The sequence below is a fragment of the Mercenaria mercenaria genome, chromosome 5 (assembly GCF_021730395.1).
Source record: "Mercenaria mercenaria strain notata chromosome 5, MADL_Memer_1, whole genome shotgun sequence".
NCBI lineage: Eukaryota > Metazoa > Mollusca > Bivalvia > Venerida > Veneridae > Mercenaria > Mercenaria mercenaria.
In genome coordinates this window covers 13,201,851-13,264,382 of record NC_069365.1, presented here as the reverse complement: position 1 = coordinate 13,264,382, position 62,532 = coordinate 13,201,851, and the positions used below count along the sequence as shown (strand labels likewise).

The following is a 62,532-nucleotide window of genomic DNA, read 5'->3' as shown; positions in this document are numbered from 1 at the left end:
TCACACTGAGAGGTCAAAGACACTATGTCCTTTTTTACTTTTCATGGATGAATATTCAAGTAAAGGGTAAAAGTTAAACAAGGCTGGAGTAAAGGTCCATTAGCAACTTCTGAATAAATATATACCTGTTTATCTGTTATCTCTGCAAAGAACTTGTAGTTAATTTAAGAGAACTTAGTAGAGTAGGATCATTTGCGAATACAATGTATATCAAATAAATATTATCTCGCTTTGAGATAAAACGTAATATACTTGAACGTTCATATCGCGAGTGATTCATGATCATATGATCGAAAGTACATGATTTATCTTGTACCATTATTATCATGCATGTTGCACTATATTTAGTTGTTTTTAATACAAATTGATGATATTTGTTTTCCTGTTTTGATATCCAAAAATCAAACTTTCTGTTGACCTGGATTGCAGGGTGTTTGTAACTTAATGCACTTTGACAGTATAGTCATTCCAGGCGTTTGTGTTTATCTGACCAGTGCATTAATTATGTGGACGCATTGGTCGAGAGGGCTAAGACGCTTTCCTATGGAGGTGAAGGTCCCGGGTTCGATTCCTGGCTACTCCCATTGCGGTGTGTCCTTGGGCAAGGCACTTTTTTACGATTATCAGTCGACCCAGCTGTAAATGGGTACTTGCAAATTGCTGGGGGTAAGGTATAATTGGGTTTAACTGTTCTTAAAATAGGGTCGCTCAAAAGCTCTATAGAGCTTATGCTCATTGTTTCACAAAGCGACGGTAAATAAAATTAACTTACCTTACCTTACCTTAATTAACTATGCTCTTTCGACGAAGCGCAGGTCAGCCGAATGCTAAAATGAAATCCGATCGTTTACAGAATTTATGTCATCAGTTCATTGCATTTTTCAATGATCCTGTTTTAGGAGCAGTATAGATGAAACACAATAATTTGATTATCCCGTTATGATATATTCCAATAACATGAATAAATTTGTAGACATTACCAACAAGGCCCCTTATACATTTACGAATAAAACGAAACCTATGTCACTGAAAATAAAGAAAAAACTACGTGAAAACGTAAAATAGTTGACTTGCATAATGTAAAAGTTCGACTTTAACAGATTTAGCGATGGTAATATCAGCGATCCGCAACAAGACCCCTGCAGCCGAATATAGCTAATTATGTCTCCCCACATGTTGTTTTTGCCCCGTCCGTCCGTCACACTTTGCCCCGTCCGTCACACTTTGCCCCGTCCGATCAATAACTTGAGAACCATAAGACACAGAACCTTAAAATTCAATTGGGTGATAGGGCTTATGAAGTAAATGGTCACTCCACCAAAGGTCAAGGTCACAGGGAACGAAACATTGAAAACATTTTCCTTTCAATAACTTGAGACCCAAAATGTTGAAATTTTATATGATGATTGGACATGCAAAGTAGATGACCGCTATTGACTTTGGGGTTATTTCATTAAATGTCAAGGTCACAGGGGTCAGAATCCGACACACCTCATTTCCGATCAATAACTGGAGAACCATTTGAGATAGAACCTTCAAACTTCATAGGATGATAGGGCTTACAGAGTAGATCGCCCCTATTGTTTTTGGGGTCTTTCCATTAAATGTCAAGGTCACAGGGTCCTGAACATGGAAAACTCTTTCCGATCAGTAACTTGACAACACTTTACCCAGAATGTTGAAACTTCATAGGATGATTATACATACAGAGTGGATGATCCCTATTTTTGGGGGGTCATTCAATCATAGGTCAAGGTAACAGAGCCTTAACATGGAAAACCCCTGCCCTAGGATGTTGAAACTGTATAGGATGATCGGACATACAGAGTAGATGACCCCCATTGATTTTGGAGTCATTCCATTGTCTCTCCAGTCTCCTATTGACTTCTTGCCTGTTATTAGGTTTGCCAAACCATAAGCTCTTGATTTTGAAGCAACATTGTGCTATTTTAAACTTGTAGTGTTTTTGTGCCCCCCCCCCCCCCCCCCCCCCCCCTTGCCTTTGTCTGTCCGTCTGTCAGAGAAAACATTCGGCGTTTAGGAGCTATCTAACGGTATAGAGAACAAAAGAAAACAATAGGTTCATTCCGTGAACAAATGGTTAAGGCGCTAGTAAACCTTAAATATTAGTACGTCGTCCGTGTGTCAGTCCGAGCAAACATTCAGGGTTTAGGAGCTATCTAACGGTACAAAGAACAAAAGAAAACAATAGGTTCATTCCATGAACAGAAGGTTTAGGGGCATGTAGCTCATAAGCTTACAAAAGAAAATAACAAAAGATATACCCCATAAACCTGAAATGATGGAATGTCCGTCCGCCCGTCCGTCTGTCCGATTTTGTGTCGTGCATATCTCAAAAGATATTAGAGCCTTAGTCATCAAACCTCACAGGATTGTTATTCATGACGTGAAGTTGTGCTCTTCGTGTTTCAATTTGAATCTCACTCAGCCAGGCCAGACTTATGACCCTTGACTTAGGCAAAAATATGCATAAAAATGCCTAAGTTTGTGTTGCATGTATCCCAAAAAAAAAAAATTGACCGTGGATATGAAACTTTACAGGTATATTATTAAGCATGTGAAGTTGAAAACCAAGGGTTTTGTTAGAGATATCACTCTGCTAGACTAGAGTTATGGCCCTTGACTTAATAATTAATATGCATAAAAAGGGCTTAAGTTTGTGTCGCATGTATCTATATTAAATATTTGACCCAGGCTTATGAAACCTTTCAGAACTAGTATTCAGCATGTGAAGTTGTGCACCTGGGGTTCTATTAGAGATATCATTCAGTTAGACCAGAGTTATGACCATTGACAAGGTCAAAAATATGCAAAGTTGCATAAAAGTTTGCGTCGCACATGTCTCAGAAAGTATTTGACCTAGGGTCATGAAACATCATAGGAATATTATTATGTCTCCAACCACACAGTGGTGTGGGAGACATATTGATTTACTCCTGTCTATGTGTCTGTCTGTGTGTGTGTGTGTGTGTGTGTGTCTGTGTGTGTCTGTCTGTCTGTCACAAAGCTTGTCCGCACTCTAAGTCGAACATTTATCATCCGATCACAAAACGTGAACAAAATGTGTGTGCCAATAAGTCCTCGGCCAAGTTCGATAACTGGCCAAATCGGCCCAGGCACTTCGGAATTATGGCCCTTGAATTACCGAAAAACGCTCAGATTTTAGGCGCATTCCTGGAGCCAAAAGGACCCCTAGGGGTCCTTTTGGCTCCAGGAATGTGCATGCAATCTGAGTAGTATAGGAGTCCTTTTGGCTTGATGAATGTGCATGCGCTCTAGTAGGGCAAGTTCGATTATGAGCCAAATCAGTCAAGGCACTTCGGAGTTATGGCCCTTGAATTACAGAAAATCGGCCTTTTTACTCTTGTCCGTGATTTAAGTCGAACATTTCTCATCCAATAATCACCAAACTTGAACAAAATGTGTTTGAGCATAAGTCTTCGGCCAAGTTCGGTAACTAGCCAAATCGGCCCAGGCACTTTGGAATTATGGCCAATGAATAACCGAAAATCGGCATTTTTACTCTCGTTTGCGCTCTAAGTCCAACATTTCTCATCCGATCTTCACCAAACTTGAACCAAATGTTGTTGACCATAACTCCTCGGCCAGGTTCATCAATTAGCCAAATCGCCTGAGGCACTCCAGAATTATGGCCCTTGAATTACCCAAAATCGGCCTTTTTACTCTTCTAAGGTATATTTGTAATGAGTAAACAGTATATAAAATCTGACTTGCTATTAAGATGATTAGGCAGTTGTGGGAGACATGCGCTTTTCTCAAAAGCAACTCTAGTTCAGCATGTGAAGTTGTGCACCTGGGATTTTGTTCCGGAGTTTTATCAGTCAGACCAGAGTTATGGACTTAAATTGTCAAAAATATGTATAAAGGGCATGCAAGTTTGTGTCGCACATATCTTAAAAAATATTTGACCCAGAGTCATAAAACATTAGGGATTTTGAAATGCATGTGAAGTTGCACATCTGGTGTTCTGTTTGGTCCTTGACTTAGTAAAAAATACACATACAAATGCTGAAAAGTTTGTGTTGCATATATCTTAAAAAAATATTTCATGTATGATGAAACCATGGAGGAATATTATCCAGCATATGAACTTGTTCACCTGAGTTTTTTTTTTATTTTACTTTGCAGGATCAGAGTTATGGCCCTAGACTTAGTAAAAAAATAATAGTTTGTGTCCAATATGTCTCAAAATGTTCTTAACCAAAAGTCATAAAACATTAAAGAATTGTTATGTAGCATGTGAAGTTGTGCACCTAGTGTTCTCTTTGGGACTTCACTTAGCTAGGCCAGAGTTATGGTCCTTATGGACACACATCTAGTTATAAGTTAATTTTAGGTAATAATACCACTAACTGCGAGACCATGTACAGACACAAATTAATATTATTTACATAGTTATACTACACAAATAAAATATTACAGCGCAATATAGAATGATACTCAATTTCAATAACATTTTTGTGACATAGCTTTCATAATCTGTTTTCTCTACTGATTCTGTTAAATCTTCCAGTGTCTGCTTTAAAATGATACGAGCTAAATCTAAAACATGTGTATTTTATTTCGTAGACTATCATTTGTCAAAAGTATTTAGGTATTCTTCGAATTCGAACGCCTTTTTAAATTTACAGTAATAGTATAATTTAGGCATAGCATTAATAATTTCATTCTTGAATGTATTGGTCTCATAGTCTCCTGTTAAATATATGCATGTAATTTATGTTTCTGTCATAAATAAGACATACATTTGTAAAACCAAGATCATCAATAATTGAATGAATTCGATATGCCAAATAGATGGTCTTTACATTATTGCAGAGATCTCTATACATCACGTACAGTAGAATTCCTCCTAGTATTTTTACTAAAATTTTATCAATGCTATATAGCGGAGCCGTCCAGGTGCGTTGGTTAATGTGGCATGTTATATACACATCTCCACAGTCAGAGTTCAAGCGCTTGAAAAAGAAAAATTCGATGAAGTAGAATTAATGTTTCTATACGTATTGGAATGCCTTTTTTTTTTACTGATTACGTTATGTTTGACACAGTGTACGATGTATCTAGTTGTATTTCAGCTTGAAAGATAGTTTCAATTATATAAAATAAAAATTTTCAAAAAAAAACATTAGTTATTGGCATTTTATGTTATGAAACTTCAAGTTTTGTTCATATGATTCCATATCTTTAAAGTGGTTGATGATCGGTAGGAACGTTTGTGTATACGTATGGCTGCATGCCGGCAGATGTCGTTTAAATCTTGTTTAATCACGATAAGAAAAGTCTCCTAGAAAATCAAGTTTGGAATCAATGCAGTAAAAAATTGAGATATTTTTCAAACATTTAAGCTAGTTTCAGATATTTATCAGACTTGTGTTATCAGACATTTACACATTATAGCATTAAAAATGATCATTTATTTTATGCTAACTAATGAAATACTGTATTCTATCAGTTAAATATTTTCATATCTCATCACTCACACTGTGAAAATATGAAATCTATATTTTCACACTGTGAGAGATATAGCTCCGCCCCCTCATACATTGTGTATGAATTTTTAATTATTTGCTTAAAACTGGATGAAAATTGTAGTCGCACTTTGTTCTTTATAGTATATTTCTCGATTCAAATTATTTTACTTAATGAGAATTTCATAACGTTATGCAGCAAGAAAATAAAATAAAATGGAACTTTATGTTATGTGCGTCTTTATAACGTCACAACACGTCTGACGTCATGTCTGTTTACGCGCGTTTGTTTCCCGCGCTGAGATTAAAATTTGTTGCAAAATGCACATCTCAACGTAATTGAGCATAAAATAAAAAGAAAATTTGTTTGTTTTTCGTGAATATGGAATATATCTCACCTCGAAGTGAGAAAATTTTCACATTTTCACTCGCGCTACGCGCTCGTGAAAATATTTGAAATTTTCTCACTTCTCAGTGAGATATATTCCATATTCACTCAAAACAAACAAATATCCTCTATTTATTGCAAGTCATAGGTAGTAAGTATCCAGACATTGGTTGGAGGATGCTTTGCAGTGGATCTAAGAAGACTCTACACATTTCATTGAATAAATAAATAAATAACTGCAAATTTTGTGACTATGTCATCTTAGCTGAAAAAGAATATGATCTAGAACTGGTTTAAATGTTATGATCGGTTATTACAAATTATGATTTTAATAGGTAAATGCGTCAAAGACCAAAGCTGTGTTTTAGTGAAGCAGAATTAAGGGGCCGAAAAAAACATCCCAAAGTTTCAACAAAACCAGGTCAATGATACTACCTTTAGTTCTACAGCTTAACTTGTTTGATTCCGTTAATCATATATGCAGTATCAATATGACTATAGGTAGTACACTGAGCGTACAATACACTGACTAGAGGTTAGGGTTAGGTTTAACTTAGGTATATGATACTGTACTACCACCAATAACATCAGTACTGCATCTAGAGCTAACCGTTTGATTCAATGGTAGCCTCTACTTTATTGTATATTGTTCGGAAGTCCAGGGTATTAAAAATTGCACTATTATCCATCTGTTTCTGTCAAAATTTTGTAACTTTGTTTTTAAACTTATGAAAGTACATCAAATTGTATGATGTGTAGGGAACTTGGGATTATCATGGTAGATTAAGTGTAATTTTTTTTAGTACAAGTGCAGAATTGCGGAAGACTAAGAATGTGAGAAAGAGTGTAAGGTATTATATAATCAAAGTGAAAACAATAGACTAAGTAATAAGCTAAATTGCATGTAAAACATCTATTGCATACTATCGGTCTGTTTAATCATCGTTGAATCAGTCTGTTTGTTGTCCCAATAGTTTACAATCATTTAATTGTTTCTTTATGTTGAAGAGTTCACTGCAGATCCTTTATCTATTAAAAGGACTTGATGATTTTCTGACGAACATACATGAAATACATGTCTGTTAAAGATTGTAAACTGCCATATGAATGATCCGATACCTAGTCAACGAAACTAAGTGAATGGAAGCAATGGTTGGTTTTCTAGTTACATCGACACAATTTAGATCATATATCCTTGAAGTTATTATCTTTCCTTATATTTTCAGGGAGAAAAATGTTATCATACTCGCGATACGTCTCTATTAAATGACAAGATATAGATAAAATACATTGACATAACCGAAGTTAAACATACATAAAGAAGTGAAGTATGCCTCCCACAAAAGCACCAAAATATGGACATTTGTTTATAGCCGTCCAACGCTGTGGGTTAAGGATAACAAAGGAATTATTTCTGAAAAGAGTACGCGACATTACGCCAGAGGGTCACGACCCATTTCCATGGACAGTTGATGATTTCCTTTATACAAACAGAGAGAAGATTATCAAGCATAAGCTTGGGGAAAAGTTGAAACAGTATTTATTCCCTGGACATTCTAAGTCGACAAATTTAGAGCGTTTGGATCTGAACACATTTTGCTTTCTTCTGATACATTTCTGTGGGCTTGAAATACGTGTCCGACAGGACATAAATCGTTTGAGAAAGTTGAGAAACAAGCTAGTCCATTTAGGAGACGGTGACATCGATGAATATACGTATGAAACAGATCTTGACAGAATCAGAGGTATAATAAGCAGGTGTTCAAACGAGCTAAATAATCCTGAGTTGGCGGTTGAACTGGAAAATGTTATAAAGGAAATAGAGAATGTACAATTGGCTGATTTTGAAAAAGCGAGAGAGAAGTTAAAAGAATGGATGGTTGATGAAACAAAATATCGTGTTTGGATAAAATTCACACAGGAAGGTAACAAAAGTTTAATCATGTGCCATATATAATATTATTGCACTCATTTAATCAATAAATGTCTGTTGTAAAGCATGTAAGCGGAAAGCTTTTTCTTGACTGGGGTTTTGAAAATGAATGTGAATAAAACGAAATCGTTTAGTTTTGAAAATAAAAGGCCAGTTCAGTGAACTGATATTCTATGGCGCCGTTAACACACTGTTGAAGCAAAATTAGTAAATACAATTTGAATCTAAACGTATTTTTTTAAAAAAAATATATTTACCGTTTTGTTTTGTTTGAATGAAATACTCTTGTCGCAGATTTGTTTTGTACTGCTATATAAGAAGCTTTTTCGTCTAGCCTTTCTTTAGATAAGCGGGTACATTGAATAATAAATTACGCTATCTGACCTTTTGTTAAATACAACTTAACAGTTAAAATACTATTGCTTCTTATTTGGATTTACATATCTCTATATCTAATTATATCTATACTATACACATATAAGAGAGATGTTTTAAGAATTGCAACTGTCCGTCATCTATACGGGAATGTTACCCGCGCAGCATCTTAGGGGATCTGTATTTCCAAATTGATAAGAGTTCCTAGAGCATTTAGTAATGTTGACGACTTCAGTGAACGTAATCAAAAAAATACCCCAAAACTCATTTCAACGTAAGAATTCTTAATTATTTTCATTTTTATTTTCAACATTATGTTTCAGGATTTGATGGACTGAAGACAGCTTTGCAAGACGTTCAAGAGAGATTAGAAGAAAATGGAAAGCTGGGACATATTGATATCTGTAATGTTCTTTTTATTATTTTATTACTGAACAAAATAATTATATAATATTCATAATGTACTGTAAGAATTGACATTAAGTTTAAAAGAATAGGTTTGAAACGACGCGAGCTATCAGTTGTTCGTCATGGTAAAGCATTTTGTAAATGACTAAAGAAATAAATTCTCGTTAGGTACTTACCGTTTGGATATAAAATATATTGGATTGTTGAAAGTGTGTGGACGCTGAATTGCTTCTAGCATAATTCAAACAGCCTAATGTATACTATATCCAGATGGTAACTATATATTAATCACAATGTATTACTGATATTAATAGTTTTGTTTTCTCTTTCATTGGTTTATTTTATCCAATGCTGCATACTTTTAAATTAATAATTATCTGAAACGACAAAATTGTCAACAAGCGGCGACTGTTGAAATTGCAATCGTTGTAATGTCGCATCAATTCAGAGTAAATTCACTTTTTGTTTGTTCTGTGTATCATAGTATACTGGATACTGGAAAAATGGCTGTCGTTTAACTTAAACAGTTTTGTATATTGACAAGGATGGTTGTCTTCACTGTACCACGTTCATGCAAATTAAAATGCAAAATCGAGGGGTTGCAACTACCACGATAACATTTTATAACGAAACGGCTCGAGGAAGCGCAAGTTGGCTCATTAGCAACGTTTTATAAAGGAATGCTGTTAAATTCTGGTCGTCGAGGAAACGGTTATCTATTTTCTGAATCAAGAGACGTTATGTCCTGTATTTCATTTAACCCTAGCCTAACGTTTGCTTGGTGAGGTTGGGCATCGGACATGCAAATAAACCAAGGATAAAACTTCACTTGGAAGCAAATTTAATTATGTTTAGCAGTATATATAAGTAAAGTACAGAACATAAGGCTAGTCTTAGTTGTTCTTCGTTTCGTTCACAATGCTATGAATTTTGAAGGGTTATTTCAATTCAAAATAAAAAAAACACGATGTAAGGCTATGTATTGACAGCATGCATTAACGGCTTTTTAATTTGCAAACTATTGTTTAAGACAGACACACACTGTTGATGGGTAAATTAATTAAAAGTGATTTTAAATCAGAAGGTTAGGACTGATAGATTAGGTAACTGTCTCAATATATTTAAATTTGTTAGGTATGTTTGTAACAAATAAAAGGCTCGGCTAGAGTCTCGACTTTTGTATTTTCTACGACGCTTCTAATAAATTTAAAGTTTTTAAACAGTAGCCTCTAATATGCTCTATTTATTAATCATTAACATTAATTATGTTTTAAGAGGTCTGTTTAGGTGACAGTCTGCCAATCTGTACTGAAAACAACCTTATTCACACATAGAATTTTCAGCAACCAAAATACAAATACAATACAAATACATGGCATTTATATAGCGCAAAAATTATAAAATATTCTATTGCGCTTTACAATTACATAAAACACATTTAAAATATATACATTTGTACATACAAAATATGAACAGGATTCTAGAACTTAGATTTAGAGATTTGGACATGTATAAATACTTTTTACACCACTTCTGATACTGTATTTTAACAAGACTACACTCATTGTTCATGACACTGCCTAAATAAATGTGTTTTCAGTTTTGATCTAAAGCTGGCTTCAGACTGAATGTTTTTCAGATAGCTAGGCAGATCGTTCCACCATCTGGGACCAACGACTGCCATAGATCTGTCTGCTAATTTTGTTCGCCGTCTAGGGATGTTAAAGTTAGTGTCACTTTGTGAGCGAAGTCTGTATCGTTGTCGAGTAAGTACAAACATTTCCCTGAGATATACTGGAGCTGTACCATTGATGACACGGAAGACTATTACTAAGACTTTGAACATGACTCTAGCCTTAACTGGAAGCCAGTGTAGTTCTTTCAGAAGTTCGGCTCTTGGTTGTTCATAGGAAGCATTCTTGACTACTCTAGCGATATGATTTTGGATTCGCTGTAGTTTGATTTGGTAGGCTGGAATTTCTGTAAATAAACTGTTGCAGAAGTCAATGTGAGAATGAACCAATCCATGCACTAATGATTCAGTTGACTTTTGTGTGAGATGTTTCCTTCCGTAAAGCCCTAAGGTTTCGTAACTGCACATGAGCTATCTGACACTTTTTCTGAATGTGATAGTCAAAGTTTAGTGTATTGGTCATAGTTACACCCAGGTCTCTGATATGATCGACGCATTTTACGTCACACCCACCAACGTTTACACTTGTGATGTTCAATTTCGCTAACTGTTGTCTGGTTCCATACATAATTATTTCAGTTTTAGACTGATTCATTTTCAGTTTGAAGGTTGTCATCCATTTTATGATTTCATTGAGACAACTGTCTAATTGTTGAAGAACATTTGTCTCATTTTGAGAATTTCCCGTTTGAATTTTTAACGCAATCTTGTGGTCGTTCGCGTATCCATAGAGATCAGCTGGATATTTCTGCACCACTCGGTTGAGAGTCGATATATATAGGGTAAAGATCACCGGTCCGGCACAAGAACCCTGCGGGACACCAAACCTCAGTGGCTCCGTGTCAGATGCTGACTGTTCGACTAAAACTTTCATTCTTCTGTCCGTGAGTTAAGATTCTATCCTTTTCAAGGGAGTGCTATGTATACCACATTCATCTTGAAGGATTTGAATCAGTATCGGGATATCGATGGTATCGAACGCTGCACTCAAGTCGATCATGACCACGATTGTTATTTGATTTTCACCTATGGTTTCCAAAAGATCATTATACATTTTGACCATTGCTGTTTCAACCCCATGATATTTTCTATAGGCACTTTGGTAAGCTGGGAGGAGATTGTTAGCTTCAATATGCTTATTGATTTGGTTTAGTGCAGCTTTTTCAAGAATTTTGGAGAGGAATGTTAAATTTGACACTGGGCGATAGTTTTGCAGTTCAAGTGGGAGACCTTTCTTCTTCAACAAAGGTTTTATCACAGTACTTTTCCATTTCTCAAGGAACACACCAGATAGCAGTGATCTATTTGTAATTTCTGTCACAACGGGAGCAAGTTGTGAAAAATGCTCATTTAATTTCTTAGTTGGTATCACATCAAGTTCACAAGTTGTAGATTTTGAACCGAACCGTTCAATCTATATTGCAGCATTTTCGAGTGCAATATTGTTCATTGAACTGGGAAAAGAATTAGAGGAAGCATTTTCAGGCGCATACCAAGGAAGTGTACCAGGGAAACTCCATACACACATCCAATCATGTGTTGATGCAATTAAGGAAGACATTCGTCAGATGGGCCCGGAAGTGGAGAGTGTCAGTATTGGTTCAATTATCTTCAAGTTTACATGCTTTTCCGTAACGTCCTTGATATATCTGGTAGACTACTTTAGCGGTCCAATCCTACAAAGACGTCTACACGGCATAGCAAAGGCACTCCAAGATATGGTTGATGATTTAGTTACAATACAAATATGTGTGCCACCGGAGAACTCTCAGGAAATAATACAGAAATTAGGTAAGTTTGATAAATATTTTTTAAATCTTTGTAATTAAAAGGGTATAGGAGGATTTGAAAACCTCTGTGACTAAGCCCATGTCCTGGCAGTGTGTAGCCATTTACCTACATAATATGTATGTGAATTAAGATTGCCCATAGGCGGTAAATATCATTGTAATTGTTCAATATGATATGATACTACATTGAAAAGTCCAATCTTGTATAGTACTAAACCAAATATAATGTGAAGTACTTATAGATTATGCATTCATAATTATGGGGTTGAATATAGAGTGGACACAGTGGTTCAGCAGTAAATTATTAGGCCGGACAACGAAAACTTAAAACATTGGTTGCGAGTTCGATCCTCTAACTAAAATGACCGACAAAGAGAAAGAGTGGTAGAAAGCTAACCTACTCCTAGCACGCTCAAGAACCAGGTATGCTTCTGGGAGTCTTCTTACTTTCTGGACTAAGGATGGCTATCAATAAGGCAAAAACAAATAGTTGTGTTTTGGTGGCATGGCCAAAAAAGTAGGTCGTTTTTCTGGAAGCATTGGTATCAAGTAAATATAATATTTGCTGATTAGAATGTATTAACATGTTTTCCACATACTAACACCACATAATGTGCAGTAATTGTTTATAGTGGGTTCCTGCATTGTCTTCCATTACTGTTGTCTCAGTAACGGTCAGTTTCTTTCCCCGGTCAGATTTTCCCCTTGAAAAAAGTCATCTGGTTTGTTCCCCCGAGTAAGTTTTTACATCCTAGATTTTGTGCACAAACAAAGGGGGGGGGGGGGGGGAGGGGGGGGGGGGGAAAGACCAGTCCCCCATCCCGCCCCCATCACAAAAATGGGAGACATACAAACCAGTTAGGGTTCATCTCTCCCTTGGTTAGTTTTTCTATCTTAGCTTTTTGTACACAAGCAAGGGAGAAAAAGCGGAACTGTTGTTTTTTCTCCTCTCGGTTAGTCTTTCCCCTGTTTGTTTTCCTTTCAGACAATTAAAAATAGAAGCAAACGCACCTTTCACAAAATTTAAATGATTACCGAGACTAGTAAATTGTAGCGCCGCGGGTGATATATTAGCATCGCGGTTTTGTTTGATTTTAAAGTCAAAACGCCGCGCTATTGCGGTCATGCATTCATCATTCTTACGGTCGCCAGTAGAATTTATGGTCGGACCACAATAACACAAATATTTTTAGGCTTAAAGATAGAGTTATGAGTTTCAGTTCTTTGAAATGCCTGTTTTATCTGGTTATTTCAGAAAAAGTATGCGTGTCTGAGGACGATGTTATACCACAAGCCAAAAGAAAAAAGGTAAAAATAGCTCAACGCTGAACGCTAATTATTTAATAAATCTAAATTTCTTAAAGTTATAAATTTCAAACAAGTTTAGATATTTTATTACTTATATGTGTCCCATCTATGTCCATGATCTCAACAATATACATGTAGTCAGTATTTAGGCATTTTCATAGTTACACTAACATTTGTACTGTACTATATAAGAGTTTTGACAGACCATAAATAACAAATAATAATTACAGTACTTAAAGTTATAATCCTGTTTAAAATCACCGTTAAAATAAAGCAGATAACTTTGTAGATTTGTAGAAAACAGTCTAATGAACAAATTCGCCCGTTAGTTAGACTTGGATGGCCAAATATTGTTGTGATACGAATGGATATAAAACCATAAAATATTTAATGACCAGCTGGTCACTAGTTAACAGGCTTCGCCGAATTCTGTTAACCAACGAAGACAGTGTCACGTGACAAAAATTTAAATACGTCGAAAACAACAATGGCTGATTGGCCGTGATAGGATTTTGTGTAAAGACGGCGGATAAATTCAGAAATTTACAAATATTTTGCTTTTCTATGCCATTTCTACAAACAATACATTAATGTTATCAAATTAATAAGCCAGTTGTTCAATAAAAGGAAAGGCAGTTTACCAGAAAATGCGATACGAATGTGCTAGACATGTTGTTATGTTTCTTAAAATAGATTTAGCGTGGCTCTTTGAACGGTCCCGTACGAACAATCATTTAGTGTGGCTCGTTTTTCGGTCCCGTACGAACAATTAATTTGTCTACATCTGCCCAGTAGTCCCTTGCTAAAAACATTCAGCTCAGAGATGTTTATATGCTGTTACGGATCTCTCAGCTCAAACGAATCCCGTACGTACTGAAACCTAACCAGGAATCGTGCCAGAAGTCTGTCACGCTAAAATTTCATCAAATGCAATGGACTCACCTTTTACTTTACAAAATTTCTAGTCCATTTTCCTTTTGATCTGGCATAAATAATCCATGCAACATAATTTGAAGACATAATTTGTACCCCTGTCTGCAATATCTTGTCCGTCATGGCAGTTGTCACCTGATCAGGGTACTCTTCATTTTGAAAACCAATAGGCGGTATAGAATCGTTATTTATTGACATTTTCTGAGAACTTGTATGTTGTTTTATGGATTTTATCGAAAATGGTTATGTTTATTATTAAATTAAATTCATGAATAGGTAAAATTTTGACATTGATTTTCAAAAATAACCACGTGCTCTGAACTGTTGCATGACATCATGAGTTTCTCACGAGAGACTGTGCGAGATGTTGCGGTTTGATACTGGTTAGTTATACAAATGGGGTTTCGTCATAACTTAATGCATATGGATGCGACCATCAGAAAATAAAAACAGCGTCAGTTACGTTATGGTAGCCAGAACTAGATAGTCCCCGCAGTCAATGACTGGCTGGGACTGGGAGGCGACTGTCTGGTCGACACTTTGAAGATTAAGCCATTATTGAAAACACAAATTAGTGTGCAATATTAAAGTCAGTACTATTATATTACAAGTTACAGGTTAAAAGATGATAAAACATATATTTTAGGTTTGAACATCAGTAATCTAGGCCACTCCTGAACTCATTAAGAGTATCGCTAGATTTAACATGATGTGGTAGGTTGTTCCAGAGTCTAATGGTTCTTGGAAAAAATGAGTTCTTGTGATAATGGTTGCGAGAGGAGGGAATATAAAAGTGAAGTCCTTAGAGTCTAGCCGGTAGTGGTGATCTATAAAAAAACAATGAAATGATGGATTTTATATAAAATGTTAAGAGTGTGAAATTTCTCCTTGCTTCTAACGTTTGCCATTTAAGTACAATTAACATTTCTGTGATGCTTCATATTCAGTCATAGTTGATTTGAACATATCTGGCGGCAGCCTTTCGTACTCTTTCAATTTCATATGTTAAAGATTGTTGTGATGATTGCCAAACAGTTGAGCAATATACCAATTATGGGTGAACATATTTTTATACGGAGTTTCTTAATGTGTACATTTAATATTTGTTTGATCATCTCTTTTCATGTATTTTAGGGTCCTGTTTGCCTTGTTTGTGATCTCACACTGCTGGTTCGCCTAAATATTAAGCATTTTTATAGCTTAAATTCATGGATATGTAGCTTATAGCGAAAAGCAATGTTTTATTATTTCTTTTTTATATACCCTAATCACTTCGCATTATCAGAATTAAACTCCATTGACCGGGTCTTTTTCCAAAGCTCTAATTTAAAGTCGCCATATGACCTATCATGTGTCGGTGCGACGTTAAATCCAACAAACAAACTAATTTAAGGAGGTACTGCTAGAGTGTCTCACAATCATGCATGATATTTATAGTGAGATAAACTACTTTATCATCAACAATGAGTCTTACGCTGCTTTTAAGTATGTCTGGCAAGTGACTGATATGTTAAGTAAAGACAAGGCCTAAGGACATAACCTTTGGGTACCCCTGATACCACAGGTGGTATATCTGACTGAAGACCTTTTGTGTTCGTATTCAAAGGCAAGATTAATCTACATGGATGTTTTTCTACCTAACTGAAATAGCTTGTAGACCAAACGATTGTGATCGACTTTGTCAAACGCTTTGCTAACTATTATGTCTGTCTATTTACTAGCTTCAGGGTAATGAAAAAAAAAATCCTGACTAAAATTTAATAACTGAGATTCACATCTGTGCTTTGAGCGGAAGCCATGTTGGAAGGAATTAAGGAAATTTTATTATCGAGATGATTAATAATATTTGATACTAAAACATGCTCCAGCAGTTGGAAGCAATGCAAGTAAGAGAATAGGTTCGTGATTGCTGGCTTTGCTTCGTGGGCCCTTTTTGTATACAGGGATAACGATAGCCGTCCTCCAATCTTGTGGAACACTGCCGGTACCAAGTGAAGACATGTAAATTGTAGTCCCATTTTTATAGAGGAGCAGTATTTAAGCTGTGGGCTGACATTGTGTTGTAAGCTGTTTCTTTTACTTTCCTGTTTTTTGATGTTTTTTTTTTTTGTTTTTACATTCCTTCTGATGAACCTAAGCGAATTATTTGCTTTTGATGTGATTTTATCAATATGTTCTACCAAAATGAGATATTTACTTAGTGTGACGCTCAGGTATTTAGCAGCGTCTCTAGTTTTTAGAGAGAGAGAGAGAGAGAGAGAGAGAGTCTTAATATTGTCAATAATTAGTTTCAGTCTTATCAACCGAAATATGAAAGAAAAAAGCATATTACATTATATTCAAACCATGATGTAAACTTCTATATATGACATTTTTATTAGTCACACTTATTCCATATATGTCATACGATGACAACAATATTGCACGCAGACATAAAATTAGCCTTTTTCTATATTCAGAATCACTTCCTGATTATGTGCGACTGAAAATTAAAGAAAAGTACAGAAATCGGTTGAAAATATATCAGTTGAATGACTTCTGTACAATGTAATACAAACCTGCCGTACGAATAGCCACTTCCTTTGGCGTAGTTACGGACGTATCCGAATGATGGCAGTTGTGTCACTGAAACCGAAAGTAACATTTTTTATATCCGTCTCCATCGGTGGAATCTATCAATTTACAAGTAAATTTATCAAGCCAATGTCTTCGTGAACGGACGTTTTATGCGTTGCTGTAGAAAAATGACCTTCCTATTACATTCGCTACGTAATCTTATCTGGCCAGTATTATAACTTTAAACTAACAATTACTTTAAATGGAATTTGGCTCATTCCGCCGATTTTGAAGGCTCAGAAAGCAAGATTTCGGAACTTCTACCAATTACCAATCTGGTTTATCTTTGTTTCTGCACCATGTGTCACATGAAGATCCGGCATTAAATCTAACGCATTGAGCAGTGTGCCCATACCACGTGACTTTAACGTCATTTTATGGCTAAGATGGCAAGCCAAATTCCGTCGATTCGATTCTTCAAAGAGGCGTAAGTTCTTTATTTTTTGATCAAATATGACCAAATAAAGCGCAGGCTAAGGAAAAAAGTGAGTACTTCACTCACAAGTAAACGGTTTTATCAACAGATGAACAGTTTTGGCCTGAAAATGGGAAAACTGTTTTGTTTAGAGAAAATGAGCATGGTAAGACGGCAAGCAAGAGCCCTTTTGACAGAAAAACGGATGATTGTACACATCAGAGATGTCGCACGTATTACCGATTCACAGGTATTTAATGTCGGCTCTGTGGGAGGCCTTAATTGACAAAAATGTAGCATAATTATTTAAAAACTTTTAAAAAATCCCAAATATGCTAAGACGGCAAGTCCACTAAGCCGGCTAGTCATTTTTATTAGATATATCTGGTTGCACCAACTGCCTGTAATTCAACACGTCCGTAGTTACAGGCTATCCATCCTTCTATCGATCCGTCCGTCAGTAACATTTTTACTATGTTTCATCAATGCTTGTGAAATAAAATAGAGAAAAGTGGAAACTTTACAGATCGCCCAACACGACAAAAACAAAAATGTTGCAGGCTCGGTTTGATTGAGCCTATTCATGGACGGTAGTGGAAATGCATGCTACCGCCCACGCCCTCTAGCCCCGGGTTGAGCAGAACTCAACATTTACACATGCTAAAAGTACAATAGGCAATTTAGAGACATCCACAGGTGTATTCAAACGGCAATGAACATGGAACCTTCAATAAACACTTACATAAAAGTTCAGTGACATTCATTGACCATCTTTCATTTTCTCCTTGAATCACTAGTGCTGGGCAAAAGAGATATGAACGGTTTATCCTCACTGTTTTCTCATTAAGTCAAAACAATTATTTTAACTTTGGACCATACACCGTTTTTTGGTGGAATTACACATTATCATTGAAGCTACCATATGCATCGCCGAACGAATACATCATCAAATGTTGCTAAATTGATTTTTAGGTTGAAACCACGAAGTGGTTGAGACTAACAATTATCGTATTCCAGAGCATGCAAAAATATCAGACTAACCATTTTCACTGAAAAACAGATTAATCCGCTGTAAGGTTTTTGCCCGTTTTTTTTTCTCGGACTAATCGACAGATATTCTTATTGATGTTTTCTGAACATTGTTCTACAGTCGGTTGATATTTTCATACATATGTAAATACAATAAGGTTAGAGAATGCGTCATTTCGTATTAAAATTATGTTTTCAAGTCTGTTGATCCATCGAGCATGACTAAGTTGAAAAGCGAACGTGTATGTCTTTAAAACAATTCAGAAAATCCGCAAACGTGACCGAAGCGCATGAAAATATGCCGTGAAAAAAATAGTTCAAAACGTATAAGAAAGACTTCTCTAGTTTAGCCTTAAATTAATACATAATGCACTCGACAGTAAACAAAAAGCATATGATCTGAATCATTTTTTCTAGTTGTATAGGATATAGATCTGCATGCGATTCTTTCTACCTGTCCTGATTCGAATGACAAGGGAGATCACTCTATAGGAGTAAGCTAAATGATAAACTGCTTTATTTAATTTAAAAATAGATTTTTTTGTACAGCTTTTATAACGACCGATTCATATTATTTATTATTTAACATTTTACTTTATCGTTTTAATATCTCTGTAAGGCTGATACAAAACTGAATCAAAATATTTGTTTAAGATTTCCTTTTTATAAATAATTATATCTGTAGTATATTAATTGCTACAGTGCTCCACTGTAACATAGGAAGCTACACGTTACAGGTTAAAGCCCTGCATCGCGGCTATTCAAATTCTTTTGTGTGTATGCAACTCATGATTACAATAGGTAACAGTTAACGGCCACGTGCCAACCTTTAGCACGCAAAACCACAGGTATTTCATATAGAATTTCATATACAATAGACTCTATTTTGACAGACGTCACTGTTCATAGTCAGGATTTTCATGCTTTTTCAGTGACTATCCAAGCTTTATGGTCGTGCTGCAAGTACACGTCTGGTTAACTTAACTATTTGTTTCGATATTAAATGAAATAACCGATATTAATACTTACAAGATAAATAATTGACATTCCTTACAAATCCTGAATACAGTTAGATGTTAGGGATAATTTACTATGACTTTTAACAACATTACATCAGTTCCGGATTATGATAATTGTTATTGAATTGAAAAATTTACATGAAAGTTGTCATTTTGATAAACGTTAATAAAACAGAGTAAAAGCTACAGAGTTTTTTTTAATAGATTATGAAGCAAAATAGAATCAAAACAGTACATAACGAGAATTTATAGTCGGTTAAAAATCTCACCAGAGCTAATGTTACTTGTAATTTGACTTTCCGACTCAATTAATAAATCTGATCTTAGTATATCAAATGTTGGTGTTTGCCTGATGTGAAGTTTCTATGTATGTGTGCCCGATAAATGAAACTGTTTGAAAAATTGAATCAAAGCATATCAACGGAGCATTTGCGTCTTCTCCCGATGGTTTTCATGTTTAAGGTTCTTTTTCATATCTCAAAACAGCACGGAAGTCGAAACAGCAGGATCTTGTGGTAGATACAGGTCTAGTTTCCAGTTTGGCGGACCCCACTGACTTCTACTGTTGTTGTAGCATTTAATGTTTTGGTGTCACGATTACTTAAGTCGTGACACCAGTGCATTTTATTTCTAGGCTCGGCTAAACAAGAAGTTGATTTTGCAGAAATGTGTAGAATTATACAACCCTTTCTCCAAGAATTGTGAAAGTTGGTGTATTTGTGGGTGGTTCCAATACTCCCGCTTTCATAGCCTTGGGTATTGTTTAATTACCCCTTGGATATGGTGCCTGCTTTTTAATTGTGTCTTTTGACTGTTCTTGTGATACACAGGCTCCATAACCTCAGATCCCCTTCCTAAATTCCAGTTTGTTTAGTTCTGCCCATTGTTTTCTCGTTTGGGGCAAACCCTTTATTTTATCTGGGGACCAAACGCCGCTCTTCATGCAATTACACGCCTCAACACGTGTATCATAGAAGGTTCCATGTTCATCATCGTTTGAATACATCTGCGGATGTCTCTAAATTGCTTTTTGTACTTTTAGCATGTGTAAATGTTGAGTTCTGCTCAATCCGGGGCTAGAGGGCGTGGACGGTAACATGCATTTCCACTACCATCCATGAACAGGCTCAATTAAACCGAGCCTGCAACATTTTCGTTTTTGTTGTGTTGAGTGACCTGTGGAGTTTCCTCTATTTCTAATTAAATATGTGATATCGTGTTAAATTTTGGGGAAAAATAAGATGTTTCTATTCTACTCAATACTTTGAACACAGCTACAAAGAAATACTTTTTAAAGCATGTCTTCTAGCTTATAGACTGAGTTAAGAATAAGACTCTTATTTGTCAAAACATTATTCTATATATCTGAAAATTGTGTTTTTGATTTGTGGAAGTCGACAAAATGGCTCTTCTTAATAAGTAGCGTTATTTTTAATACATAACGATTTGTCAGAAAACATTCACTCAAACATTATATGTACAACAGAGTTGTGAACATATAAAATAGTATTGATTAGGTCAAAAATGTGTATTATTTGTTGTTGCCTGCTGCCAACTGTATATTTGTTCTTTAGTTTTCGAAACGCTATAACATACTTTAATCCAAAGACCGACACGCAGAGGTACATCCAAGATGGTATACATGTGTAGCTTTTGAATTCTTAATCTTTCTAGAACAGTGCTCACTTATATGCCAATCCTGCTAGAGCAAATCATAATTCTCGTTTAATTTATCTATTAAGCCTCACAATTTAGCAACTGTACCAAAAAAAAGCATATAAGGTAGTTCAAAACATCATATGTTTTCACATATATAACGGTTCTTTGATGTTTTCCTATAGTTTTGACAAGAAGTAGAATAATCTACTATTGGTAAACACCCAATGACCGCTTGTAGAGAAGTGCGACTCCATAGACGATATTACTATAAATAATGACTTGCCGTCTTAGCGGACTTGCCGTCTTAGCGTATTTTGGATTTTTAAAAGGTGTTTAAATAATTCTGCTATATTTTTGTTAATTAAGGCCTCACAAAGAGCCGGCATTAAATTCCTGTGAATCGGTAATACGTGCGACACCTCTAATGTGTACAATCATCCGTTTTTCTGTCAAAAAGGGCCCTTGCTTGCCGTCTTACCATGCTCATTTTCTCTAAACAAAACAGTTTTCCCGTTTTCAGGCCAAAACTGTTCATCTGTTGATAAAACCGTTTACTTGTGAGTGAAGTACTCACTTTTTTCCTTAGCCTGCGCTTTATTTGGTCATATTTGATCAAGAAATAAAGAACTTATGCCACTTTGAAGAATCGAATCGACGGAATTTGGCTTGCCGTCTTAGCCATAAAACGACGTCAAAGTCACGTGGTATGGGCACACTGATTGAGTGTACGCACGCATTGAATGTACACACGTAATCCTAACCTTTATTCAGTATATTGTACATTCAATACGTTCGTACATCCAATAGGGGCGATTTAATGTTGGCGTAACAAGAACGAACGCTTATCGTAGTTTATTAGGTCAATATTTTTACAAGAATTTCAAACATCACCTAAACATAGCATGAAAGAGTTGTTTTACATGAAAATTGAACGAAACGATTGCAAGTTAACTGCTATGTGCCTTGAATTTCGACTAATTATTGAGCAAAGCGGTCACACCGGATATTGTGATGCTGTAAAAAACTCACCACTTTCAGTGAGCTTTTACATATGCCCGCTTGTAACAATAATGTCCTAGTGCTCAAAGTTCACGAAACTCGCTTTAAGCAATTTTGAAAAGTGTTTAATTTCATTTCTTTAAAAAGGGTGATTTGTTTTAAAGGGGGGACACTTTTAATGAATAGTTATTAGTATACAGTAGAACAGGACATCAAGAGACAGTATGGTAAAACATGTACAGGAAAAGGTAAATTGTTGGTAAAAATGTTGTTCTTTAACCAACAATTGTAAGACGTTCATTTTAAGCATTATATTCTCTTTTTATGAATGAATCGTGTCAAATTTATAAAACAAAAGTCATTAAAATATATCTGTTTCTTCACAATTATTGTTTTTCCTGTGATTTAATTGCATATTGCAATCTGTCAGAAATTTCATATGGCGCATTTATAGAAAAGAAGATACTTCACTATCTTTATCACTTTCAGTGCTGGATCATTATTGCAAATATATAAAAATACACACTTGTTAGGGTTCGAGAACTATAGTATCGTTTTTGAAACTTTGAATTATCTGGAAGGTTGACTCCTTCCTTTAGTCCTTTCCCTAATTCTAAGGCATATGTCAGTAAAATAACAATTCTTTAATATCAGAATAAACATGTCTTATTTGCTGTTCAGTTGTCATATAAACACCGCTTTTGTTCATTTCATATTTGTAAATCTGAACCTAAGCCTTAATTCATACATTATTTGATGGAACATTCTATAACTTAGCTTTTTCAAATAAAACAGTGACTTACAGAAACCTATGATAATATCTCAACCAACGAAACAGATTCAGCAAAAAAATTCTAAATGGAAAATCCAAATTCAAAGAACGACTCCTGTATACACTGATATACAAATGAAAGATGGATAGACAAAGATAAATATATTGAAAGAAACATACATACAAAACGCAGGTATTTTAACCATTATGGAGTAAGTGAAACTGTTTTATTATGTAATAAAGTTGTAAATGGACATATATAAGTAAATGCATTAACTTTTTACCCTATATTTGAAGCTAATAAGTTAACAGAATTGTCATAATTATGTTTTCATTGCAAAGAAAGTTTTATAAACAAGATCTAATGCATAGTTTCTACTTTGTATGCTACTCTTGAATTTTGCAAATGTTTTACTGTAAACACATTTAATATTGTTTATTTTACTTAAAAGGTCATTTATTTTACCATTTTTTGTAGTAATTGCTACCCATACTGGAGAATTCATATTCATCCTAAAGTATTTTGTACCTCTGCTTTCGTCACTTAGAATAATGTCCTCTTTTTCAACCCCTGTAATATTTCTACACGATCAATATGCGAAGGGTAACTGTTCGAAGCTTTGAATATGGTATTTGGAAACCCGTTTTCAAAAATTTGATCGTACACATAGCGTGTATAGACCTCAGGGTCTATCGACTTGTAACCAGTTCGTTGTTTAATCCTTTAATTCACCAAACACATTTTACCACATAATGAAAATTTAATTATAATGGGTGGTTTCAATTTGCATATTAACAGTGACAACAGTGCTATTAAAAACTTCAAGTACTGTCTAGTACCAATGGGCCTGGAACAACATGTTGATTTCAGTACTTATACAAGAGGACATAGCTTGGATCTAGTCATAATTGAGTCAATTAATGGTGTTCATGTAGAGAAATGTGAGCCTGGAAATGTTTTATCTGAACACTATGTTGTTAAGGTTCTTTTAGATGTTAAAAAGAGACTATTACATGTACTAGTAAGAGCGTTACATTTAGAAACTTAAAAAAAGAACGAATCAGAATTTGCCAGTGACCTAAGAGCACTAAACGTTGATTCACAGATTATCAAAAAGTTTTTAAACGAGTTTGAATCGGAAATAGAGGATGTCCTGAATGAGCACCTCCTCTATTAGAGAAAACTATAATTCTGAGAGCACCCAATCCATAGTTCAATGAAAATTTGCAACATCTAAAACAACAAGTTAGAAAGTTCGAGCGTGCATGGAGGCGTTACGGTAAAATATATCAGTTTGAGTCGTATAAAGCAGTAAGAAACGAATACAATTTTGAAACCAAATGTCAAATCAAAAGAGAAACACACTCAGTGAAAAGATAGAGAACGCTAAAGGTGATTCCAAGACTCTGTATGCATTAGTATTTGAACAAACTGGCACCAAATTTGAAAACCCAATGCCTCAAGGAGAGTCTAATAATTCATTGGCCGAAAAATTTGCTGACATTTTCGTGGCAAAAATCTCACAATTACGTCAGTCCTAAGTGAATACCAAAACTTAGAACCTCAAGTAAATGATGTACGAAGTTTAGACAAATATACTGAATTGGCTCATGATGAAGTGAAAAAACTCATTAGTGAATTGAATACTACGTCTTCAGAGCTACCTAGTCCACTAGCTTCTATACATGTATAAACACAAATAACAACAGTATTCCGCATTTTTCAATGTCTTTTTTTCCTCATGACATAGATAATAAAATTACCTATGTAATTTAGCAGGCACTTTGATTATTTTGTTATATCTTGCGGATTTCTTATTGAGCATTCGTCGAAAGCCTTCTATGTATGTTTAGATATACGTAATGGCATGCAAAAGTTTTCTTCAGGAAATTAACTGATATAGATATCAGAATGATTTCAACAAAGGGACAGGACGTGAAGTGGTTGCACACTTACTTCAAGCAAGCGAAAGGGTTGCAAACTTGCAAAATGGCGGATATTTGCTAAAGTTTACTTTTCATCAGTAAGTGGGTTTCTATGGTATTTAGAACACTACGAATATGTTCAAGTACAAGTTTACAACAAAAAAAAGCTTGAACAAGATTTATTTGGGTATAAAATCATTTGTAAAACATGCAGAACCAAACGTTTATGAAATTCTTCACACTGACTTGTTTTGTCACGTTTAAGGGCCCCCAAACAGGCTAATCATGATCAACAATTAGGTAAGATTTGCTGTCATATCGGTAAAATTATATCCCTTGAAAACACCTGGCTGGGCGATATCGATTTTATATCTGGTTGATATTTTCCAATAGAAACAAAGAAGGATTTTTTTGGAACAAATATTGTTTTCCTTAGAATGAACGCACAATATTTATTATACTATGGAAGTGTTCGTCATTCTTTTCTCTTTACAAAGATATAAAAATTATTTATCTAAAAAGAAGAATTAATGCTTCCCTTGGCATGTGCGTGAAATTGGCCAGAGTAGCCAGAGTTCAGCCAGAGTTTAGCCAGAGTAGCCAGAGTTCAGCCAGAGTTTAGCCAGAGTAGCCAGAGAAGTCAGAACTATGGCTGGCTGGCCAGAGTAGCCACAGTTCAACCAGAGCAGCCAGATTTCAGCCAAAGTTCAGCCATAGTAACAAGAGTTTCTAGGATTTTAACATGTTCTGACTACGCTGGTTAGCCAGAGTATCCGGAGTAGCCCGAGTCACCAGGGTTTTATTTGCTCTGGTTACTTTGGCTGGCCAGAGTAGCCTGAGTTTGTAGGATTTGAACTTTTTTTTGCAACTCTGGTCAGCCAGAGTAACCAGGTCCCATGTTCACAAAAATTGTTCAGTCTTAACTGAATTTGATTATGAAATTTAATAATTGAGCCGTGCCATGAGAAAACAAACATAGTGGCTTTGCATCCGCGCAGTCTGGTCAGGATCCATGTTGTTCGCTTTAAAGGCGTATTGGACTTGGAGAATCTGTTAGCGAACAGCATGGATTCTGACGCGCAGGTTGGTCTGGATCCATTCTGGTCTCAAACCCACTATGTTGGTTTTCTCATGGCGCGACTCATATGTCATTTCTGTCTAAATAGCATGTTTAAAAATGAATTTCAAGTTAATAACTATTTTCAAGCGGCTATTTAGAGTAGCCAGAGTAGCCAGAACTCTGGTCACTATGGCTGGCCAGAGTTCAGCCAGAGTTTAGCCAGAGTAGCCAGAGTTCAGCCAGAGTAGCCAGAAACCTGGTTACTCTAGCTGGCCAGAGTAGCCGAGTAACCAGGATGTCAGTTGCTCTGGCTACCTTGACTAGTCAGAACAGCCAGAATTTCCGAGATGTCCATTGGTTCTAGCTACCTAGGCTAGCCCGAATAGCCAGAGAAAATTAATACTGTAATACCTATTGCGAAATGTCTCTTTTGGTTATCTCAGGTTTGATATTTAGTATTTATATGTATCAAGTCATTCATAAAACGGACTTCAAAAAATTGTCTTATTTTTCAAAAGACAGCAGCCAGAGTAGTCAGACGTTCTAGGATTTTAATATGTTCTAGCTACTCTGGTCATATATAAAATAAAATAAAATAAACGGGTCTATGCAAAGGCTGTTTGTTTATATACATTGTAAATAATGCTTAGGTATGTTTTATTTTTATAGGGTAAATCCGTAGAAAGTCGGACATCGTATATATAAGTTGTAATTTTACAAAGTAGCCTGCCTCCCACGAAGGGTAGATACGCGCGGAAACTTACGAACTCTACCGAAGTTAAGCTGCCGGTGACACAGAAAGAGCTGTTTTTTACCACAGAATATTATTGTTAATTTGTAATTCAATAAAGAAAGAAAGAAAGAAATAAAGAATTGCATTAAAATGTAGTTTGTTTTACACATCAGAAAAGAAGCTAGAGTATGTAAATTTTATAATTGTGGATAATTATAGAAATGACAATGACAGTGCGGGAATGATTTATAATGATATTTGATGTTCTGTGTCGGAGGAACTAAAGGAATAATTTTTTTTCTTTCTTCCGTTCTGTATTGTATAATTATTGTAAAACCGAATTAAGTAGATAGATTAAACTAATAAATTAAATAAATTTGTTACACTGTATGATATCTAGTAGAAATCATTTTAAAGAAAACTGTATTTGTTGTTTTTGTACCGGTACTAAAAATCGGTATAAAACGAATTCTCAATTCTCAGGTTTTGACAGGTCTTTCTGTTCGGCACCTCCCGTAGGTGTTAAGCGGAAATAGCCGAAGCATGTCGTCTACGCTCCTTGCTAAATTATCCAATATTGATCTGTTTATTGAGCTTAGACGATGGAAGAGAGACAACTGTGTATAGCGTGTATAGCACTGACTTAGTTAAAAATGGGTCATTTTAATGTTGTGTCATGCGTAGCTCCAAAAGTATTTGACCTAGAGTCACCAAAGTTTACAGGAATGTTGGTCAGCATGTGCAGTTGTGCACCTGGGGTTTCGCATCCGGATTCATTCAGTATTGTAGGAGTTCTGGCCCCTGACCTGGGAAAAAATTGTCATTTTAATGTCATGTAGTGGGGGCATCTGTGTCCCATGGACACATTTCTAGTTCTATATATTATTATCCGAGTAGGTATTCAACGACCCACTGTATGGTCAAATAGAATTACATCCCCTGTGCGTTAAGATTATTGACACACCACAGTTCCAAAGATTGAGGCACATTAAACAGCTAGAGACCTGTTACTTAGTCTACCCTGGCGCCAGTCATAACAGATTTGAGCATTCGATTGGGTAAGTAACATCGCTTGAACACGGAATCATTTATGACAGTATCTTACTAAAATGTAAACAAAAAAGAAGTGTATTAGGCAACACTGTAAGTTTGCATTTTGCCATGGGTATAAATATTGAATACTTAGTAAAAATCCAGTTGTATCCTTTAAAGATATTCATTGTACAAAATATTGTACAAATAAGAAGAAAAGCCTTATGTTGCTTTCAATTTTCGTTTCAGGGTTTGTCACTTGGCTGGTAAATTTTTGAGAGTACTGAAAGAACTCCAGCCAGAGTTAGATATTACAACGAAAGATATTCTATGTGTGGAAATAGCCGCGCTCTGTCATGACCTTGGTAAAACTATCTATTTTTCATTCACTGCAAAATTCAGAACAAACGCCAACACAAATGATCATGTTGTTTTGTACGAACAAAGTCATTCAGTTGACTAGCATATTCAGCTCGGCTTTTTGAAATTTTAAAATAAAAGAGCTTTTGTAATCACCATTTTCGTCAGTGTTGGTGTCCGCGTCACAAAGGTTAAAGTGTTGTATGTAAGCAGGTTTCTCTGACATTACATACCCAAATGATTTCAAACTTCACACATGTCTTCTTTAGCAGCATAAAATGACCACTCATGACAAGTTTAACAACTCTAGCTTTTATTTTGTCAAAGTTATGCCCCTTTTCAAGTTAGAATTTCAGTTAAAGTTTTGCTTGTAAGCAGGGTATTCAGAAAGCCAACTGTTTTTAAACTTCACACATGTCTTTGAAGATGTTGCCAAAGCTTTTGTGTTTAAGCTAGTATTAGGTGGAAGGGCTTTAAGTAGTTGAGTGACAGCTCTTGTTATCATGTACAATCAAAACATGCTAATTTGTCACATCTGTATTTGGTTTAAACATATTTTATTTCCCAATATGTACATTTCAAATGATTATTTACATACATAAATTCTGGATTGGACTGGAAGTCAGTAGGCTTATTGAAGTCCTCTCCATAATATATTTATCAAAATGGTGAAATACACTATTTTTCTTAAGGTTACAGAGAGTTTGTTTGAGCATTTTGAAAGCTTCATTTTCAAATTACTTTTGATGTATATATATAAGTTTGAAAATGTAGTTAATGTACGGCTAAAATTGCATGTTTAAATGGATGACTCTCTATCAAAACATAATCAATGCTGTTTTACCTTACAAATTAGACAACCGTAAGCTGATATAGCTTTCTGTCCAATTCCTTAATTAATTTTTCTGTAAATGTTTCATGTATTACTGAAATAAAATATGTTTAAACTAAATTAGACAATTATCATCCAATGTTTAATTTTGATCATTTCCAATGGAAAAATAATAATACATTATACCTAAAGTGCCTTTTTGTAATTTGCAGACGATTTCATGCATTACCTTTCCATCAGAAATATCAACAGCTCTAATAATCGAAAGTAAACGTTGAATAAAAACCTTCTAACTAATTGAAAATGGTATAGCTTCATTGGAAATGTCTTCTAAAGTCCTCAGTGCGATTGACAGACACTTATGAATAAAATTAATTTGTTTTGTAGGGTTTTGCTTCTAAATTTTGTGACTCTGTTAATATCTAGTATTTTGCAATGCACGTTTTCTGAGGCTATACTACTACTTTTATTTTAATAAGTATATTGTCATTTCTCTGACGATAATATATATCTGTTAATGTAAGGTGACCGATTAGAAATTTTGATCATTGTATATACATTTGTCTTTTCTTCAGTCCCATTTAACAAGATATAAGCTCCTCGGCTACCGCGTCAGAAACGTATACATTTAATTTACTAATAAAATCTGTAAAAAGATCCTTTGGAAGCAAAGAATGCAGCTTCAAGAAAAAAAATAGTGGAGACATTTTTTAACAAATTGTACTAAATTGACCACGGCATTTGGCATTCTGATCAAGGACACGTAATTACAAAAAATGGAAAGACTAACTCTATGAATAAAATGTTATTTTCCATTTACCGAATGATTCTTTTAGAAAGCCTGGTGGATGATACAATTTAGGTGAAAGATATTAATTGCTCCATTACATTTAAAATAATTTAATTCAAGCTCACCACCCTAAACCATGTATACGCTTTAGCCCTTTGTTCATAGCTGGTTACCAGCTTTTATTACGCAAGTTGTCTCTGGTTTTTGATCACTGTAAATACAAGTATTTTGATTTGGTATATATTTCTCTAAATTAGGAACCGCGAAATTTAGCGTAGGAGTGGCCCAAATAGGTTACCGGCGCGATTATAAAGCACACACACACGCGCGCACGCACGAACACACACAGTTTATGATTACTGACGCGTGACGTCGTTATTTGAAATTTGGTATTTCGGCTTTCAAATGGATTCATGATTATTGTTTACCCCGTACTTAATAAGGTGTTTTTGTTTGACGTCCTTACATGCCTTACGTGACACATAAGTTGACATTAAAATGATAGTGCCATTACTCTGTCGTTTCTTCATTTTACTCCTAATCTTAATACTGCTTAATACTTAATACTGTCTTAATACTGCGCTTTAATTCTCACTGTGTAGGTCAGGGACCATTTTCCCATGTGTTTGAACACAAATTCATACCGACTGTTTTTCCAGACAGTAAATGGAAGGTAATGTAATCACGTTTAAGTTTATTTTTTATCACGTTTAAGTTTGATTGAATCTTTAGGAACATACAGATTATCTTTAAAACAGAAATATGAAAACTTTCCGATGTAATAAATCTACTTTAATCTAATTCAAAAGATATATTAAGAAACTTATGTTACCGATATCAATGAATGCATGTTTTTATTTTGGTTAATTTGATTATTTTTACGCTTTTCAATATTCGGGTTAATTTGTTTGCTTTTCTCACTTAAGGTTTCAAATTCACTGCAGTAAATAGTTTTTTGCACTTTAAGCAGGAAATTCATATAGTGCATATTTGTTACGCGTTGCCAAGATGTTATAGTATGAATACTTCAGCATGAGATGGCTACTGTGAAGATGTTTGAATACATGTTGCGAGATAATGAGGGTAAACTTCGTGAGTACTTCCGACAGATGATACCTGGCTTTGAAGAAAGTGATATAGAATTCATTAAAGAACTAATTGGTGTTCCCGCAGACTTAGATGCACAGGTAGGTATACGTATAAATGACTTTCCGGAATCTGTAAATCCGATTTTACGTTCGTTTGACTACTTGTTTTAAACTAAACAAATCCACAGAAGATGGCACGATTTTTACTACTGTTAAAACTTGAAAATAGTGTTTTTGTTGCATACAACATATCATGTGAAGCATGGATATTTTATTTAAAGCATTGCAAATACATCCAGACGGTTAAACGCCTGTAAGGTTATTTTATATATGACTTGATATATTTCATCATTTGGTCATTTTAATATGAAGTTGATTCCAGCGTGACATGGCTTATTTGCGTCGCATCCAACTTATTTAATTGCACTATGATGTGGTTCAGCAGTAGCTCAACATTATCAATCTGTACAATTTGTACGGTTGTAATTCATTGTTTTCGGCTAATGATATTTGTTTAGTTTATTGTAGGTTTGGCCATATAGAGGGAGAAACAAGAACAAGAGTTTTTTATACGAGGTACGTTTATTTACTGCACTTAAAAAGGTTAATGCCTTGTTGTCATTGCTAGAACACATCACAATATATTTTACAGAACTTCAACTTGCTATGTATGCTTTGAAAATATAATTGTATAAGAAAAATTATCTACAAATTATAATTTCATCCAGCGAAGTAATCTAACCCCACATTAACACATCGAGCGCAACTGATACTTCTTACCAACAGTTCATAAAATATACAAATGTATATCTGTAAAGATTTTTCATGTCCTTATAGGTAGTAGCTAACGGTGTTAATGGAATCGACGTTGACAGATGGGACTACCTTGCCCGGGACAGTTTAATGATGGGGATGAAAACTACTTTCCGTTACAGTAGATTAATACAGCACGCTAAAGTACTCGTGGCAGAAGGACGAAAACAAATATGCTACAGAGAAAAGGTAAATCGGTCTAGAAGAAGTCAAGGTTTTATTTTCAGGTTAGACGTCTCTGTTTTGTTATACTTTACACAATGAAATATTAACCAGAAAAAAAGTGTTTCAAGAATGATACTACAAAACTTCAGAGAATTTTCTGTAGATTCATGTTTACACGAATACCACATTTCATGCAAACATGATCGTGTGCTCATCTATTGTAAAAGATACCGGATTGCTTCCCACTGATTATCGGAACATTGTTCATTGATAGTTTCTAGTTAAAATATACAATCTGATTTCAGGCGGCAGAAACCTTGTATGACATGTTTTACTCCAGGATGACCCTATACAAAACAGCTTATCAACACAAGACACACAATATCATTGGACTGATGTAAATAATATTTTATTGACGGGAATAATTGAAGTCCATTTACGTAAATACTGATCATTTTAGTTTGTAGATATGTTCTGCATTTCCAAGGTACAACTAAGAAATGCAGAATATATAATTATGACAGAACAAGTGAGTAACATTTTCTCTGTCTGCATAGTTGCTCAAGCAGTGGGTTATTTTTGTTTTGCTAGCATTGTATGTGCAATTAGAACAGCTTCCAGTGGAAACATAAAATGGAAGGACAAAATGAGAAAAATATTTCAGACTATTTCAACTCGTCTTGGTCTTAACTGATGAATTTTGTGCCGTGTGGAGGTCATAAAAAGCATACCTGTACATTCAATCTGGATCTTTCCAGATGGTTCATCTATACGACACCAATAATGTGTTAGTGGTACTGTTTAGTCAATTCGGATTGGGTTGTTCCAATACGCTCACTTTCGTAATTTCGGTTATTTTCAATAACCCTTCGGATATGGTGTCTGCTTTTTAATTTTGCCTTTTGACAGTTTATGTGATAACGCAAGCTTCATAACTTCGGTAACCCTCTCTTAATTCTAGTTTATTTAGTTTCTGCCAATCGTTTTCTCTTTTAGGGCTAGTCTATTATTTTAAATGGTGGCCATACGCCGCCTTTAATGGAATTGCACTCTACTGTATCATTGAACGTTCCATGTACACCGCCGTATGAACTCATCTGTGGATGTCTCTCAATTGCATTTTGGTACTTGTTACATGTGCACATGTTGAGTCCTGCTCGACAAAGGTCTAGAGAACGTCGACGGTATCATACTACCGTCCATGAACAGGCTCAATCAAACCGAGCCTGAGCACTGGGCGACCTATAGAATTTCCCTTTTTTTTTCAATTTTTTTGGGGATAATTGTAAGTTTATATCTGTGACAACATTTGTTTTAAAACTATTCTCCCCTAGAGGTAAGATTGTAAAATTCATAGGATAAGAAGACTCTTTTCAGATAATCATCGACATTTCCTCTTATTTCTTTGTTAGAAAATAACCTGAAAATATGATCCCTGATTGAAACTACGATTTTAATAGAATTTCCTTGTATGTTATTTTATTGCTTGGTGGAAGTCATACTTGGTGTAGTTATTGCAAACGGAATTTTAAAAATGCATATACACTTTCTAGCCCCTTTGTTAAAAACAGATAAAGCCGTGCAATTAATTGTTGATTTGAGCGCTCTATACTGTTTGACTATGCATATTTAAATCAGTTATGCACTACAAAATACAGTATTGAAAACCTGGACAAATTTAACATTTTAGGATACGTGATGCCTTGCTTGCTGCTAACAGAAAGATTACTTTTGCCTCGGAAAAAGGGTAAATCATTAAAAATCATTTACTTCGAAAGATATATACATTTGTTTAAAGCACGTCACAACATTATAACAGAGGTAACCCAATGAAGTTCTTTGAACCTACGTAACCACCAGTCAGTCCTTAAGTTGATCGCTTTACTTTCTCTTTTTTATGATTTTAATTCTCTTTTTATTTACATTGATCTATTTAATTCAATGCTCAATACGTTTAGAGAAATAAATCTCTAATCAAATCAGCTTTTGAGCAACCGTTATAACGTAGGCTTTTCATGATCACCTTCGGAGATAATGCACGCTTTTCTGGCGACCAATCGCAGGCATTCAAGCGTTGTGCCCTCCAGAATACTCCGTCCTTGTGGGTTGGACACAAAATCTATGGGAATTGGTATGCATCACCTGTAAGTAGCTTCATCTTTAAGGAAAAGCATTTAAATTGTAAATATAAAAATATAGTATAGACATAATGATACAAATAATATTGAATGCTTTGAAATTACCTTTGTAAAGAGAAGAGCTCCCGATATCTGACACCATTCACGACATGAAGGCGTATACTCATCTGACCGACGATATTCTGCAACAGATACAGCGATCCACTAGTGATGATTTGAAGACATCTAGGGAAATATTAGACAGGATTATTCACAGGGAATTCTACAAATGCATCATTCAAACTCAAATTGATGTTGAACAGGTAAAATTACACAAGCCACGAATCATTGATGAACTGTAAAATACACTTGTGGCGGGAAGACATTGTGTGTTAACCTGAATGTCATTAAAATGTATCTCGCTTTATTTTTGACAGTTATTATTTGGGACAAGGTCACAATATCACTAAGATGCTATCTTATTTGTTGAGAACGTTTATTATTTTTTCAAACGCTGCTAAATTTTGGTAATGTTTCGAATCCAAAACCCCTTTAAGCTTCATACTCCTTCGTTTTACAGAAATTGTTGGCAACTCAATGAGCAACATAATGATATTACGATTACTGCTCTTACGTAGACATTTTTGGTTGCGGGTTTATCCCGCTACCAAAGTTAAGTGTAATTCTGACAATCATGTAGCATCTTTATTTGATTCCAAATCACATCCAAAGGAATTTGTTCATGTGCTACACAAAGTAGTCCCATTCATGGACAATGCGGATGAATTATCAATGATCAAGCAGTTCTTATTCATCCTCTATCCATTCACACTGGCCATTTAGATTATATAAGATCTGTCAATGATTAGGTATTCCAGCCCATGGTTACATCACTGACTTCCATCTGTTCATGTAAGGTCAGGCAGAGTTTATCTTAGATATGAGGCACATTAGTATTTGTTTCTTATACATGTATATTTATAGATTGGCATTTAAAATGAAAATAACTCTAGCAAAACCCGCAACCACCAGACATCTCAAGGCTTTGATTCCTTATTTTACAGAAAGGATGGATACAGAAGAAAGACGTCCAAAAAACGTTGTTTGACAAAATCAATCAGAAACGGAAACAGATCGATCCAACAGATTCCTCAAAAATCCTAGAAATCGATGTGAGCATTTATTATTTGTTAATTCTCTGACTACATGATATCCTCCCCCACTCCCTATTCCCTTCATATTTTACTTTGATTATTGAATATACAGGCACCTACATTCTTTGTATATAGTTAAATAGGGAGCATATACAAGACAACAAGTACATTGACCCATACCAGGAGCATTTGTAGTTGAACTTGGTTGCATAACTCTTGGTTGGTATCACCTACTCTTGGTTGGTATCACATACCCTTAGTCGTTGTGACTCATTTTAGGAAGCTGGCTTCCGGAAAGTCATTGATTTTACTCTGGAACCCGGGAGGAACCCGGGGTAAGTATAGCAAATCATTTCAACATAAATTGTGTCTGTGTGACTTGAAACCCGTCAGTGTTTCCTGTCGATTTAGCTTCTTTTCGTTTCTATTATTGTTGAAGTTTTCTGGTAAATAATTGAGCGTTGTTAGTATCCATATTAACTAATACACTACAGTTTCGTTTTTGTGAGTTATTTTCAAAAGATATCAGAAACCCTTCTTTTTAACTTACATGTTTTGTTTATACTAGAGAACGTCTGAACTGCATTAACTGAAGTATCATAACTACAGATCTACATGGCATATAAAATTCGATATGCAAATTAGATACATTTGTCAAGAAAAAGTGTGTCATAAAAAGTGGAACAATCTCTTATCTCTTTTAAACATATCCTTGCCACTATCTGACACGTTAATGTGAAACGACGCAGTTGTCTTATGTCGGGAGATTTTAGGTTCGTTGTCCATATAGCGTGCGTGTTTTTCTGCTCAACCGCTTTATTACTATGTCAAAGTGCGATGTTAACTTGTTCACATACTATCTTGTTACATTACAAAGCTGTGTTATCATGTCAAGGTTTTGTGTTAACTGGACCACGTAGTGTCTTATGTTTTTAGCCATGTAATAATGTCAGAATGCGCCCTTGTGATATAATTCCTTCGCATCTGAACTCAAAACAATGATTTTAGTCAACGACAAATCACTGGTTGAGATACATAATGTCTTAAAAAGCAATACATACCTCTAACAACTTGATTATGATCATGCACTATTTCTACCCTTAAATGATTGCTAAGGCGTCGGGTCACAGGACTGCAAGAAAAATGTTTCCGGTAAATGGACGTGAAGCCACTACTTCAAATTTTACCGGAAGAGTTCATGGCATTCCTTGCTTCAGTATATTGGGGTTATTACTAGAAATAAATTGCATAGTGCAACCCATAGCTATATTTATACGCTTGTTGCATTCGCCCATTTAAGGAACCACATCCATTTTTGTCATAAGTGAATATTCGTCATTGACACACGAGGAAGGCACTATGTAAGTTACCACGGTTGCAGCATGTCCGAAAAAAAGATTAATGTCTTGGACTAATAAAGACGGCATGATGTGACCAAATTGAATACCAGAAAGAGGAATGGACATGCAAGAATGCACAATATATTTTTTTAAATGTCAAAATTGTGATGTCAATTTTGTAGTGTTTATCTATGTGTTATTTATATCCAGACCCTTGATATTAAGGGATAAGTATTTAGACCCAAGACTGGGATGGTTTATACACTTTACTATCAAACAGGTACATACACTCTCACTGACCATATTACAGAATAGTATACAAGGCAATTCATTGATGCAAGCATCAAAGACGCCGCCAAGTGTTGTGTCTGAAGTACATTTATTGCAATATGAGAAATCACCTAATCATTACTTTATTAGTCTGACTGGCTACAAGTTATCAACATTAGCACATAAAACAATATATGTTATAAACTGTTTAAAACATGAAGAATAAACATGATAGAAAAGTTTTACCATGCAATACAAATCCTCTACCTGCAATGACATTAACATTGCGAGTAGGTGGTCCCTTTACATACAAAATTAAAGTAATTATTTCACTAACTAAGGTCATCTCCTGTGAAAAGTTCTTATATGCAGGAGCGTGTGTATGAAGTTTCACAGATATGCAGTTTGTTGGGAAATGAGGAAATGTTGAAATTATTTCAAAGTTGTGGTTCACAGAAACCATTATTTTTATTATCATGTAATGTAATGAGTGTTTTCTATTTACTGATGAAGTTTTATGGACCTTAGTCACCTACATTATAGATTTCAGAATGCAGATTATACACAGCAATTTACTGTTTCCCTTGACAAAAACAATCAAAAATTTTGTCCAAGAAAAGAATGATATAACATAAATAATCTCTATATTGTCCCTATTCACAAAGCATGAATCTTTCTTATATACTTTTGAATATCATAGAATTCATTTTTTTTTCGGACGAACGATAAACTTGAAGTCCTCGTTGAACTGTAAGGTTACTAGGAGTATGTCAGTGTTTAGTTCAAATCTAATATTACAAGAAATTTAGAAAGCATAATAACCCACTGCCAAAGTGTAGAAAATATTTCAATGAAAATGTTTTTTTTATTTTTTTTTTATTTTATTTTTTTTTGTCAGGAATGGACAAATACAAAAACTATCTATTAAATTAAAAAGAAAAAAGAAGAAGCAAGTAACAAGATATAATAAAACCAGAGCAATTGACTAGTCATATAAGATCAATGAACATATAAATTCAACAAGGAATTCTGTTTTAAAGTCACTGATGCTTTGATAAGTTATGGTCCCATGGCTTTTGATATTTCGATCTAACCACATTTAAAGAAGTATTAACTTGTCACTGACAAATTCAGCCAAGTGCTCTTTAGCCTATTGCACACCTTAGTTGACAGTGCATATCTGTAAACAACGAGTAGATCTATATGACACATAAGCAAAAAAAAAAAAAGAAAGAAAAAAGAAAAAAAAACAAACAAACAAACAAACAAAAAGCAAATAGAAATAGGAATTTGCAAAAGTGTGCGCATTCTGAAATTACATCACTGTACCTATCAACAAAGAAAATAAGACAAGAAGGTTAAAAATAAGTTATCAGCGGCACTTCCTTCGTTCATTTCAACATATCTATGCTTATTGATTCCTTTATTTACTTTGTAAATACGTTGTTTTTTTCCAAGGATTTTTTATGCAGGCAATTGTAATTTTCCATAATTTTTTTTTAAATATTCTCTTCGAAGTTGTAAAAATCACGAACGCTCCCTTGCCAGGCGTGCGGTGTGTTCTATTTATAGAAAATGAGATAGGTAAGTAGGTCATGCTAAGAATAGAAATAGAAAACTTGACTTACAGAGTAACCTCCCTTATCAATAAATCGGATCAACATTTTTGACGAAATTGTAAATAAAAAAATATGTTCTGCTCTACAAATAAGGAGAGGAAAGACAGATAGCATTGTTTTAAATCACATAATAAGTTGCATTACATACATTTTTTATGTTTTCTTTTTGCCATTTTTTGTTTATTCACTAAAATGTATTGTGCAATATCGTTGATCCTTTTACAAACTATTCACTGTGTTCAGTTTATCACTCCGAAACTATTCATTACCATCTTTACAGGGTCCGAAATAAAAGTGTATCCCATATACTCGACACCGCCTTCAGGGCGGCGTCGAATAATATATAGAGGCAATGCAATAAGAGATGCTGTTCTCTGATTCGCTGAGAGGCGGAGCTTAACATGAATAGATTAAATACTACATCCCTGCCTTCTTTTAGATTTGTCCTTACGATAAATATCTGAAATTGTATATAACATGTAAACATAAACTGATTAAATAATTGAAACAAAGAGACTGGTATATTTTACACATTAAACAAATTCCTATTTACGAACATTGTTTGTTATGCTCACTTTTCCCCTTCAACAAAATTATAATGTCATACAAATTAGCAACTTGAGATAAAATCCACTTTCGATAACATTAAACTATCAGCAACGTGAATAATATGGCATGTAAAAAATTTGCATGATTCAACAGAATAATATCGCTGTGATAAAATGTTTGAGAAAGAAAAAATAATGAACGGAAAAAATGCCAGTTTGTTCTCGCATAATGCTTACACTAATTAATTGTGATGATTTTCAAACGCGTATTATTATGACGCGTATCACTTTATGAAATGTCACACTATATTTCCATTGAATTAATATATCCAGCATTCCATTGAATTTTCATGAGAAACATAGCCTATTATTATGAAACTGAATGATTTTATGATTCAAAAGAAAAAAAAAAAAACTTATATACGTAATTACATGAAGTTTCACACTAATCATTTAACACAATTGTTTCAACATAATCCATGCTCAATGAAAATAAACACATGTTCTTGTACATTCATTCACATCGTTTTCATTCTTAAACTATATCATATGTCAAAAGGTACTTTTGTACGTCGTGGACGTTGCGATCGTCGTAAACCAGTATACGTCGGTGACGACTCCTCCTTATTAACATCCTTGATTTGTCCATGAAACTCTTTAAATTTTGATATGTCTCGTGTAATTAACTTTCCATTCAAGTTAATTGTTATTGCCGAACCTTTCCTTTTAACAACTTCTCCGGGGATCGGATGATACGGTGTTTGGTTTTTCGTGTAGTTTTCACGTCGCAGAAGTACTTTATCTCCAATTTTCACATCACGGTGCTGAGCATGTCGTGTTTTGTCAGCATACTTTTTGTTTTTCATTTTAACAGACTTATCTCGTTGTCTGATATATTTATCTTTGACTTTCGCAGTGAATTTTGGTAATTTTGTGTTTACTTTACGTCCGAACATTATCTCAGCTGGAGACAGCTGTGTTGTACTGTGAGGTGCGTTTCTACAGTTCAGCAAGAAACTTGTTATTTTATCTTTTACACTATTTCCAGAAATTGCGGCAGATTTTATTGCTTTTGAGAGCGGTTTCATGAAAGATTCTGCTATAGGATTACCCATCGGGTGCAGCGGAGTTATTTTCCTATGCTTGAATCCTGCATGTTCTGCATACTCTTTGAATGCATGACTTTGGAACGGAGGACCGTTGTCACTTCGAAGCACTTTGCAATACCCGAACATCGCGAAAACTGACTCTAATTTGTTAATGACTGTGTTCGCCGTAAGACTTGTCAGTTTCTCAACAATAGGATATCTCGAATAATCGCAAATGATTACCATGTAATAAATTCCTGCTGCAAATGGTCCACAAAAATCAACAGAAACTTCCGAAAACACAGAATTTGGTAATTCCGAGATTTTGATAGGATCGGGCACTGTTTGTTTTGTTGTTGTTTGGCATGATACGCATTCCCTGATTTCTTTATCAACTAGTCTGTCCATGTACGGAAACCAACAAGTTTCACGTAATAAAGCCTTCGTTTTCACACGACCGATATGTCCTTGATGTGCTAATTTACACACTTGTCTCTGAAATTTTGTTGGCACGCACAGTCTTGTACCACGTAGCAGTACTTGTCCGTTTTCTGTGTCAAGCACAGACAGTTCTTTAGATACCATTTCGTAGCACTTAAACGAATCATCAACTGCACACTTTTGTAATTTCCAATCATTTGATTTCATTGCTTTTATAGTACACTGTAAGACACAGTCGTCCTGTGTTGCACGTGCAATATCCGCTAATGTCACAGCTTTAGGAAGCGCATTGTTTACTATGAAATTCACATAATTCTCGGCGATGCTAAAGACTGATTCTCGTTTGATTGGGTGTCTTGATAAATAGTCGCTTATCTGTGACGGACCCGGTACCCAGACAACTTCGAAATTGTAAGTCGTAAGTTTTAATCTCCATCGTTCGAGACGTGCTGATTGAATGTCCTTGGTACTGTTTAAAATTCCAAGAATTGGGCGATGATCTCTTTTCAAGATAAACTTTTTCCCAAACAGGTAAATATGGAAATGAGTTATACTGTGCACGGCTGCTAATGTTTCGATTTCTACTTGCGAATAACGTTGCTCTACTTCAGTTAAAGATCTAATAGTGTATGCCACTACTTTGCCCTCTCGTGTTAAAATCCCTGACACGCCTACTGGGGATCCATCAACCCAGAGTTCTGTTTTTTTCTTGGGGTCAAAGTACGCTAGTACTTTATCACTTTGCAACACAGTCTTTAGATGCATGAATGCTGATTCGTGTGAGTCATTCCACTGAAATTTCACGCCTTGCTGCGTTAATTTACGCAGAGGTTCTGTTAGCGTAGAGTAATTGTCTATGAATCGGGACAGGTAATTTGTAAATCCGAGAAAACTTTTGACCTCAGATGCACTTTTAGGTCGTTCTGCTTTCTTTAAAGCTTCCACTTTTTTCGGATCTGGCGAGATTCCCTGGTCTGAAAATACGTATCTATAGAACGCAATTTTTGATTGTTCGAATTCGCACTTGTTTTTATTTAAAGTGAGATTTTTCTCTGTCAAACGTTGAAATAATGCTTCTAGATTTCTGTCATGTTCCTCTCGCGTTTTACCATGAATGTCATCACTGATATTCATGACACCTTTTAATCCACTAAGAGCTTGGCGTATTTCGTTTTGAAATATTTCCGGAGCTGCGTTAACACCGAAATTCAGACGTTTATAACGACGTAGACCAACATGAGTAGCGAATGTTGTCATATTGCGTGATTCTTGTGATAACGGTATCTGGTGAAAACCTTTTAACTGTTCTACGAGACTGAAAACGGTTGAGCCGTTGAAGGCCATCAGAATGTCGTCAATCGTTGGTGTCACGTGACGTTCACGTTTGATAGCCTTGTTTGCGTGTCTCATATCGACACATATTCGGATTTCTTCAGGAGCGTGAGGCTTGCTAGTGATTACCAGGTTTGATACCCAAGGAGTCGGACCGTCGACCTTTTCTATAACGTCAAGGTCTTCAAGGCGTTGAAGCTCTTTCTCGACCCTTTCTCTGACGTGAAACGACACACGCCTTGGCGGCTGTGTTGACGGAACAACTGATTCGTCGACGTGGAATTTAACTTCAACATCTTTAAGTTTTCCTAGTCCATTGAACAACTGACTATATTTCTCACACAGTTCCTTGTAGTCACTGTTTCTCATACTGTTTATCACTGGTACGATTCCCAACTCTACAGCTGTTTCATAACTGATAATGTTTTCTGAATTTCCTTTGATATTTTGAAAATCAGCAAGCACACATTTACTGTTAGATTCCACTGTTAATTTATATTTGCCTTCAACATGAATGGGCTGCTTTTGTCCGAAAGGGTAGGCTTTTATTTCCGATTTTTCAAGTTTTGGCGATGGTGACATTTTATCATTCACTGACTGGCTAATAATGTTAATTGAACTTCCCGTATCGATCAAAACTTTCGTGTCAATGTCATTGATTTTAACATTTATTCTCGGCATATTCTTTGATTTCACAGATCTGATTTCTTCACGCATTCCGTATGTAACTTCCGAGTCAGAGCTTTCAAAATTGTCAGAATTTTCGCTATCATGCTCTTTTATTTCATGTAATTGTTGTGATCTACTGCTGTTTTGTTGAATTCGTTTGTAACAGACTGATAACAGGTGATTCTTTTTATGACAGTAATCAGTGTTGGGAAACACGTGACTTAAAAAGGCAGCTTACACGGAAAAATGGCCGATCATTTCTCCGATTCGCATGGAAAATCCAGGTATTTCTATTGGTAAACCTTTGTTTAAGATGTTCTAATATATCCTATCATATGCCTCTTACCTTCGATTTCCTCCGGTGTCCATACTTTGTTCCCTTCACCTTTATTTTCCGAGAACACTTGGGAAGTTTGATTACATTTGCAGTTTTTGGGATGACGGTATCCACGGACCGACACAATTTTGTCCAGAAAATACAAATTACTGAACTAAATGACAGTACAGTTACATGAAAAGTTAACCAAGTACCCTGTTCAACATAAACATGTAACGAACTGGCAAAAAGCAAAGCTGCCAACAAGAGAATGTCGAAATCTACGAAATGGCGCTGAACACGTACACAGTTTTCAAAGGTGCTGTGCACGTACCGGATCAACTATTCTATTTTATATTATAGAAATACTTAAGTTGCCGCGAGGTTTTGTATTTACACACACTATATGATTGTTTTTCGTTATTTATAATATTGTGACGTCTCAGCTTTAACTTAGTACGTCACCATTGTTTTACGTACCGATGCCAGATAATACTTTTTTTGGAAATCACAAAGATTTAGGTTAAGTCTGTGGGTAGATTATAGCACAAAATATGATTGTTTTAAACAAAACAATCATATTTTGCGCTATAAGCTACCCACAGACTTAGAAACACAACAGAGAATATTGACAGAAGACTCTGATTTACTCACTCGGCCATAGCTGTGTAAAAGAATGTACTGGAAATCATTTGAATACACAACGCTATTTATCATATAAAGTGAATTTACTATGCCTTCTAGTTGTGAATAAGGAAACCGATTTGTTAGATTTATTTTCTTTTGCATAGGCGCTCCTTGCCCGAATCAGATGTGTTTTAATTGGCACATTAATTATCTAGGAGTCCGGTGGCATGCTCCGCCGGAATATTGTTTGGTAAACATACGCCCTGTACTACATTCTGGGCACATCTGAGCACCTCGCCAGCAAAACATTATTGTCAATGTATTTTTATACATTTATTTTGATTTTTTTCCAGCATTTGAAATTGTGATCAGATGCCGATACTGACCTATTTCACTCACAGTTTCCCGTAGAACGACTTAGAGACACTAAGAAATAACAATGCAAAATAGGAAGAACTGATTTTCACAACTCTGTTATATTTGAAAATACATCCTGAACTACACTTTTGAGAAACAAGTGTTTTACATTTGATTTCTCACACTTAAAAATACTACACCATGCACAAAATAGTTCCAATAATTGTCTTGACATTTAGCTATTCAAATTTTGCCATGGGGTTCAGTTTGAGTAGTTATACCTATTTATTATCATTTCTAATAACCGCTACAATATGTTATTCGCATTTAACAATTTTTGGTAACTGTGTCTGGTAGAGAGAGAAAAGGTCTATTCCGTTTCTGTTACATTTATAAATTCGTAAAGAGCAGGCTTTGGGTCAGAAAAGGTCCATATTCTGCATTTCTGTGAAGCGAGTGCATTGATGACGTGGTCTACATCAATGCAGACATCCTTGTGAATGTGTATCAGAGCTAGTAAAGCATTTTATCACTCGTCATTGTTGAATGAACGAAGGTAGTTTTTGAATGCGTTTCATTGCACTGAATGAGCGTTCGCAAAATGCAGATGTTGGAGGCATGGTCAGAAGCACAAACAGAATAGTGTTTACATACGGATACAAGACCTTGCTGGGAGGTAGAAGAGTGGTCTGAAGTCTGTGGTTTCAGACTGACAATATTCCAGTTTACTTTCTACTTTGTTATCTCATTTTTAAATATCTGACATTCGCCGTGAAGATCTGGTGCATATGCGGTGTAAACAGGCACCGGCACTTTTGACTTTCCGGCGACAAAACGGTCTTCATTTTGTAGAATGTGAGTTATCTATCACAAAAGCAATCTTTAAGTGTAGTGTGGCGGCTGTAAAAAGTCTCCCAATACTTGGATTCAGTGTTGTTATATTGTCTGGTCCTTTGGGATCATGGAGTACATTCAAGATAATATTATGTGTAATAGAGTTCCGCTAAAACCGGTGCTAGGGAGGCACATTTCATTACCTCTCATGAACAGACTCACTAAAACCGTGTCTGCTATTATTCTTCTTGATTGCATTCTTTGCTTCCAAAGGATCTTTTTACAGATTCTATTGCCATTTCTATACAAAATGGTCGACAAATACATTGTATACCGTAAACTGCCAATAATCCAAGACAAATTCTGCATCATGGTTGTCTCTATGCATTTGACTTCCAACACACCTTGGTTTAGATGTTTTAGTGCCGGAGTCTCTGATCATACGCATTGCCTTTTCGTATCGGGCAAGCCACACAGCCCAGTCATTCCGCTAATTCGAGGAAACATGTATCTTTGTCTCTGTAACGACATTTAGTAAGTCCATATCTTCCTTCTGCAAAAGGCTCGTCAGCGCTACGATGATACTTAACCAATTTTCAGATACAAGAGAAATGATAAAGTCAAATCTAAGAACTGCAGCAAAATACTGGCCTGCCTTCTCATCTCCATCTTCACGCAGTGTTTCCAGAGCATGCATTACCACTGGAAACGTGCTCTTGAACGAGCAGAGGGCATCAGTTCGTCTTGACCACCGAGTCTCAGAAGGGTTCACTGTTTGTACGTTGCTCCATCTCGTCCATTGAAACTGCATCCCTTGCCAGTTCCTCGATAACGCTACCGATCGTTTGCTGAGTAATCGAATAGAAAGCTTATCTTGCACAGTTGGCATCATGGTTCGGACACATGGGATTTTAGAGCTGTGTACTAAGGCTAAATTCAAACAACGAGCCTTGCAATGTATATCATTTGCATGTGGAGATCGTTCTTTTATAAGCGTTTGCACACTACGGTATTTTTATGTATTAATGCCCCATCATAGCACTGTGCTCTTAACTTTAAAATACCTCGATCAGCTTCTTGCAAGAAATCCAAGATATTTCGATTAACTTTAACACATTTGATCGATTTGCATACAATAAATTCTGTAGGAACTCTTTACAGAGGCACATGCATCATCAGTAGGCCTAATCCTAATGCATAGCGAGAGTTGTTTCTTGGTTGATTTGTCAGTTGCTTCGTCAACAATGGTGGCAAAGAAAGAAGCATTTATACAGTCCGCTTACACTTTTTCTCTTATCTGTTTAGAGCAAATTCCTATTATTTCATTTTTTTAATGTCAGGAGTTTGAATTAGATCTCTATATGTGCATTGTCAGGAGATGTGTTTTTTTTATATGTGCTGTGCATGGCCCAAGTGCTTGCTTAAAATATCACCATCCTGTGCAAATGTGTGAACATTGTCATGAAATTATTAACCTCCTCCGTACGGTCGTGCATTGCTATATTCTGCTCCGTACAAACAGCAGTGACCTTTATTATTTCCCCAAGTATGTGTCTATTTCTTTGTACTGAATTCTTTGTTGATTCAGATATTTTCTTGTTGATCGAATCATTTTTTCCTGTCTTGACAGTCGCATAATTTCCCCCTGGGACCGACACATTGTGGTGACAGGATTTTTATAACGTCTTTAGAGCCAGATGGAAAAATTCTTCCAATCTGTCACTGGTAGTTCTAATATGAAGGTTTTCTCCCTACCGCCAATGCGCCAAAACAATACGTAGTTAGCACAATGTACTTCGTCTTTTGCGATAGATCTTTAAACAAAGCCACTTGTACCCGGACAACCATTTTGCACTGAATGTTCGCTGTTTATCACCAAACATTCTGAAAATATGTAAATAAAAACATGAGTTTCATATAGAAAACTACAGAAACTAGGAAATATATGTAACACCCATCATCCCGTACACCCTCGTATTTTATTGCATATTTGGCATTTTCGGGGATTTTTTTTACTCATATTTGAAGAAAACGTGTAGGCACGTATCTAAAGTGCCTATAGGAAGCTACGTCAGTGTCTCCGAGACGTCATATAACAGTATGTAATTTGATTTCGTAGCGTCATCAAGTGTAACCGTTGATATTACTCTAAATACTGCTTTTATGTAATAAAATTGAGTAGAAATGCAGTCAACCTATAGAGACATTGTAAAAAGGTTTTTTTTTTTTTTCATTTGTGTGTTCTTTCATGAACGTTCAGAATTAGATATCCAGACAAATAGAGCATGTCTGCTTCAGTGCCGTTTATGCATGGACTTTCGTACATCCTGTTTTTCAGAAAATGCGATTTTATCCTTTGATACAATAATTATATAACGTAAATAAACTTTAACTGATTCACTTTTCTCAAATTAAAGCTTACATATATATTGCATGTATAGAAATACAAATACATTTTATAAAAATAGTACTTACAAAAAGATCTACAACCACTTTATCATTTATACGAATGTCATTCCGTAAAGTGAACCAAAACATTGAACATAAAATGAAGTACACAGTAGCAGCAAAAGAACTTCTTAAAGTAATATTTACACATCTGTTTAGTATAAATACATTTGTGTATGTATAAACAAGTTTCAATACAGAAGCCTCGTGGCAACAAGTATTTCTATAGTATAAAATGGAATAGTTGTTCCTGTACGTGCACAGCGCCTTTGAAGACTGTGTACGTGTTCAGCGCCATTTCATAGATTTCGACATTTTCTTTTAAGCAGCTTTGGTTTTTGCCAGTTTGTTACATGTTTACGATGGACTAGATACTTGGTCAACTTTTCGTGTGATTGTACTGTCATTTACTTCAGTAATTTGTATTTTTTTGACAAAATTGAGCCGGTCCGTGGATACTGTCATCCCAAAAACTGCGAATGTATTCAAACTTCCCGAGTGTTCTCGGGAAAAATATAGGTGAAGGGAACAAAGTATGGGTACCGGAGGAAATCGGAAGGTAAGGGGCATATGATAGGATATATTAGAACATCTAAAACAAATGTTTATAAACAGAAATACCTTGATTTTCCTGCCGAATCGGAGAAATTATCGTCCATTTTTCCGTGTAATCTGCCATTGTAAGTCACGTGATTCCCCACACTGGTAATTACATGCAAGTCCATAAGCGGGGCACTTTCCTTGGTGCGGGTATTTTCCACCACAGTTTCTACAGGTGTTCGGATTTTGAAACTGACGTCGTTGTTTAGGTCGCGGGTGACGTTGTTGTTGACGTGCAGGCACACGCATTGGTTGTTGTTGTTGTTGTTGTTTTTGTTGTTGTTGACTTTGTTTCGTCTTAATCCTTTGAATATCATCTTAATGCGTACTTCTTTCCATTTCTGATGCTTGTTTTCTAGCTATTTCCATAGATCTTCCAAGAATTAAAATATCTTGCAATGATCTTTCTTCTTCCAGGCATTTTGTTCTGAGGGTTTTAGAGGTGCATCCTTGAATGATCTGACTTTTTATTTCGTCGTCCTTATTTGAAAATTCACAAAGTTCTGATTTTTGACGGAGACGCGTACAAAACTGATCGATTGATTCATCCGATGTTTGTTTGATATTTCTAAATTCAAAACGTTCGAATTCCCTGTTCTTTTTTGGTTCAAAATATGCTTTAAGTTTCCTTTTTGTGTCTGCGTAATTGTCCTCACTGGCACTCAGATCTAATGTTTCATAAATGTCGTATACGTCGTCGCCGGCATAATGGAGTAGCAGAGCTTTTTTCCTTTTATTTGTATCAATTTTCATTCCGACAAATAAATGTTCGAGTTTTGCTACGTATTTGTTCCATCTGGCACCAACGGAGTGTTCATGTACGTCAAATTTTGGAAACGTTGGTATTCCAGCCATTTTCCGTTTTATTGAATATGTTAATCCGACTTTTGTTTAGAAGTACACATTTCCCTAACTATATTTTACTTAAATTTATCCTCGTCGCCATTATGTAGTGTTTATCTATGTGTTATTTATATCCAGACCCTTGATATTAAGGGATAAGTATTTAGACCCAAGACTGGGATGGTTTATACACTTTACTATCAAACAGGCACCTACACTCTCACTGACCATATTACAGAATAGTATATAATATATAGAGGCAATGCAATAAGAGATGCTGTTCTCTGATTCGCTGAGAGGCGGAGCTTAACATGAATAGATTAAATACTACAAATTTGTCAGTTAGCAACATGATTATGTGAAGGATTAGTTAAAAAGAAATGTCACTACCCTCCTTTAACAAATCCGTCAAAATAACGGAATCTGTTTCGCCTGTTAAAATTCCCATATTTACCAGATGGTTCCATATTTAAATCCTGCTATCATGATATTCAGTTGTTGTTTTTGAAAGCGTAGCATCTGCAATGCTACGTGTTTTCACTCTTTAAGAATTTCTTTGTGTAAAATATACAAGTATGTGTTTCTGATTTTAAAGTTGATCCACAAGAATGATTATCTAATCTTGCTTCGCGAGTTACTGTAAAGATCGTTGCTCACTGGGCGTTCTTATCATTAGTTGATCTCATAGTGTGGAATTTGAAGTGAGCACTAAATATCTCTAAATACAGTGTTTGTGGATAGCTGAAATGTAACTTGGCCACAAAACTCATTAAACAATTTAAGCTTGGCTTGGAACTAGACTTAATGAAACTTTAAACGCCCCCTCGATATCTTTGTCAATATCTGTCATATTACTAACAGTACATTTGTGAAGTGTCTTACATTCTGTCGAAATATATGTTTGAAAATACGTGAAAATTTCAGCAAAATCCAATGATGCAATGGTATCATTTTATTCAGTCTACGGCCTCAATTCATTTTTTAGAGCCCGCCTGCTTAGCTCAGTAGGGAGAGCGTTGGTCTACGGATCGCTGGGTCGTGAGTTCGATCCAGGGCGGGGCGTATGTTCTCCGTGACGATTTGATAAAAGACATTGTGTCTGAAATCATTCGTCTTCCACCTCTGATTCTTGTGGGGAAGTTGGCAGTTACTTGCGGAGAACAGGTCTGTACAGGTACAGAATCCAGGAACACTAGTTAGGTTAACTACCCGCCGTTACATGACTGAAATACTGTTGAAAAACGGCGTTAAACCCAAAACAAACAAACAAATATATTCATTTTTTTGAAATCGCATATAAAATGTAAATGGGTACAATGTAGAAACAAGCGAATCGCGTTATAAGGCAAGAAAAAAGTGTCAAAAACCAAATATTTTCTTTGTTTTTCCATGTCTTGATATAAGTACAAATTTGTTTTGATATTTGACCACATATAAGTCAAAAGTCAATTTCCGCACCTCTGGATCATTATTAACGATATTTGCTCGGTTTATAAAAGTGACTTTTTTTCAAAATGGGTAGTGATCGTCAAATGAACGAACTGACGTCTTTGCATAATTTGATGTTGTTGAATTTTTATATGTTTTTAATAACATATTTGTCCAAATGTATGAGAAACTTGATGGAAGTTATAATTGGAATTGTGTGTATAAATATATTGCCAAAAATATTGAGGGAGCGTTAGACGTTTCGATTAGTATATTTGATATATCTATTTATCTGGTTACAGCGATTTGAATAAATTTGATTTGCTTTGATTTGATTTGATTTGATTTTAACTGTAATTCCTAACAACACTTTTTGCATGATTTTAAGGTGGTGAACCTGGACTACGGGTTTAAGGACAACGACCCAGTAACAAAGGTCTGGTTTTTCAAGAAAGGACAAGAAGATACACCCATCAGAATTGACAAAGAACAAGTATGCTAATACAGTCTTAAATTAAAATGAAGTAAAATTAAGTAGTCATCATGATGATTTTGAAGAATTTACTGTTTGGTTCACCTATTCTGCAACTTTCTTAAAATGTACAATACTATTCATAGTAAACGTCTTTCAAAAGACCGACCCAAATGGTGGTGGAAATATGGAGTTTACAACATACCTTAATTAGTTTTGCAATATTCTTAGAAGAAAACAAAACGTATACAAAAACTAACTTAAAAAGTACGTTACCATTTCTATATGGTATGGATTTCTTGGCTTTTCAAAACTAGGCGTTTAAAAATCGACAGCCTTAACTTCAAATAGAAAGATTAAAAAAACATTCTATTATTTGTTACAATTATTTTTTTGATTATTGACAAAAGACTTTCAAAAAAATAAAGTAATGAAAGCATATAGTGATCGCTTATTTCATAACACTAATTGTTTTGTATCTTTATGTAGGTTTCGTTTGTACTGCCGGATACCTTTGCTGAACAGTATGTTCGGGTGTACAGTAGTGTGACAGATTCTCATCTGTTCGATATCATCGAACAGTCGTTCTCAGAATGGTGCGACGAGAATGATATTCCGCAACCAAAGGTATGGTTTAGTTTTTATCCATCTGTGTGTCAATAACATAATACCGTAAGGTCTCGTCAAATCTTGAACCGGTGCGTGCGTGTCTTTCTTCTACAAGAATAATGTAACTATCCTACGTTTCTGATTTTCTTTACTCAGCAGAAAGGAACTATTCTAACGCACAGCTTTTAATATAAAATTTATTGTTATTTTATACACAATTTAACACTACAATGCCTTACCAAAATATGTAAAAATACTCCTGCATATAACGTAAGGGAAGAAAAAATATTTGTGACAGGTCCTGAAATCTTATGACTAAATTTTACAGAAACTGAATCAGACTAAACTAAAAACACCGCAAGATTTCTCTTAGGAGCAGCTGAAAAGTCGAAAAACTGTTGAAAGATTTGTTTTGGTAATAGGTGTGCAACAAAACATCGTAACACCATGGCGCATAGATAATGTAACAACAGTGATATAGAACGATATACATGTGTTAAATAGGCCAAGAAATATACATGAATACCAAGGATAACACAAAATAGAGAAAAGTGATTTCCTCTTATTTCACTGCGGTCCGTTATATTAATAGCATGCCATAGAAAGTCGTGTTATGTACATTTATACTATATATCGCACTAATAATTTAAACAGTATATCACAGCTGGCTGATGGATTGACTTAATGAAAAATACACGTTCTGTCAGATATCACGGACGGTTTCATTATTTGCTCACCAGATCACAACTTGCTCAATCTAAGCTACTGTAATCACACACTGTCTTTGCCCGTCGTCCGTTAAATTGGCATGGATGTTCTTTACGGTATTAGATCCACAGAGAGATAACATTTGGATGCCTGGTGACCCAATGTATTTTTGTATCATTTGAAATAGTTGTGTCTGCAGAACAAGAATTAGTAAATTAGTAAAAGATGACCATAATAATATACACGAATGGCTACAGTCATGTTTTTGACTGCGAAATGATAAATCTTACACTGTTATAACTGGATTTCTGTTGAAGTATTATTGAAAACTATAAAGTGAAAAATAGAAATTCTAGAACATATTTTGTCATGTAATTTATATTTTCTTTTTCAGTAGACAAATGATACCAAAATTATATGAGCTTACAAGGCATCAATATTTGATATATTGTAATAGCACTGTTATATAGAACTTGCTTATCTGTGGACCGGATACCTTGGATAGTTTCCTTTCAAACTTGTTAAAACGGTTCCGCTGCACTGCACTATGTGCCATATGGACTAAAAATTGAAAACTTTTCCGACGATACTTCCAAACCGCTTGTCCGATTTTAATATAATTTCACAAAAATGTCCCTTGGGTGATTCTCTTATTTATATAAAGGAACGTTTAAAATCTTCTTGTCAGAAATGGCTTGTCTGATTTTGAAATCTTTTTTCATAAATGATTATTGGGTGACTCTTTACCAAAACGTGATCAAATTATTGCGATTCGTCAAAACACATGGCCGTGGAATGTTTAAAACCCTTCTTAAGTGACATCTGTCTTAATACAGGATACAAACAGAAGATGGTCCGTACGCTTTGCCGTTTCAAATAGCACACTGAATTGTCTATACAGCAATATAACCATCCTATCGCAGAATTAATACCTACCTTGAATATGTATTGCAACCCGAAGGTCCATAAAAACGTTTTGATAACGCTGGTTCTATAGGGAACAACAGTTCAAGGACACGAGCAAATATTATGGGCCATTGGCAGACTTTGCCTCAATATCTGTCATTAATGGTCCCCGAGTTGTATCAGTTAAAAGGCGATTCACTCAAACTGTTAAGGACGCTCGCTACAGTTTCGTAATTTTTTTCTCAATAATAGATTTTGATGAAATGTTTTGTATTAAAAGATCATGTTATGATGTATTGAAAAATGAAATAAAAATACTAGGTCACCAGCTTTGTTTCAATTTAATTTGCACCTAGATATGGTGCTATTTTAAACATTTTTCAAAATTTCTGTAATCCTAAAATATATTTCAGTAAAGTACAATAATCAGCATAAATTTGATTGTCTAAGCATTTTTATAACGGAAAACAATATATCTATTTGAAACATGCTCAGAGAAATCAAAAGAACATGATTTTGTAAAGAAAGGAATACTTGTTCAGCAGACCCAAGGGCTATTTTTGCATATTTTGTCAGTTTTAAGTTGGTACTTCTGCTATCGAGTTTCACCTAATAGAATTTAATCAAACTCTGCACATACCTTTGGTTATGTCTACCTAATCTAAAACAGAATGAAAATTGATAGGTCACCATATTAGATTTCGCTTAAATCAAATTACAACGAGGTGGGGTGTGGCGGGCATTTATACAACGCAGGTTGGTACGGAATACTCTTTCAGTGTTTGAGCAAATGACTTAGAAATATATATATAAAATTATCAAACGGCATATTTCTTAATAAGCGGATTTTAAGGTGTTTCTGAAGCATCTTGATGGCATAGAACGATGAAAGTTTCCGCCCTTTTCTTTTAAAAAAACCTATAGTTTACGAATGTACGGTACGGGATTAGAAACAGCTGTGACTCAATGCAGCGTTTGAGCGCTGGTATAAATAACAGACTCCAGTATATGTCGGATTGAAGCAATTTGAACTAAAAGTACTTTAAATGTATCTATTTTGTAACCATGGTGATACTTACCCTAACCTTTAGTCAGTATATTATACATTTTTTACATTAAATGCATGCGAACATACAATAATTTGCGAATTTTTGCCGTACGCGACATTAGAAAATCACTTCCGGGCATGCGCAGAAGACCGCACCAAATCTGCAGTGAGCTACAGGTATGAAGGTATATTAAAAATGCCTCCGCTACTATTTTCTATATAAAATTAACAACTTATAATATATTTTTATCAAGATTTCTAGCCTTTCACTGTCTGTCTTTAGGCAATCAAAATATACCCCAAAAATATGGGGTTGACCATAATGCAGTGAAACCATGGTCACGTGACTGAGACACGTGATGAAAACGCTAATATTGCGTAGGTAGACATCAGGAAATACCTACCCACACTTTCATTTTACAAGGCAGCTTCAGATCAACTTTTGAAGCATATAACGTAGCTTAAAATCATCTGCGGACATTCCTTTTTACAATCAAGCATCAATAAAGCTTATATCTGGCATGAAAATGGCCTTTACTAGGCGGGAAAATTGCACTATATATTGATATGGACTACATTCGAGTGGACCACGGAGGCATATCCGGCTAATTGCACCCTTCATGCCTACACCGATTACAAATTGGCACGGTGTTGGGGTAAATATCGACCCGTCCGGAAAAAACTGTAGCGAGTGCCTTTAAACTACTGTCAGTACATTCAAATTATTGGTGTAACAGATTTTCACTTAAACTGGTGCTAGTGGGGCATGAGAGGTGTAGCACATTCATAAACTCTCATGGACAGACGTCATCAAACTAACCTTGCTATTTTTTCGATTGGTTGTGTTCTAAGCTCCCGAAGAATCTTTTTACAGAAGAGTTCGAATACGGAGATATATTTTTCAGCCGTTACAAGGCACTTACAGTCTACTGTTGTGATAATTAGTAATATGTATAAGAAGATCTTTTTGAAGCATAGCACGCACCCTACCTATCGATATGGTTTCATACTGGGTTAGTTTGAGTTTTTCATGAGATGTAGTGAAATGTGCAACGCCTGACATTTATTATGACCTCTCACATTATTGTAATCATGCAAAGCCCTTCCGTTTCATACTTATAATAAGGGTACGTCAAATGAGCAAATATATTGGTAATACAATTATAAAACCTTTTGTTTATTACAGAAAACCTAAAATATTTCAAGTGTGACGGGGCATTAACCAGGAGGTACGAAATTCTTTAGGTTGATACAGTAAACAAAGAGATATAGATGTAGTAGCATATAATGTGCTTTGAAAACACTATCAAACTGCAAACTAGGAAGTTTAGTAATATTTCATTAAATCTGTAAGAAGATCTGTTGGAAACAGCAAGCAACTAATACCAGAATCGGAATGTTTAAGTCGTTGAACTTTGTAATACCCCTGATGTCCCCTAGCACCGGCTTCGCGGAAATCTATTAATCTGTAAAATTAAAAGCCATACAAATAGTACATACATTTTTAAGTAAACTGTATATGGCCAAATCTTAGTCACGGGAATTGTTTTATTTATCATGAAAAATATATCTGCTGCAATAAACGCACTTACAGAGCTTATGTGGCATACAATGTAATTTGATACATTTAACGTCAGTAAGTGATGGTATTTTATGCATATCATGCTTAATAAATTACAGTACCCAAAATACTTTCTTCTGAAAGTTTTTTGCAATTCAAATGATTCATCTTTTATCATAAGACATTATGTTCAGATTGATTGATTATAACTGATAGTTTTGTATTATTATATGTTATTTTGTTTGATAAAAGTAAGAATAATGTGTAGTAGTTTGTGCGAACGAATTAAGGTTGTTTGGTAAGGAAAAACTACAACGTATGGTATTTCAATCAAAAGAACTGAAAATGTTTTGTAATATAGAAGTTAGATTAATTTGTGGTATTTTGTACGAAGAAAACTAGAAAATTGTATGATATTTTGTACGATAAAACTAGGATTAATGTATGGCATTTTAAACGATACAACTAAGAGTGATATTTGAATTCAACTCATCACCGTATCACGAAGTGCTCGTGGTCAGATTTTTGTTGGATGTCAGTTGCTTGTTGTCTGCCCGCCGTCGTCCACATTTGGTTTGTGTCTACTCATGCATCTACATTTCAATGAGCATAATAATTACTAAACTAATGCAAAATGTCTCTTGTCATAAAATCTCTGTCAAATGTGATTATGAGCGAATACTTAATTTTACTTTTTTGTTGTTACTGTTGTGAAAAAATATTTTTGTATTGTAATTTTTCTCATTTTCAGGGGTTATCAATTCCTAAAGACGACTCACCTAAATAAAGGGCGGAGGAGAGATTGTTGTGAAGTTTGCATCAATTGTTTTAAGCTTTTAATGTATTTCTTTCTGATGTGGTAACTGTTCTTAATGACATGAACATAGACTGTACATATATAAACATTAGTGTTTGTATTGATTTGTTTGCTCTTAAATTGAATGGCTGCTCTATTTATTTGCTAAAACAGTCATGGTTTGATATTGAAATATCATGACACACATTGTTGCATTACTACTCCATGAATGATTATTAATTCACTATTTATTTGCATTGTTTACTATTTTGTGCATTTCATGTCGCAGCTAGACACCATGTCACTGCAGTGATACTTTTTATTTTTGTTGTATTTTCTTACGTTATTATGGGACATCGATAGTTCGTTGAAATTTTTCTTTATTATCTACGTATAATTATGCTCCCCGAAAGTCTTAGGGAAGAGTATATCCGCAGCTTCATGTGTGCGTCTACCCCGACATTTTGGCCGCGCTATTTCTCATCACTGACAGAGCAATGCGCATATTATCAACACAGGCTCGTTTATTGTGGAGTTATGTACGCACTATTTTTCATTATGCTGTTGGTTGCATTTAAATGCAACTGTAGGAATGGTCGGTGTGAAAATAATGATTAATATGCAACAGGTAAAGACATGTTCCAAAACCACAGCCTTAAAACTTTTCAAAGGGTTACACATAGCATGCAAATGTGCACAAAGCACACTGGTTATTCGGGTACCTACTCGTGTGAGCGATACCGCCCTCGTGTGATTAATGTACATGTTGGTGAACAGGAAATTCACACCTATAACAGGTAATTATTCCGTATTTTACTGAAGATTTGAAAAGTTTTAGTATTAAATGTGTAAGATCATACCTTAATTATATCCATGTCAAATATCTATCTCATATAATCTGAATAACTGTGAAAAAAATACGTTTTTTGTCGCGGAAATGAAGATATTTTAAAGCGATGGTATATATTTTCACGATTAATGGCATTATTTCGGATTTTATTAGGAATTTTCTGTTAGGAAAATGAAAAGCAGTCATTCTGTGTATTAGTCATTGCTTTCATTTCACAAAAACTTGAAGCACAGTAAAATTAGATCGATTTTTTCGAAGACAGTGTCTAGAAAATAAGATACCTCTGACGATGTACCATGGTACCATGCTCGTTGTTTCTGTCAAACCAGCGGATACCGTCCTCGTTATTGAAATGAACATTACATTGACGCAAATCCCTTTTCTGAAATTTAGCGATAATATGCAATGACCAGCTAGGATGAAGATAAAACTTTGGTCTTTTATACCATCCAGCTACTGGAAGCAGCCTATCCGAAGAAAAACTTCTCACATAATTTCTTCAAGTTCGCTTTCAAGATCCATCTACATAGACATATTCTTAGGTGTATTTTCAATTGAATATTGCGACTTCCATACGTTTTGTCTTGTTATTTAAGTTGTTATGGGGTACAAAATGTTTGCAACAAAAACAAAATTAAATGTTCAGAAATGATATGATTTTTGTCAAATATTTTATTGCGATCGACCCATGTTGAGCTTCGTTTTGAAGAATAAAGCCAGTAATTCGGTCGAAAATGTGCTTCGTTTGAGTAGTCGAAAGACGTCAGTAGTAAACAGATCCTTATTTTCTCATTTTCTGTGTGCGAAACTTCGTGTAGAACAAGTGCATTAATCACACCTTTATACTGCTAGTATACATAATGCATGGAATGAGATGAGGTATGTTTATACACTTCACATACAAGTTTTGCAGATCGAAACCGAAAGTAGGGGGTTTATTGTGCGGACAGGAGCATATACGCGCCATTTTAAGGAAGCAGACAACTGACCGGCATTTTGCTAGGAGCTAGGCAGCTCCCCCTTTATTTTATCGTTACTTTAACTTATGATAGAACTTTCATGAAAAATAGGTGTTGGAAAAAGTAATGTTCTATGAAGGCAGGTAAAGAGGGCATGAAGTTTAGTAGGTTTGCAGGTTTGTCGAACAATTCAAACCCCGAGCAATTTGCTTATCATCCAACTGTTGAAAGCAGAGCTAAAATGGTGGGAAATGAAAAGAAAAAAAAAGAAAGCGACGAGAAATTTTGCTTGTTCTTGGTAACCATTTGTACATTAATTTAAAGTTATTACAGCTCGTCTGATACTTAAACTTTAGCAAAATATCATCTTACCTGTCTTATAGTCTGTTGCTAATTCTGTATTGCAAATGGTGATTATGAATCTAAAGGCAGTAAGTTAAAGTATAAAAAACCAATCTACTCTTATCTTTTGCCATTGTAGATTACAAGAAAGCGTTTGATTCTGTCCATCGTATGTGTTTATGGAATAAATTACTACAGCATAGCATTAATGGTTAAGTCTTTAAGGCTGTATATTATGCAATATATGATAAAGCCAAATCCTGTGTAAAGAGTAGCAAAAGTCTATCAAATTTCTTTATTAACTCAACTGGTGTATGACAAGGTGAAAATTTATCACCAATATTATTTTCTGTTTTCTAGAATGATTTAGTCTCATATATGTCCAATTATTGTTCAGGACTAGTGGAATTATCAAACAATGCATAGGACCAGCTAAGTGATGATATTTCAGAAATGTTCTTCCAGCTATTTTTATTACTTTATGCAGATGATACAGTGTTATTTGCAGAATCTTAAAATGATTTACAATCTGCATTAAATGTATGTCAGAATATTATATTTGGAAACTTACGGTTAATTCAAATAAAACTAAGGTTGTTCTTTTTTAACGTGGAAAAGTACAAAATAAGTCTGCCTTTTATCATAATAATGCGGCACTTGAAGTAGTAGATGACTTCAGTTATCTTAAATTTAACAACAATGGTAACTTCAATAAAACTAAAATATATTTGGTTGACCAAGCTAGAAATGCCATGTATGCTCTGTTGAAAAAAAAATATAGGAAGTTGCAGCTTAGTATTGATTCACAGTTACATTTATTTAAGTCTGTGGTTCAACCAATATTATTGTATGGATCAGAGGTATGGGGATGTGGTGATGTTAGCATTGTTAAAAGTTTTCAGCTTAAATTTTTAAAAACATTACTGAAGGTTAAAAAGTCAACACCTTATGTCATGGTTTTTGGTGAGCTCGGGGTATTACCAATAGATATTGTAATTAGAAATAGAATATTGAACTACTGGTGTTCAATTTATTAAATGGTAAACAAGAAAAGATGAACTGTATACTTTACAGGTTCATGTATAGACACCATCAGCAAAAATGTAAATTATTGTTCTTGGATTTCATATGTAAAAGAATCTTTAGAACAACTTGGACCTGCTGCATTCTGGTTGAACCAGTCAGTACTTTCACCAGTGTATTCCGCAATATTCTTATTTTAGAATGTCCCTATAATGATTTGGACAGAGTAAAATATTTACCAAATGACTTTCAACTGTTAAATGTAATGTCATTTCAACATTTATTTCAAAGTAATGATAGTACTCTCCTTTTTAAGTTAGCATTGTTTGTACAGAAAATACTATATATGTATTAGTGTTTGTTTTGTTAAATTTGTTGTTATTATAATGCTGATGCCGTATGGGCCTAGTTATAAATAAAATCTTGAAATCTTGAATCTCACAGATTTCCTCCTAGACGCACATTTAACGTTTACAACCGCTGTGAGGAGTGTGTGAACAAACAATAAAAAGAGATAGAATCTGATACCCAGACTTCCATATCTACTTCTGTTTCTTCAGTTAGTCACCTGTAAGACACTTATACAGTAGTGTATATTGTATGCACTTGTAAACAAGTCGCTTAATAAGCACTACCTTAATGGAGGGTGCGCCTTTGAACAGAGGCGAATATTACAAGAAACGTTAAAAGGCAGATTTATGAAGCCGAAGCATCTCCCAAAACGAATACATGCCGAGAGAGAGGGTCCACTTTCCCTTTCAGGAAGAAAAAAAAAGGTCTTAACATAAGCACTTTTGCTCGGTGTGCGACAAATTTGGTCGTTTTCATAATGAGACTAAAGGAGAAAAAGAAGAACTTCAAGAAGGCAAGATGATAGAATGCGTAGAATAGAGGGTGGGTGTGAGGGAAGATTTAATATTTGTGAAATACTGCTAACACGGTCCACTCCCATTCTTTACATCTTTAAAGTTAAAATTCTAATCAAATAGATCTACTAAAGGTCGGGTTTCATATTTTCCAGTTCTTATTTCCAGATCGTCAAAGCAATTACCTTCAGTTGCGTTTATTGAGTGTACCGTATGCGTAAGCAATCGCTGCGGGGAGTTTTATAAATGTTCATTGACATAACGAGGACGGTACCCATGTGCAAACGGGTAGGTATCTTTGTTTATTTTCATCCATCGTCAGAGGTACCATCAAAAACAGCAACAGGATGCATATAATTGAAATTTTATCAACAAAAACAACTTGCAGGTACATGATCCAAACGTTTTGTAGTTGAGTATGTATAGTTCCACCAAGGTGAGTGGTAAATTCAGTTATCTCAACTTTGAACAAAGAAAAATACGTCTCAAAACGTCAAAATACGTGAATTTCGCTACATTTCTTCAAATTTTATAGTCATATCAATATTATTTAGGACTGATATTTTCACCAGTGCGAATTAATGCATTGCCATGGACGAATCTGTCTTTAAAATGTTCAACATTCTTAAATATGTGTCATACGTTGGCATTGTTTTTATATACCCTAAACAACATACATGTACATAAATCACACGAGGGCGGTACCGCTCATACGAGTAGGTACCCGAATAACCAGTGTAAAGACTAGCACACATTTAGTTCTTTTTGTTGCAAGCCTACTTTGCGATGCATGACTCTCTGATTGTGTTCGGGGTGCTCTGCTTCCGGGAAATCTACCCTTACCTTTTATTTTTGTATTTTACGATTAAAGATATTTTACTGAGTAATGGTCCTTTGAGTTTTAGACATAAAATCTCTTGTACTAAGTGGTACTGGCTTTGTTATGTGCTCTCCTTATTTATGTATTTTAACTTACAGAATTCACCTGTGTGTGTATAATTTTTATGATTTATTTAGTTGTCATATTTTAAATATGTATTTCATTTTTTTGTTGACAAAAATTACGGTTCTTTTAAAAACAACAACACATTCTTGTTTTTGTTCTAAGAGTTTTCATGGTTTTGGTGTGCATATAGATGCCATTTTTGTATTAAATGCACTCATTCAAAAAGTTTTAAATAATAATGGCCATCTTTCATGTGCTTTTATTGATTTTCAGAAAGCTTTTGATAGTATATATCGTAATGGATTGTGGTTCAAATTATATAAACTAGGAATTGCTGGTAAAACTCTGCATATTATTCGAGACATGTATTCTAAAGTTAAGTCCTGTATACGGGGGTGTAAGACGTAGTCGTATTTTTTTAAATGTTCATTGGGCTTAAAACAAGGGGAAGTAATTCCGTCCGTTCTTTTTTCTCTTTTCCTAGAGTTATCTTTGATTGACGGTGTCGGCAACGGCGGCTTCAATTTAGATGAGTTTACTTTTATTTTATTGTTGTTCGCCGATGACATGGTCATTATTGGTAAGAATCCAGAGGATTTACAAAATCGTTTAAATTTGGTAAAGGAATATTGTGTAAACTGGGGGTTTACAAGTTAACCCAGATAAAAGTAAAATAGTTGTTTTTAGAAAGAGTGGGCCAGTTAGACGTACTGAAGTTTGGTATTATGACAATAAGACCCTCGAAGTCGTTCACAGTTTTAACTATTTAGGAACAGTGTTTAATTACATGTATACTGAATCATTTCTATCAAATCAAGAAACAATTGCTGGAAAGGGTCTTAAAGCTATAAACGTTCTACTAAAAATTATTAGTAAATTATCTCTTAAACCTAGTACTGTTTTGCAATTATTCGACTCATTTGTTACGTCAACATTACTAGTATGTTATGCCAGTGAGATATGGGGCTTTGGTAAATCAAAACCAATTGAAAGAATTCATATGAAATTTTGTAAATTGCTTCTTCATGTTAAGACATCTACTTGTAATTATGGTATTTATAGCGAACTAGGCAGATACCCATTATATGTTAACAGATATGTACCTATTATAAAATACTGGTTGAAGGTTGTTAAGGCTGATAATATTTTTATACAAAGTTTATATTATTCTTTAGTAAGTGATATTGAAATGGGTAGAACGAATTCGGCATCTAACGTTAAACAATTATTGGATAGTTACGGGTTTTCGTATGTATGGATTAATCCAGATATTGTGGATCTTAATACGTTCCATATTGTATTCAAGAATAGAGTGATTGAAAACTTTGTACAAAATTGTTACAATGGTATTAACAATAGCAGATGCTTATGTTCATATAAATTGTTTAAAACCACATTTGGATTTGAAAACTATTTAGATTTCTTATCGCCTAAACTTAGAATTGCATTTTCTCGTCTTCGCCTTTCATCGCATCAATTAAGAATTGTAACTGGCCGTTATGGCGCTAACAGGGTTGATCATAACCAAAGATATTGTTTATTGTGTAATAGCGGCGATATAGAAGATGAGTACCATTTTATCATTAAATGTCCAGTATATGACACTATTAGGAAATTGTATATCAAGCCATATTATTATCGTCGACCTAGTGTATACAAATTTACTCAACTAATGCATAATACTCAACGTTCAGTTTTAATGAAGCTTAGTAAATTTATTTATAATGCTTTCATTTTACGAAAAGGTCTTTCTGTAGCTATACAGT

General features: G+C 35.0%; 1 protein-coding gene across 1 annotated transcript; it reads left to right on the top strand.

Moving 5' to 3' along the window:
• Nucleotides 1–7,131: 7,131 nt before the first annotated feature.
• On the top strand, nt 7,132–56,079 carry LOC123556478 (deoxynucleoside triphosphate triphosphohydrolase SAMHD1-like). The gene is made up of 17 exons (XM_053542703.1): nt 7,132–7,826; nt 8,533–8,613; nt 11,736–12,101; nt 13,356–13,408; nt 27,467–27,627; nt 27,851–27,966; nt 30,186–30,256; nt 30,615–30,770; nt 31,200–31,247; nt 31,509–31,673; nt 31,955–32,046; nt 33,340–33,396; nt 33,903–34,089; nt 34,831–34,938; nt 50,069–50,173; nt 50,642–50,779; nt 55,736–56,079. Exons 1-17 carry the CDS (start codon nt 7,232–7,234, stop codon nt 55,769–55,771), a joined length of 2,535 nt encoding a protein of 844 aa, XP_053398678.1. The 5' UTR covers nt 7,132–7,231; the 3' UTR covers nt 55,772–56,079.
• Nucleotides 56,080–62,532: the final 6,453 nt, after the last annotated feature.

Excerpts from the sequence above, each read along its gene's own strand:
- LOC123556478 (XM_053542703.1), top strand. The coding sequence starts at position 7,232 with ATGCCTCCCACAAAAGCACCAAAATATGGACATTTGTTTATAGCCGTC. Across the intron at positions 7,827-8,532 it reads GATAAAATTCACACAGGAAG|GATTTGATGGACTGAAGACA; the intron begins GTAACAAAAGTT and ends ATTATGTTTCAG. Across the intron at positions 50,174-50,641 it reads TCAGAATTGACAAAGAACAA|GTTTCGTTTGTACTGCCGGA; the intron begins GTATGCTAATAC and ends ATCTTTATGTAG.